Here is a 72,089-nt window from a genome sequence, read left to right as displayed (position 1 = left end):
TCCCTTCCTCCCTCCCTCCCGTCCAGTGCCAGCCCCCCTCCTTCCAAATTTTAGAAGTCTCACCCAGTCGGGCTTCCCTCCCTCCCTCCCATCCAGTGCCAGCCTCCCTCCTTCCCAATTTTAGAAGTTTCACTTACCCAGTCGGGGTTACGGCGTGCAGGCTCAGCCCGTCTCTGTCTGTCAGCTGTGATCCCACCCTTGTGGAAACAGGAAATGAGGGCGGGACCAGAGCTGACAGACAGAGGTGGGCCGAGCCTGCAAGCCGTTTACCGCCACCGCTGCTGCTGCTGCCGCCATTGTCCGCCGTAACCCCGACTGGGTAAGTGAGACTTCTAAAATTCGGAAGGAGGGGAGCTGGCACTGGAAGGGAGGGAGGGAGGAAGGAAGGGAGGGAGGAAGGAAGGGAGGGAACCCCGACTGGGTAAGTGAGACTTCTAAAATTTGGAAGGGGGGGCTGGCACTGGACGGGAGGGAGGGAGGAAGGGAGAGACGACGACCCTGGAACTGGGAGTGAGGGGGGATCCTGGAACTGGGAGGGAGGGGGATCTTGGAACTGGCAGGGAGACCCTGAAACCCAGGGAACTGGGAGGGAGGGAGGGAGACCCTGAAACTCGGAGATAGGGAGGGAGACCCTGAAACTTGGAGGGAGGGGGACCCGCTCAGTCTATGGACTACCCAGTCTTGTCTGTCTCATTGGACGCTGAAAAAGCTTTTGACCTGGTGGAGTGGAAATATCTGTTTGGTGTGCTTGAACATATTGGGTTTCCTGAACCTTTCCTACACATGATACACCCGACCGACTGCACGACTAGCAGCCAATGGTGAGCTCTCTGCCCCCTTTGAGATGCATAGAGGTACTAGGCAAGGTTGCCCCATTTCTCCTCTACTATTTAATTTAGCACTCAAGCCCCTTCTGGCAGCCATGCGGAACTCTGACGAAATTACTGGTGTGCTGATGGGAAGAGAAGAGTTCAAGCTCTCAGCGTATGCTGATGACATAATGTTATATCTTACCAACTCTAATGTGTCTTTAAATGTACTTATTCAGCTAATTTTCAATTTTTCCAAATTATCAGGTTATAAAACCAACTGGGACAAAACTGAACTAAAGCCCTTAAACGATGCCTGTACCCCTTTCACAATCCCTGGTTATCCCCTTAAATGGGTAGTCTCCTCTCTAACGTACTTGGGTGTTCTTTTTGATAGAGACATCCACACTACTATAAAAATTAACTCAGACCGAATTGCTGTCATGGTTGAGAATTCCCTCTCGTCCTGGTCCCCACTCAATTTAACCTGGTGGAGTAGACTTGATTCTATTAAAATGATGATAGTGCCAAAAATCACATATGTTTTAAGTATGATCCCTATCTTATTTCCTGTAGCTTTCTACAGGAAGATAGAAAAGCTACTCTCTAGATTTGTATGGAATTCAAAATCACCCAGAATCTCCCTAGGGAAACTAAAACTTCCTAAGTTACAGGGTGGAGTAAGATTCCCTGATCTCCTCTCCTATCATAAAGTGTTTATTATTCGTCAGGGTCTGGAATGGATTAACCCCTTTAATCCAGATCTTCTACCCAGATGGATGCTATTAGAGCAATCCGTCATTGATCCTTTACAACACTATTATTTAATAGGTATGCAACTCCCCAAGCGTATTGCCTCTAATCCTGTCATCAACACTACTCATAGATTGTTGTCCTCATTTGATAAGGTATTAAATATACCCTGGTCATCTACTTTATGTATATCCATTTGGAACAACCCCAATTTTACAACTGGTAGTAAGCAAGTCTCCTGGTCCCACTGGCAACACATAGGCATATGGAATCTTGGTCACTTTGTTGACTTACAAACTCACACCTGGAAAACATTCTGAACCATGCAAGTTGAATTCTCCTTATTAAATTCTCAATTCTACCAATGGTTGCAAATTAATTCCATGCTGAAAAAAGCAAATTGCAAATTGATAAACTACATCACTCCGCTGATCTTATTGATTTAGCTAAAAACCTCCAATCTACAATACATGTTGCATCGCATGTCTATACTTTCCTTTTAAACAAATCTTCCAATGCATGTCTGGGTCTGTAGATGTTGGGAAGAAGATATCCAACAGTCTATCTCAGATAAAAGTTGGAAGCAGATATGGATATCACTGTTTAAATGCTCCAAATCTGCTGCCATAGCACAGTCCCTCTACTTTTTAACGTATAGATCACTATGAACACCCCTCAGGTCGCACACAATCAATCAATCCTTGCATTCCCGGTTTATGTTGGTCCTGTCAAGCCCAGCAAGGTACTATTAAACATCTTATTTTTGAGTGTGTATATATTAAGACATTCTGGAATGACATATGGCTCACTTTAACAGATGTGTTTCATTTTACTGGTCCCATATTGTACAAATATGTTGCTTAGAGACCAATGTTTCAAATCCATGTTAAATCCTGCATACCTTGTTCACCTTAGCCTTGAAGGTTGTTTTTATGCACTGGAAATCTTTGAACCAAGCCACACACCAAGAATGGTGGAATCTGATGTTTCAAACTTATAGATATGAAACTTCTCTTGCTAAAAAATCACCCCGCTTTATCCTATACAAGGAGAAGTGGACTCCGCTCCTGGCTTATTTCAAAGATGCATGTTGAGAAGCATTAGATTCTTTACCCCCCCCCCCCCTTTTTTTCTTTCCTTTCTCTTTGCATTTTTTCCATATGCATAATATTATTCAAACTCTGATTTGTTCTGTGTTATTCTTCTGTAAACTAACTCAATAAAAATAATGAACTATAAAAAAAAGTACACGAAAGAGCTTTATAATCTCTTCATTCAAACTTCAAACGATCTTGCAAATGGGGGAGACAAAACTCTCAGCCTTTTATCCACGGAATCTTAGCGAAGATTGTATGGCAACACAGGTAATTGGGAAGCAAATCTAGTGCTGAGCAGACTTCTACAGTCTGTGCCTGATCATGAATGAATAGATATGGATGGGCTGGAGTGTAAATTTTAAGGGGCTTTGACATTAACTTCAGAAATTTTAGCACAAGAACAGTATAATGAGTTTATCTTGTTGGGCAGACTGGATGGACCGTACAGTTATTTATCTCCCACCATTTACTGTGTTACTATGTAAATAAGATAAACTCCACTCATGATAAAGAGACCCCAAAGGTTCAAATATTGTAGATCACCCTCCCCCCCCCCTTCCACGAAACATAATTATTTGCAAGGCAAAAGAGGAAAAAGCAAAAGGGGCACCCAATAAAGCTAAAAGTGTTTCAAAGTCAAAGAAATTAATTTGCTCAGAGTTTTTAGATCTGAACCCTATTCCCTTTTTCTCTGCTTGGGTGTTCCCAGACTGAGCTCCATTTTTTTCTCTCTCTCTCTCTCTTTTCCTGGTATCTGCAAAAATATTTGCAAACACTTGCCCAAATGTCCTCGAAGCACAATCTAAGCAAGTTCTTTGGTATCAGCATCATCTGTTACCTCTAGTAAAAATCTTACTCCCTCCAGAAGGAACATATATCTCAGGATGGGAATAAAACAATTTTAGGAGAATATTTTGTTTTCTCCCTCTCCCCCCCCCCCCCAAAAAAAAAAATAATATATATATATACAGTGCACTCCATTTAAGTGCACTTCGGATAAGTGCATGCTCTGTTTAACTGCATGCCATACTTCGGTCCCGTTTTTGGCGCCATCAATTTCTATGGGGACAAACTTCAGTTTAGCGTACCACTGATAAGTGCAAGATTCGCTTATATGCATGGTTTAAGCCACTCCTCTGCAGGAAAAACTCCGCATAAGCGCACGCATGGAATATGGAAGCCGATTGGTGCATGACAAAGGGGCGGTAAATTTGAAATCTCATTGGTTAACTGCCAGAGGCATAATTAAACTCTGGAATTCATTGCCAGAGAACGTGGTGAAGGCGGTTAGCTTGGCAGAGTTTAAAAAGGAGTTAGACGGTTTCCTAAAGGATAAGTCCATAAACCACTACTAAATGGACTTGGGAAAAATCCACAATTCCAGAAATAACATGAATAGAATGTTTGTATGTTTGGGAAACTTGCCAGGTGCCCCTTGGCCTGGATTGGCCGCTGTCGTGGACAGGATGCTGGGCTCGATGGACCTTTGGTCTTTTCCCAGTGTGGCAATACTTATGTACTAACTAGTAAAAAAAAAGGCCCGTTTCGGTGAGAAATGAAACGGGCGCTAGCAAGGTTTTCCTTTGAGTATTTATGTTTGACAGAGTGAGTTTGACAGTGACTGTGTGTGAGAGAGAGAGTGAATGAATGTGAGAGTGTATGTGTATGTGAGTGAGAGAGAGATAGACTGTGACAGTGTGTGTGTGTGTGTGTGGGAGAGAGAAAGACAGAATGTCGATTGATTGTGTGTGTGTGTGTCACAGAGAGACATAGCGTGGCTGTGTGTGAGAGAGTTTTGCTGTGTGTGTGAGATACCGACAGAGTGTGTGTGTGTCAGAGAATGTTGAAGTTTGTGTGCGTGTGTGACTGACATTGTGTGTGTGTGTGTGCAACAGAGGGGTAGGCGCGGGCTTGACATGCACGGAGGGGGATCTGCAGATTTGGAGGGGGGAGTGTGAGAGATGGAGTGTGTGTGTGTTTAACACCGTAGGGTGGGTGTGTGTGTAAAATATGCCTTAACAATGTTCAGCCAAATACATTTTCAAGCACCCTGTATCTGGTCTGCAGCACTTTAAAAACAATTATTATTATTATTTGTTTTTCTGGAGGTGAAAGTGCTCTTTAATCCTAAGCCCTGGTAGCATATCATGCCATAATAATTAGATACAACAGATGTTTTGACCTTGTTTGGGCTGTAATCTCATACGACAACATAATGAAATTTCACTGATCAAGGCACAAAATGCCAAATGTTCTCCCCATACCCCATCCTGCAGATATTTTGTTGAATGAAATCATAGAAGAAAAAAAGTTATTGCACATCCATTACTTTGAAGAAACTACATTTGCTGAGTAGAGTTTCCATTGCAAGTGTTGTTTTCTTCATCATCATCCTGAGTCCTCAATGTATAAATTGTGCCTTTTTGTTTTGAACTCATTGCCACCTTTCTGACTGACACTGGAAACTGGTTAGTAAAAGATTGAATTCTGGCTATTGCACTTCTTTCCTTCAGAGCAGCTTCTTTCCTAGCTTCTATTTTAATCTGTTGCTCACAGAGGGGGAGCGGCGGGGCCAGTCAGGGGTGGGGAGGGGCACTCGACATATCGGGCCAAAGCAAAGATTAAGGCAACCTAAAGCTGCGTTGTCCTCCGTCCCTGCTCCCCTTCATTCTTTTTAAGTTAACAGCCAGCACTAATGAAGGGGAGGGGCTGCACCACATGTCCCCCTTCAGATAGGAGCAGGAAAGAGTGAATCTTCCCGTTTGCAGTCCGGAGCAGTAAGAGGTGGAGGATTTTCTTTCGTGGTTGCAGGGGGAGAGATTAACCTGTTGTCTCAGAGAAAGTGCTGATACTTTACCGGCACTGCTCTTCTCCTTTGGCGCCCTTGGCAGTTTCTTTTTTTTTTTTTTTAAGTAGTAAAAAAAGGCCCATTTCTGGAGCCAATGAAACGGGCGCTAGCAAGGCTTTCCTGTGGCCCCCCCTCCCCGTCGTCGATGTTGGTGAATTGCTCCGCCTCCGCCCTCAACGTCATAACGTTTGACGCGAGGGCGGGGCCCAGAGACTGTGTTTTTCGAGGCTTCAGAGCTTCGAACATACGAACCTTGGCTTCAGTGACGTCAGAAGCCAATAGAACGTTGAGGGTGAGTTTTATAGGGAGCAGATGGGCGTGGCTGAGTACTGAGGGTGAGTAGTCCCAATAGTAGCCTAGCCTACCAGGAGGACAGGAGTTCAGGGCTTCACTGCCACAGATGGAGTGAGCTTCAGAACTCTGAGGGGGGATTTTATTTATATAGATAAGCGAAAGAATGTTGTTAGAGTGTAAACTGGAGTCATCGTTGTCATGCAACTATTAAGACTTTAACACTGGCTGAATGAATAGAAGTTATTAAAAAATTAGAAAACAAACAAAGTCAAGCATCTATTGCTAAATAATATGGCGTCAATCCCACTCAAATTTCACGTACCTTGAAGCAGAAAGACCAGCTTCTGGAAGACTGGCAAAACAGTACAAATCCACACCGTAAACGTAAACGGGCAGGAAAAGCTGAGGATGTAGAAGATGCTCTTCTTCGGTGGTTTTCTCAAGTCAGGAGCAGACAGTTTCCTGTCAGTGGTCAACTGCTTATGGAGAAAGCTAATCAGCTAGATGAAAGTCTTGGACTAACTGAATCCAAAACCACTGTTGGATGGTTGGAAAGATGGAAGGAGAGGAACAACATAAAATTCAAGAAACAGCATGGTGAAAAACAAGATGCTGATGACTTTGGTGCTGAAAATTGGGTTGTTTCAGTCCTTCCTACCATCTTGAACGAGTTTGCACCTTGTGACATTTTCAATGCTGACGAAAACGGTCTCTACTGGCAAACGATTCCTGATGGAACATTTGCATTCAAACAAGCCAAAACTACAGGAAGTAAAACGTCGAAGGACCGACTGATGATCCTCCTTTGCTGCAATATGGATGGGAGTGAGAAGTTGGAACCAGAGGCGTAGCTAGGTTTTGATATTTAGGGGAGCAGACTTTTGTAAATAGGAGCCAGACATGGGCGTAGTTTGATTTTTTCATTGGGGGGGGGGGGGGGGGGGGCGAATGGTGTGTCTTGGCACACTTGCATATTCATTTGCATATGCACATCTCATACATATTCATTATGACTATTTAAAAAAACAACAACAACAAACACCCACACACACCAGACTAAAATGCTGAATATGATACCAACATATCAAAAACAATTGGGCCAGACACTTTATGAAATAACACAAAACCCTACAAAAAGACACTCAAAACCTATACATAAAGCTTAACACACAACAGCCCTAACCCACCTATGAAAAGACAGTGCTATAAATATTACACTGGACCCTAGAGCAGCAATATACCTGCTACTGGAAAACTGGAACAAGCTGGACTGTTACACATTCCTACACAAACACTACATGCTAGCAGAATCCTTCACGTCAGTCACATATGCAGAACATGGACAGACCCTCATGTGATACAAAATAGAGAACCACAAAACACATGCCCACAAAAACTGAAATATAGATCTCATCAAGAAAGCCAGACTCTGAAAGCAGTGCAAATACTGGTAAAAAAGAAACAGAAATGTATTTTCTCCTGTACTCTGCAAAATACAATAGAAAAAAATATACATTTCACAAAGCAGGCACAACTTAGTCCTTAAAAAGCATTAAATAAAAAGAATGTTTTCTTTTCTACCTTTGTGGTCTGAGCATTCTATTTTTCTAGTTGGGCTGGTCCCACTCCCTTTTCCACTTTCCATGTGTCAGTCTTCTCCTAAATTCTTTTCCAGGTTGGCTTTTCCATTTCTTTGCTCTTCTCTTGTCTTCTTCCTCTCCTTCTCTGCATCTGTCTGGCACTGATCTTTCATTTTACACTTTCCCCCCCACTTTTCTCTCACTATTTAGTCTTTAGTATCCATCTACCTACTGGCTTTGACCATCTCCCTCTCATTTCCTCTCCAGCATTCCCTTTCCCCCTCTATCTCTCCCTTACCCAGTCCCCTAAACTCCTTCACCATCTTTCACCCAATTCATTAGTCCCCCATTCCCATTCTCTGTACTCACCCTCTTTGCCCTCATCTACCCTCCACTGCATCTCATCACCCTATCGTCCCAGCTCCATTCATGTCTCTCCTTCCTTCATTTGCCTCCAAGGCCACTCTTCTGTCTGTTACTCTATACCTCATTCCCAATAGCTTTTCTTTTACCATCTGTTTAACCCCTTTCTACCCTAACTCAACCCCCTTCAGAGACTCATCCCCTAGTTCTCCTATAACCCTCACTAGTACCCCAATCCATTTTCAGTGCCTCTTATCCTCTCTCCAGTCTTCCAGAACATTCACATTATGTCTCAACCTTTCCCCACATCATCCCCTTTTCTTGCCCTTCTTCTCATATCCCCATTTTCACATCCTGCTTCTTCCCCTCTCCCACCCCCCAGTTCAAGCCATTTTCTGCTTCTTCCCTCTGCTCACCACCCTTGCCAGTCCCATCCATCTCCTACTCCTTCCCACTGCCCCAACCTCTCCCAGTCCCATCCATCTTCTGCTCCTTCCCTAAGCCCGGATCTGGCATCTCCTCATTCCTCCCCTTGCCCTCCCAAGGTCTGGTATCTCCTCCTTGTTTCCCTTGCCTCCTCCTATCCCATCAAGTCCAACCTCAAGAAGTTTGAAGAAAACAGGAGATGGGATGATGACATCAAAAAGTTGATTCCAATTAATTTAGTTTATGTTTCCCCCTTCCCCGCGCAGCCATCTAATACATTCAAAACAAAGCAAGCAAACCTATGAGCTTGCTACATCCTTGTTGTCGTTCTTTATTGTTGGTAGCATTTTTATTTAATCTTACTTAATTTTCAAACATGCTGACTTGTGCAGCATATGGATGTACAAAGAGGAAGTATTGGTTTACTCGATTAGAGTATTAATTTGTTCTACATTTTAAATCAGTGTCATCTGTAGGGGCTAGCTCGGGACTCCCCTTGTATTCATGCAGAGATGTTTTCACCTAGTAATGGGCCAGCAACCAGCTTATTTTTGAAAGAGAAGGACGCCCATCTTTCGACACAAATCGGGAGATGGGCGTCCTTCTCCCATTGGCTCCCAAATCGGTATAATCGAAAGCCGATTTTGGGCGTCCCCAACTGCAGTCCGTCTCAGGGACAACCAAAGTTCACGGGGGCATGTTGGAGGCATAGCAAAGGCAGGACTGGGGCGTGTTTATCGGCCAAGAAGAGATGGACGTTCTCGACCAATAATGGAAAAAAGAAGGGTGTCCCTGGCGAGAATTTGGTCTGCTTTATTTGGTCCCTTTTTTTAGGTCCGTCACAAAAAAGTGCCCGAACTGCCCAGATGACCACCGGAGGGAATCAGGGATGACTTCCCCTGATTCCCCCAATAGTCACTAACCCCCTCCCACCCTAAAAAAAGCAACTTTAAAAACTTTTTTTGCCAGCCTCTATGCCACCCTCAAATGTCATACTCCGGTCCATCGCAGTAGAATGCAGGTCCCTGGAGCAATTTTAGTGGGTGCATTACACCTCAGGCAGGCGGACCCAGGCCCATCCCCCCTACCTGTTACACTTGTGGTGGAAAATGGGAGCCATTCAAAACCCATCCAAAACCCACTGTACCCACATGTGGGTGCCCCCCTTCACCCCTTAGGGCTATGGTAGTGGTGTATAGTTGTGAGGAGTGGGTTTTGGGGGCTCAGCACTGAAGGTAAGGGAGCTATGTACCTGGGAGCAATTTGTGAAGTCTACTTCAGTGCCCCCTAGGGTGCTTGGTTGGTGTCCTGGCATGTGAGGGGGACCAGTGCACTATGAATCCTGGCCCCTCCCATGACCAAATGCCTTGGAGTTGTTCATTTTTGAGATGGGTGCCCTCGGTTTCCATTATTGGCGAAAACCGAAGGCGTCCATCTCTACAGCTGGCGATCTTAGCATTTAGGTCGACCATCTCTAAGGTCGACCCAAATGTTGAGATTTGGGCACCCCCAACCGTATTATCGAAACGAAAGATGGACACCCATCTCGTTTTGAAAATACGGTCAGGCCCGCCCCTTTGCGGTGCCGTCCTCAGAGATGGGCACCCCCGATCGAAAATGCCCCTCTATGTGACCAAAACAGACATCAGATGCAAATGTGATTCCATGTGCCCCATTGAAAGGAGAGTTTAATTCTACTTCCATTTAATTTCAATATATTCCATCTTTATAACAAGCTTCCCAAAGGCAGATTACAGAAACAGATGAACAGTTAAGATGAAGAAGCAGGATATTCTCATTGAAATTTCTCCAACTGTATTGTATAGAACAGCGTAGAAAAATGAGCACAAAATACAGAGATTATAACTACTGTTTCTACCAGCTATAATAATTTTAAGCTGTTTTAATGATGTTCAATTTTTATTTCATATTTAAATCTAGATATAAATCCCTCCTCTCAGTACCCTTCTCCACCACCACCAACTCCAGGCTCCGCTCATTCTGCCTCGCCTCACCCTATGCTTGGAATAAACTTCCTGAGCCCTTACGCCAAGCCCCCTACCTACCCATCTTCAAATCTTTGCTCAAAGCCCACCTCTTCAATGTTGCTTTCGGCACCTAACCTTTATACCTTTCAGGAAATCTAGACTGCCCCAATTTGACTGCCCCTATTTGACTGACTGTACATTTGTCCTTTAGATTGTAAGCTCCTTTGAGCAGGGACTGTCCTTCTATGTTAAACTGTACAGCGCTGCGTAACCCTAGTAGCGCTTTAGAAATGTCAAGTAGTAGTAGAGTATATGGGAAGCTTTCAAATAAATTAAAAAGCTGTCAAATAAGTAAAAAAGAAAGCAAAATCTTTTGTCCTCCACCTTTTAAGGCACTGCCTAATGCTTATCCAATTGGAACAGCTTTAGACTTTTTACAGCTGGACCACGCATTGACCACGTATTTATTTTTAATAATCTCACACAGCATGCACCATAGAGTCCCTGGACCCTTCTTACCTTACCCCTACAACCAAGCCAGCAGTCAAAGAACAGCTCACTTCCATCACAGCGTCACACAGCCAAGGCAAAGCACTGCCACCGAACAGCTGGCTGCCCTGCACCGACCACACCGGGCGACGCAGACAATGCACAGAGGAGGACCCTGGCCTGGGCCCCGCGTGCCCTCACAGTGCTGCCTGTCTGCACTGCTTGAAGCCAGGAGGAGGAGAAGAACGTCGTCGAGAGAGCTCACCTCAGCCACAGCACAGTGGCCATGTAGTAAGTAACAATGATTAAGTTACTACCACAATGGCCGCTGTGGCTCCAGCTGAGCGGCTCTCTGGCCAACGTTCTCCTTCTCCTGGCTTCAAGCAATTCTGCAGGCAGCACAGTGTGGGGACAGGAGACAGGGAGTGTGCGGGCAGTCTGTTCTTCGCTTTTGGGGCTCTGTCAGGCAGGTGACTACGATCATCTGCAACATTTCCGTTCAGGCACTGGCGGCACCGCGTGCAAGTGGGAAGGTGGAAGTGCAGTGCGCATAGGCGGTACCGCCAAGGCACGGTGCCACAGTGTGAAAGTGGGAAGGTGGGGCACATGCATGAGCCTAGGCGCCGTATTTTTTAGAAATCTATTTGGGGGAGCGACTGCTCTCCCTGCGCCCCCCCTAGCTATGCCACTGGTTGGAACCACTCATCATTGGAAAGAACAAACAACCCCGTTGCTTCAAGAATGTTAAGCGACTTTCTGTGTCATACAAGGCTAACATAAATTCATGGATGACTGGGGAAATTTGGAAGCAGTGGCTAAAGAAGTTAGACACTAGAATGCGGGCACAAAAGCGTCAGATTTTGTTGCTTTGTGAAATTGTGCTGCACACAGTGATGAAGTCCGGCTGTCTAACGTCATGGTGGTCTTCCTGCCACCAAACACTGCCTCTCTGATCCAACCAATGGATCAGGGCATAATAGCCAATTTCAAACAACATTATCGGGCTCTTGTGCTACGTCGTCTGATGAGCGCTATGGATGACCAGACTGGCAAGGATAAACGTGCTGTTGAACTGGCTCATAATCTATCACTGTTGGATTCCCTACATATTGTGAGAGTGCAGGTGAAAGGGGATCCGGGAAGGCACGAAGAAAGGGGGTACAGGGAGCCGTGGAATCCCAACGGGGCAGATTTCATGTGCACAACACCCATATTCAGAAAGCTGGGCTACCGGAGGCAGAGAGGTTGGCTGGGTTAAGGAAGAAGGGGAGGAACTACCAGTCCCAGAATCCTTCTCTTCCCCACCCGGCTGTGCAAGAGTTAGGGGAGGAGATAGAAGATTGGGAAATGGGCTCTGAGGAAGGTGATGAGGGCCAGCTGGAGAGATTGGGGGCAGGGGAAGTTGAAGAGGAGGATAAAATGGAGATTACTGAAGGACTAGGGGAGGAACAGATGGAGATTGGAGCCCTGGCTCAAACCCAAAAAGCTGCTGTAAGAGGGTGGCTAGCTGTACCTTGGAGAGACTTGTGGAAGACCTGAGGAGAGAGGCTGAGGCACTGGGGGAAATCTCTACTAAAGAGGAAACAGATGCAGCCTGTGGGAGAGAAAGAGAGCTGGGCACAATTGAAACCCCAGCCTGAACCAGGTGGGAATAAAGCTGTGTAACTGTGCTGTAAGAGGGTGCAAGAAAGACTGTGTAAACTGTTTCATACCAAAAAGGTCTGGGCTGCAACCTACCAAGCTATTTGGTTTTTCCCTCTGATGATGTACTGTTCCCTAAGTGAAGTAATCTGAGCTAAAGTGACGTGAAGTTATATGGACTGTTTTTGAACCTGCGTTTGAAGTTATATGGACTGGTTTTGAACCTGAATTTGACTGTGTTGAACCTGAATTGTGCTCTGGGCTGCTAGCCTAAACAACCTGGATTGAAGGGTGTTTTGTTGATTTGAAGCAAGAAAATAAAAGCTCTTACTTATAAACATTGGGCTTTGAATGTGCCTCTGTGAAAGGAACGGAGGGAGGAGGAAGTTCTGGGAGTTCACAGGGCCTGGAGCCAAGGCTCAGCGGAGCCAGATTGCTGTAGAGTGAAGGCAACAGTCGTGTGGAGGAAGAGGCAGCTAAGCAGGGTTGAGCCTGGCTGGGTCCTGGATGGGCAACCCAGCTACAATATGCAGAAAGAAGCCTGGAATCATGTTACACAAGCAGCCATTGTGAACAAGTGGGCAAGTTTTGTTAGGGATGTGGAGAGGGACGAAACAGATGCAGCGGTTGCAAACCCGTCAGATGAACAGGTTATTGCCATCCCAGCCAGTGTTACTGAAGAGGAGTTTCATCACTATGTAGCTGTTGATTACAATCTACAAACAGCTGACGACAGCACTGATGTCCAGATATGCGCCTACACGCAGGCAACGGTTGATGATGAAATGAGCAGTGAGGCACGTGCTAATGAAATTCAACAACCTCCTCCTGTCACTTTTTCAAGAGCGCTGAAGGGTCTCCACACTGTGCGGGCCTATCTGGAGGCCACTGGATGTCAGTGCTATGACAGTTTTTACCGTCTGGCAGACATAGTCTATGGAACTCACAGACAAGAGTGTACAGTAAGTCTAATGTCAGTTAACAGAAACTGTCGAGCAGGGACTGTCTCTTCATGTTCAAGTGTATAGCGCTGCGTACATCTAGTAGCGCTATAGAAATGATAAGTAGTAGTAGTAGTATATACTGTACATATAATAAACAGTACTGTACATATGTTTATCAGATGTCAAGCTTCTTTGTGTCACAACGGTTAAGTGCATGCTCCAGTTAACTGCATGAATTTCTTTGGTCTCAGACCCTTGCACTTAAGTGGATTGCACTGTATATTAAACAATTTCAATAAATTATAAAATCAAACTTCCTGGTTCAGTACATAGAATGGACTTGGGAGACAGGTTCCAACACCACAACACTCTCAGGATTGTAGATGAGATGGGCACCTGTTGGTCTCACTCATTCACTGAGGGAACTCTCTGTCCAGGCATCCAGTACCAGAGCACTGGACTTCTCTTTCCTGGCTTCTTCAGCATAAACTTCAACTTTTCCTTTCTTCTCTTTAACCTAAGCAGGAATCTTTTGGCTAAGCCTAGCTGTCTTAGCAATGCTGTGCTCCTGCATTGGTAGCTTAGTCAGTCAACAAGAATGATTACCCAGGCTGTGTCCCACCCCCTTATGGGCTCCAACAGTTTCTACTGTCTTTTCTCAGACTCCCTCAGGGGCAGGAAATTATGAAGGACGGCGGGCCTGTAAGAGGGACGTTCTTCAGCAGTTCTGTGAGAAACACGTCCTTGTTACTGTACTTTACACTTATGAATGTTCCTTATATTTCCCATACCTGGATGTCCGCAACTACATGCACTGTACTTGCGGAACATGCAGCTATGGGAAATATAAGGAACATACATATTTTATTGTGTATATATGAAGAGGTTCACACACTTGATAATGATCTCTATAAGGAATGTTCCGCACGTATGAACACGTACTCATCCAAATAAGGCCCCGCACGCGTGATGATGGTCCATGCATGTCATGGACGTCCATGCGTTATGGTCATCCACTTGCAGACCCATCTTATTTGGGGCAGGACGTCCACTTGCTGACTTGTCCATATATGGGATGGTTGTCCATATATGGAACTGTGCACGTAAGGACGTCCATCATGCATGGGCGTCCATATAAGGTGATGCACGCGTTCCAACTTTTATTCCCTGACAAACATGTCTTTACGGCGAGAGCCAAATTTCAGCGATGCTGAAAGCTTGTACCTGGTGTACAATTGCCTAAAACACCGGCACATTCTTTTTATGCACCACCTGCCCCCCAGGACCGTCTCCATCTAAGCCTGGTGTCAAATAAGAGACAGGTTGGAAAGGTAAGTGTTTGCTTTCTCCCCCCCCCCCCCCCCCCCCAGGCTATCAGGTCCCCCTCCTGTTGCTACACATATAAGAGCTCCCTCAGCAATGTAAGCACTAATTGTAGTCTGCATTCAAGGGTAATCAATGATATGTGCACATGCACATTCATTAATAGAATCTATGTACTAGAAAGGAAAACCATTCCCACATGCCTATAATACTGCACACAAACAGTACTCACTGTCCTCATGTCCACCTCAATGACATCACCTGTACCAATGTAATGCCCCCCCCCCCCCCCCAATCAGTGTTGTGCATCTCTCCTAGTTGATTTCCAAATGAATTTGTGCGCTGAAGGCAAGAAGGGCCATCCCCTGACTCCTGGTGTACAAACTTATATCTTGCAGAAGATTTGGCATTCGGAGGGACCTCGAGTCCCTCCGGCGGAGGTTCCGCCGAATAAAGCGGGAGAGCCCTGACATAAGGGCAGTGAGATGGCGCCTCAGGGCTCGACATAACTATTATAAACAGGGCACCTGTACTCATTTGTAAATGTATTTATTTAATAATGCAAATGTTGTGTACAATATCAATTTCCATGTGGCTAATAGGCAACTAGTAAGTCATAACACCTCTGTCCCAGATCAAGGCCTGAGGTTGCAGCTACCCTCCCATGAGTGTGGCTGCAACTTCCAAGTGGCCTAGTGGTTAGGGTGGTGGACTTTGGTCCTGGGGAACTGAGGAACTGAGTTCAATTCCTGGCACAGGCAGCTCCTTGTGACTCTGGGCAAGTCACTTAACCCTCCATTGCCCCACGTAAGCCACATTGAGCCTGCCATGAGTGGGAAAGCATGGGGTACAAATGTAACAAAAAAAAAAAAAAGTAACTAACCTCCTCTGAGATGAATGATATGACATGCCTCACTTCTGTATACCCCTTTCTGGGGTGGATACTGTTTCATGGTATTCCTGCCTGAGGTTCTACTCTTAGTGGATGTCATTGCCTCATATTAAAGTTATGTGCTTCCCCCCCCCCCCCCCCCCTCCAAAGCCAACCATAGTCACAAATCATAATGCAAACATGCTGCTGACCAATGAGTGTGGTCTGCCAACATATCCTGTGTACTCTGTGTCAGACCAGCTTCCAGGGTTCACTGTCATGTCATCTCATGTCATCTCATGCATCTCACACTCCATGGGTATAGCCCAGGGCTCACCACACCTTTTCCCATCCCCCACCTCAGGCCAGCCAACTCCTGCACTATGCAAGCCATGTTGGATGTGCTGATCTCAAAGGCAATCCTTTTACATACACAGGGCGGCAGCAGCAGCAGGAGGAGGAGAAGGAGGCGAAGGAGGAGGAGACCACAGCACTAATGACACAGGAGGAGGAGGCCAAGGAGGAGGAGGAAGCAGAGGCGGACCAATGGGCAAATATGCCTCCTCTGGAGGGGGAGGAGGAGGAGCACCCACCAACCCCACCACTCCACCAACACCACCAGCTCCACCAACACCAGCAGCTATAGACAACAGTGCCACAGTACTGCAACTCCTGCAGCAACTGGCGTGGCTACCAGATGGCTGGCTTTCGCCGAAAATGGAAAAAAAAGTGGCGTTAAACAGTATTTCGCCAGGTTTACTTGGTCCTTTTATTTTCATGACCAAGCCTCAAAAAGGTGCTCCAACTGACCAGATGACCACCAGAGGGAATGGAGGATGACCTCCCTGTAGTCCCCCAGAGGTCACCAACCCCCTCCCACACTAAAAAAGTAAAAATCAAAACCTTTTTTTACCAGCCTCTATGCCAGCCTCAAATATCATACCCAGCTTCCTAACAGCAGTATGCAAGTCCCTGGAGCAGTTTTTAATGGGTGCAGTGCACTTCAGGCAGGCAGACCCACGTCCACCCCCCCCCCCCCCTACCTGTTACACTTGTGGTGGTAAATGTTAAGCCCTCCAAACCCCCCTAAAACCCACTGTACCCACATGTAGGTGCCCCCCTTCACCCATAAGGGCTATGGTAGTGGTGTAGAGTTGTGGGGAGTGGGTTTTGCGGGGATTTGGGGGGCTCAGCACCCAAGGTAAGGGAGCTATGCACCTGGGAGCTTTTTTTGTATTTTTGAAAAATATTTAGAAGTGCCCCCTAGGGTGCCCGGTTGGTGTCCTGGCATGTCAGGGGGACCAGTGCACTACAAATGCTGGCTCCTCCCATGACCAAATGCCTTGGATTTTGCCGGGTTTGAGATGGCTGCCATTTTTTCCATTATCGCTGAAAAACAAAATCGGCGATCTCAAACCCGGCGAACTCTGGCACTTGGCCGGGCTAAACCGTATTATCGGAAAAAAAGATGGCCGGCCATCTTTCTCGATAATACAGTTCCGGCCAGCTGTTGCACCACCGCCAAAATAGATCGACGGCAAACTATTTCGCCGGTGACGTTCGATTATGCCCCTCTAAGTAAACTAATGGAATGTGTCGTGCACTGTAATACCTAAAAATGTTGAATGTGTGTTATTCGCATGGAACATTCCAAAATAGAGGGATAAACTACTACTATTACTACTATAAATCACTTCTATAGCGCTACCAGTCATACGCAGCGCTTTACAACGTATGCGTCATTAATTGATTCAGACGGTTTGTAACACCATCCTGTTCTTTTTAAATAGTAGCGCTTTTCGACATAGTCGTTTTTTACAGACTGAAAAGTCCACACTTTACTTGGATAGCACCAAGCGATCGTCTCATTTTGTGAGAACGTTTGGAGGAACATCCATATATGCCAATTTGTAGACCCCTGAAGAAGGCCTTTTTGGCCGAAACACGGACCATGTAGGGTCCTAATAAATCATTTTGGTTTCTCCACATCTGTGATTTGTGTCACTTTCCTCTCATGGTGACTTGGATTGCTACTGCCCCTTGATCCTCTTTCGATGATGTGGGGCTTCGTGCCACTCTTCATTTCAAACCCCAGCTATTTTGGAGTAAAATTGTTTCTTCCATTGTCTCTAAAGAATCAAAAGAACAAATGAAGATTTGGGGGATCCAAAAATGAATGCAGGAGGGGGGTGGGGGGGGTGATTGATCTGAATGCAAAACACAAAGTTTCCCTGTGACTTCCCTACTATTTACCTACATAAAATCTCATTTTTAGCATTGCCTCCCCACTTTAGTTGAGTTAAACTATCTAACTTGTTCATTGTGTTCATACATTTTTCTTTTTGCTACTAGGAGTCTCCCTTGAAAATTAGTTTGCACCTCTTATGTACAAAGTATCTTCAGCACGTCAAGTACCATGGGAAGGTATAAAAAATGATAATTGCCTTTATGAATGTCTTAAATTAAAGACAAATATATTAATGAGTAAACCCCTCTTTGTCTGACTGTTTACACTGAAGTAAGGAGATCTCCAGGGATCTATTGTCGGAAATCCCACTGTTTACATTATAAAGCCTATTATAATCAGGGTGTGTATACACAGAGCAGCCACAATCATTGCTGTACAGGTAGGTGATGTACGTCTCAGTTTAGACTTTGCAAAAAAGAAATGCTCTATGATATAACTAGTTATCAAAGTACCCAGACAGTGCTGGTGGTGCTACTTACGAGATTCATGCAAAACTGGATAAGGTTTTGATTGAATTAGCTATTTTCTTAGATTTGACTGCTACATTTATTCTTATTAATCATGGGCTGACTTTAGTTAGGTTGGCAGAGATAGGTTTATCTGGGACAGTATTTTTATTCAAATAAAGGAGGAGTAGCCTAGTGGTTAGTGCAGTGGACGTTGATCCTGGGGAGCTGAGTTCAATTCCCACTGCAGCTCCTTGTGACTCTGGGCAAGTTACTTAACCCTCCATTGCCCCTGTTACAAAATAAGTATCAGAATATATGTAAACCGCTTTGAATGTAGTTGCAAAAACCTCAGAAAGGCAGTATATCAAGTCCCATTTCCTTTCCCTTGCAGACTGTTCATTTAGTTATTACAGCAGATGAGTAAAGTGGTGTGTTAGTCCACTTTTAAAGGTCATAAATAGAAATAAATCTAAACAGAGAAAAGAAAATAAGATGGTACCCTTTTTATTGGACTAACAATACATTTTTTATTAGCTTTCGAAGATAACACTTCTCCTTCAGATCATAAATAAGCAAATGTTGAGAAATATCAGAATATATAAGTGAAACAGAAAAGCATTCCAATGACTCCCACAAGAAGAGGGAAGGATAGGTTAGGTGAGATACAGGAGAAGCTGGGTGGATAAGAGACAGGGAGAGATGGATAATAGATAAGAGGGTGACAAAGCAGTAGAATTTTATGGTTTATAATGGGCTAGAAAACCATAGAGGAAAATGACACTCAAAATGATAATTGTGAAACATTTACACTACGTTTTGTTAAGGGCGGGGAAGTGGTGGGACGTATAATTAAAAAGACCTAAGACATTGTAAGAACACATCCTCTGTTTCAAACAAGAGCACTACGAGTAAAGTTTTCCAGAGGACAAAATCTAAAAGAACTGCTCAGTCCATAGTCTGTTATTGACATGGACATGGGGGAAGCCACTGCTTGCTCTTGGATTGGTATAAATGCCGAAACTTGGCCAAGTTGAGTCATTTACCAATAAACTTTGCTTGTAAACTTGAGATTTCTCCTTCTCTGGTGTATCAAAAGGTTACAACCAGGATCTCCTTAAACAGCACATTGCAGTTTGACAAAAGATAAATTCAGTCATTTTGGATATTTTGTGATTGATCAAGTCAAACCAAATGTAAGGGATGGATAATTAAGAATGATAAGTTCATATGCTATAAGAATAAACAGACAGATAACTATCACAATATTTAAGTGTTATATGCCATAAGAATATCTACATAAAAGAAAGCTACGCATTAAAAACAGAGGTTTTTTGAGCTGATGAAGAGCTGATGTCCAATTAGTCATAGAAATATATTAAATGACAAAGGACACGCAGAGGCTTTTTTCCTCCACTTCAAAGTTAAAAAATAAAAAAATGAAAATAATGTAGACAATAAAAGACCATAGGAGAGTAATCAGAGGATATCATAATGTATCACCACTAACACGTTGTGAAGTATCTTTTTTTTTTTTTAAATACTGTTTTGAACAAGGTTTTGTGATTTGGAAGTTTTATTATTTGGTCCATTTTTGAAAAAAAAAAAAAAATGAATAGGTGCAAAACATAGAGATTCATGTCATTGGGATGTAGGAGGAGCCAGCATTTTTAGTAGACTGGTTCCCCAGACATCCCAGGAGAGCAATGGGGCACCCTAGAGGGCACTTCTGTGCACTTCATAAAAATGTTCCCAGGTACACATCTCACCATTGCTCCCTCATCTTGTCCCAGAGCCCTCCAAAACCCACTGTCCCCCACTGTACACTATATCAATAGACCTTATTGGTGAATGGAGCACCTATATGTGGGTATAGTAGGGTTTTGGTGACTTTGGAAGGGATCACAGTTTCCACCACAAATGTGACAGGTAGAGGAAGATAGGGACCTGGGTCCGCGACTGTGTACTGCACTGATCATTACACTACTCCAGGGAACTGCATGCGGCCCTAATAGACCTGACTTTAACATCTGCAGCTGTCATAGAGGCTGGTAAGTCATATTCTTATTCATATTTTGGGGGGATGGGAGGGGGTCAGTGACCACTGTGGGGTATTGGGGGGGTCACCCCTAATTCTCTGCAGTGGTCATCTGGTCATTTTAGGACACCTTTTTGTGCCTTGTTCGTTCTGAAAACAGGTCTGGACCAAAACATCTTGGTTTTAGTCTTGGATGTTTTTGTTTTGTTCCATTATGACTGTAAAACATCCACGTGTTAGGCACACTCTAATCCCACCTTTGAAACACCCCCAGCATACCCCCTTGTGATTTGAACACACTTCTGACAGACTTCATAGAAAAACGTCTAAAAATAAGTTTCAAAAATACTGATTTGGATGTTTTTATGAGAAAAATGTCAAAATGCTGTTTTATACCACTTTTTAGACATTTTTCTCTTTCAAAAATGAGCCCCATGGTGTACCTATATTTTCAGAAAGCTTTTGACAAAGTTCCTCATGAGAGACTTCTAAGAAAATTAAAAAAGTTCTGGGATAGGAGGCAATGTCCTGTGCATTAAGAATTGGCTATTGGATAGAAAACAGAGGGTAGAGTTGAAAGGCCATTTTCTCAATGGAGGAGGGTGAATAGTTGAATGCCACAAGGATCTCTACTGGGACTGATGCTATTTAACATATTTAAAAATGATCTAGAGATCAGAAAGATAAGTGAGGTTATTAAATTTGCAGGTGACACAAAGCTATTCGAAGTTCAAAACACATGCAGAATGTGTAAAACTACAGAAAGATATTAGGGAACTGGAAGACTGGGCATCCAAATGGCAGATGAAATTTAATGTGGAAAAATGCAAAGTGACACATATTGGGAAGAATAATCCAAATCATACTTACCTGATACTAGGGTCCACCTTAGGAGTCAGCACCCAAGAAAAAATCTAGTTGTCATTGTAGACAAAATGCTGAATTTTTTTGCCCAGTGTGTGGCAGCGGCCAAAAAAGCAAACAATGCTAGGAATGATTAGAAAAGGGTTGAAAAATAAGGCAAATAATATTAGAATGCCTCTGTATTGCTCCATGGTGCAACCTCACCTTAAGTAATGTGTTCAACTGTGGTCACCATAACACTAAAAAGATATAGCACAATTAGAAAAGGTTCAAAGAAGAGTGAGCAAAATGATAAAATGGATGGAACTCCTCTCATTTGAGGAAAGCTAAAGAGGTTAGGGCTCTTCAGCTTTGAAAAGAGATGGCTGAGAGGGGATATGATTGAGTGGTGTAGAATGGGTAAAAGTAAATCGATTTTTCACTCTTTTAGAAAGTACAAAGACCAAGGAACAGTCAATTGAATTATGTGGAAGTATTTTTAAAACAAAAAGGAGGAAATATTTTTTCACTCAAACAATAGTTAAGCTCTGGTACTCATTGCCACTCTATCCGCCTTTTCTCTCCTCTGCCTCTTCGAATAGCGGTCATTTATCATCCCCCTGATAAGTCCCTTTCATCCTTTCTCAGTGACTTTGACACCTGGCTTGCCTTCTTCCATGATCCTTCCTCCCCCTCTCTCATCCTTGATGACTTTAATATTCCTGCTAATGATCCTTCCAACTCTTATATTTCCAAGTTACTCGCTTTAACGTCCTCCTTTAATCTCCAACTATGCTCCACCTCCCCCATTCATCAAAATGGTCACTGTTTTGATCTCATCTTCTCCTCCAACTGTTCACCCTCTAGTTTCCTTGCCTCTGATCTTCCCTCCTCTGATCACCATCTTATAACTTTCACTCTTAAATCTCCTCCCTCCCAGTCCCGTCCTATCTTATCTAATTTATCTAGGAATCTTCACGATATTGACCCTTCATCTCTATCCTCCCATGTTTCAAACTTCTTCTCTACTGTGGCACCATCCACGTCTGTCAACGAGGCTGTTTCTTCTTACAACAATACTCTATCCTCTGCCTTAGACACTCTTGCACCTTTGATGACCCGCCCTGTAAGGCGTACAAAACCCCAACCTTGGCTGACTTCTAATATCCGCTACCTACGTTCCTGTACCCGCTCTGCCGAAAGCCTCTGGCGGAAATCTCGGGCCCTTGCTGATTTCTTACACTTTAAGTTCATGCTGACCTCCTTCCAATCTGCTCTTTTACGTGCCAAACAGGATTATTATATCCAAATGACCAACTCTCTTGGCTCTAATCCTCGACTTCTCTTCACCACATTGAACTCTCTCCTCAAGGTGCCCCCTCCCCCAACTCCCCCTTCATTATCTCCTCAGACCCTTGCTGAATTCTTTCACAACAAGGTTCAAAAGATAAACCTTGCTTTCTCTACCTCACCACCTCTCCCTCCACTAGTCTGTTCCCCTCTCTCTCCTTCCCCTCATTCCCTTTCCTCCTTTCCTGAAGTTACTATTGAGGAAACTACACTTCTCCTTTCTTCCTCAAAATGTACCACCTGTTCCTCTGATCCCATTCCCACCCACCTTCTTAATGCCATCTCTCCTGCTCTTATTCCTTTTATCTGTCACATTCTCAACCTCTCACTTTCCACTGCGACTGTCCCTGCTGCCTTTAAACATGCTGTGGTCACACCTCTCCTTAAGAAGCCTTCACTCGACCCTACTTGTCCCTCTAATTACCGACCCATCTCCCTCCTTCCTTTTCTCTTCAAATTACTTGAGCCTACTGTTCACCACTGCTGCCTTGATTTTCTCTCCTCACATGCTATTCTTGACCCACTACAATCTGGTTTTCGCCCTCTCCACTCAACCGAAATCGCGCTTACTAAAGTCTCCAATGACCTATTACTGGCTAAATCCAGAGGTCAATATTCCATCCTCATTCTTCTTGATCTTTCCGCTGCTTTTGATACTGTCGATCACAGCATACTTCTCGATACCCTGTCCTCACTTGGATTCCAGGGCTCTGTCCTTTCCTGGTTCCCTTCCTACCTCTCCCTCCGCACCTTTAGTGTTCACTCTGGTGGATCCTCTTCTACTTCTATCCCTCTGCCTGTCGGCGTACCTCAGGGTTCTGTTCTTGGTCCCCTCCTCTTTTCTATCTACACTTCTTCCCTTGGTTCATTAATCTCATCCCATGGCTTTTCCTACCATCTCTATGCTGATGACTCCCAAATCTACATTTCTACCCCTGATATCTCACCTTGCATCCAAACCAAAGTTTCAGCGTGCTTGTCTGACATTGCTGTGTGGATGTCTCAACGCCACCTGAAATTAAATATGACCAAAACCGAGCTTCTCATTTCCCCCCCCCCCAAAACCCACCTCCCCGCTCCCCCCGTTTTCTATTTCTGTTGATGGCTCTCTCATTCTCCCTGTCTCCTCAGCTCGAAACCTTGGGGTCATCTTTGACTCTTCTCTCTCCTTCTCTGCTCATATCCAGCAGATTGCCAAGACCTGTCGCTTCTTTCTTTACAACATCCGTAAAATCCGCCCCTTTCTTTCCAAGCACTCTACCAAAACCCTCATCCACACCCTTGTCACCTCTCGTTTAGACTACTGCAATCTGCTTCTTGCTGGCCTCCCACTTAGTCATCTCTCCCCTCTCCAGTCGGTTCAAAACTCTGCTGCCCGTCTCATCTTCCGCCAGGGTCGCTTTACTCATACTACCCCTCTCCTCAAGACCCTTCACTGGCTCCCTATCCGTTTTCGCATCCTGTTCAAACTTCTTCTACTAACCTATAAATGTACTCACTCTGCTGCTCCCCAGTATCTCTCCACACTCGTCCTTCCCTACACCCCTTCCCGTGCACTCCGCTCCATGGATAAATCCTTCTTATCTGTTCCCTTCTCCACTACTGCCAACTCCAGACTTCGCGCCTTCTGTCTCGCTGCACCCTACACCTGGAATAAACTTCCTGAGCCCCTACGTCTTGCCCCATCCTTGGCCACCTTTAAATCTAGACTGAAAGCCCACCTCTTTAACATTGCTTTTGACTCGTAACCACTCGCCTCCACCTACCCTCCTCTCTTCCTTCCTGTTCACATTAATTGATTTGATTTGCTTACTTTATTTATTTTTTGTCTATTAGATTGTAAGCTCTTTGAGCAGGGACTGTCTTTCTTCTATGTTTGTGCAGCGCTGCGTACGCCTTGTAGCACTATAGAAATGCTAAATAGTAGTAGTAGTAGTAATGTGGTATTGGCAGTTACATAGTAACATAGTAAATGACGGCAGATAAAGACCTGTACGGTCCATCCAGTCTGCCCAAGATAAACTCATTTTACATGGTATGTGATACTTTATACCCAAGTTTGATTTGTCCTTGCCATTCTCATGGCACAGACTGTAGAAGTCTGCCCAGCACTGTTCTTGTACTAAGTTCTGAAGCTAACATTGAAACCCCTTAAAATTTACACTCCAGCCCATCCATATCTATTCAGTCACGATCAGGGCATAGACCGTAGAAGTCTACCCAGTACCGATTTTGCTTCCCAATTACCGGCGTTGCCACCTAGTCTCCGCTAAAATTCCGTGGATCCATTCCTTCTAAACAGGATTCTTGTGTGTTTTCATCTCCATCACCTCCCGCGGGAGGGCATTCCACATATCCACCACCCTCTTATTATTCAATCTATTAGTTGTGCCCTTTGGGATTTAATTAAATGGAATTCACCAGTAACTTTCTTCAGGATGCCTAACACATAAGTATCAATCTTATATTGAAATAATAATAAATAGGCCTCTTGAGTCTACAGAGAAAAAACAGACATTAAATATGCTCCTAATCCTCCCAAAAACACAAGCTATTCAATTGCATCCCAACAGTAACAGAGAAAAAAAATAATATAGAAAAAAACAAGATCAAGAGATAAAATTATGCAGGGAACAGTTATCAGAGTAACTCGAACTGGCTAACAATTACAAGATTAGTATCCCCGATGCCATACAAAGAAATTAACAAAAAGCATGCATTCTCAGGTAATATCTTCATAAAATTGCATTTCAAAACACGATTTCAATAAAAGGAGGAAAAGCAATACAATGAGGTTTATTTTCAAAGCACTTAGACTTACAAAGTTACATGGAGGGGCATAATTGAATAGCGCCGGCCAAATAGATGACCGGACATCTATATGGTTGGTGCTGTAAAGCGGTGGCCGAACCGTATTATTGAAAAAGATAGCCGGCTATCTTTTGTTTCGATAATACGGTTGGAGCCGGCCAAACGTCAGCATTTGGGCCGGCTTTAGAGATGGCTGGCATCGGTTTCTGGCGATCTCAAACCCAGCCAAATGCAAGGCATTTGGTCGTGGGAGGAGCTAGCATTTGTAGTGCACTGGCCCCCCTGACATGCCAAGTCACCAACCGGGAACCCTAGGGGGCACTGCAGTGGACTTCAAAAATAGCTCCCAGGTGCATACCTCTCTAACCTTGTGTTCTGAACCCCCCAAATCCCCCCCAAAACCCACTCCCCACAACTCTACACCACTACCATAGCCCTAAGGGGTGAAGGGGGGCACCTACATGTGGGCACAGTGGGTTTGGGGGGGTTGGAGGGCTCCCACTTACCACCACAAGTGTAACAGGTAGGGGGGGGTGGGCCTGGGTCCACCTGCCTGAAGTGCACTGCATCCACTAAATACTGCTCCAGGGACCTGCATACTGCTGTCAGGGAGCTGGGTATGACATTTGAGGCTGGCATAGAGGCTGGCAAAAAAACATTTTTTTTTTTGGGTGGGAGGGGGTTGGTGACCACTGGGGGAGTAAGGGGAGGTGATCCCCGATTCCCTCCGGTCGTCATCTGGTCAATTGGGGCACTTTTTTGACACTAGGTCCTAAAAATAAATGGACCAAGTGAAGCTGGCGAAATGCTCGTCAGAGCCGGCCATCTTTTTTCCATTATCGGGTGAAGCCAGCCATCTCGTAACCAAGCCCCATCCCGTCCCGCCTTCGCTACCCTGCTGAAACGCCCCCTTGAAGTTTGGCCGGCTCCGCGATGGAAAGCAGTTGGCGCTGGCCAAAATCGGCTTTCGATTATACCGATTTGGCCTGGTTCAGGAGATGGCTGGCCATCTCCCGTTTTGTGTCGGAAGATGGCCGGTGATCTCTTTCGAAAATAAGTTGGATAGTAGCCTAAGTGCTTTGAAAATGAACCCCATAGTTTATTTCAGATAACTAAGATACCACAGGCATCTACAGCTTTAAAGACACTTCTTCAGGCTGCATTTTGATTAACATTTTTAAAATGTGATTACTCAAACAATTAAAGATATTTTTCCCACTGCTGCTCCTTGTGACCCTGGGCAAGTCACTAAACCCTCCATTGTCCCAGGCACAAGATAAGTATCTGTTAGTGTATTTGGGTTTAAAAAAGGTTTGACAGACAATGCATATTTTTTAAAATTAAACATTTTTAAGAGCCTTCCAAAAGACCTGATAATTGATAAACAACAAATATCTTGAATTTCTTTATCGAAAGACCATTCTATGTTTTGTCTGTGACTGCATTTGGATTTATAATAATGAAAGGTAGTTAATGAAGAGGTGCTTTCAAAACTGCAGTGTAATTATCTTTTCTGTATGTGTGAAAATCTGCATGCTAAACCTTTTCTTGCATAATAGTTTATGTTGAAGTCAAAATGAATGAGCTGGGTTGCATGATCCTGCATTACAGAGCAGCTTGCTAGTTTTCCATCTAAATAATATTTCATGCATAACAGCCTACACATAAAATCTGAGCATGGCAAAAGCCAAAAACCCATGAAAATTTCTTCAAACAGGGGATTTGCACACAAAAATATGTGAGATCCTATTTGTAAATGTAGGTTATCAAAGCCATGGTCACTAAGGATAGCATTCCATGTCATTGTATATTGTTAATGAACAAGCAGAAAAAAACACAATTTATGTTGGGGGGTTTTTGTCATTTGGAATAACAGTGTACATTATTTCGAAAGCATGTGCACCATTTATAAAGACAGAGCACTCTTTCAAGTTTCATTATATTTGATGTACCACCAATGGTCTTGTCTTCATAGCAGTTTTACAATTATTATTAAAATAGAATGATGGAAAAGTTACAAATCAAGTAAAAAGAGAAAATAATGAAAGAGTGACTTTCCACTCCAGACTGAAACCGTTTTCTCTTGTTTCTGTGGGCTGCTTAATTTCCAAATGCATCCTTGAATGACAATGTTTAGAGTCCACATTACAACTTCCCCCCACAAATAACTTTTACTAGATTAATCAGACTTTTATTCCCAGTATGGGAGGGTCTCGGTTTTCAAGGACAATTTCTTTGGAGAATTCAGGGACCATGATAAATAGTAACATAGTAAATGACTGCAGTCTGCCCAATAGTCACACTCATTATCAAGTCATGATTAAACAAAAAATGAATGTGATATGAAATACTTGATCATTGTCTCTCTTTGGCATTTCTGGGACATAGACTGTAGAAGTCTGCTTGACCCTGTCCTTAGATTCCAACTACTGAAATTGCTGTTGAAGCCCACTCCAGCCTATCCAAATCCATCTTGTCATTTGCGGGACACAGTCCCTAAAAGTCTGCCCGGCACTGTCCTCATGTAATTATTGGAGTCTCCATCAAAGCCTTCTTCAGTCCATCCTAAACCAGATTGCCATATACAGGACCCAGATCATGCAAGCCTGTCCAACACCGGCCTTAATTCTTCACAGCCAGAGTCACCATCTAAGTGCCTCTCAATATGCAAGCACACATAGTACATAGGTACATAAGTAATGCCATACTGGGAAAAGACGAAGGATCCATCGAGCCCAGCATCCTGTCCACGACAGCGGCCAATCCAGGCCAAGGGCACCTGGCAAGCTTCACAAACGTACAAACATTCTATACATGTTATTCCTGGAATTGTGGATTTTTCCCAATTCCATTTAGTAGCGGTTTATGGACTTGTCCTTTAGGAAACCGTCCAACCCCTTTTTAAACTCTGCTAAGCTAACCGCCTTCACCACTTTCTCTGGCAACGAATTCCAGAGTTTAATTACACGTTGGGTGAAGAAAAATTTTCTCCGATTTGTTTTAAATTTACTACACTGTAGTTTCATCGCATGCCCCCTAGTCCTAGTATTTTTGGAAAGCGTGAACAGATGCTTCACATCCACCTGTTCCACTCCACTCATTATTTTATGTACCTCTATCATGTCTCCCCTCAGCCGTCTCTTCTCCAAGCTGAATAGCCCTAGCCTCCTTAATCTTTCTTCATAGGGAAGTCGTCCCATCCCCGCTATCATTTTAGTCGCCCATCTCTGCACCTTTTCCAATTCTACTATATCTTTCTTGAGATGCGGCAACCAGAAATGAACACAATACTCAAGGTGCGGTCGCACCATGGAGCGATACAACGGCATTATAACATCCTCACCCCTGTTTTCCATACCTTTCCTAATAATACCCAACATTCTATTTGCTTTCCTAGCCGTAGCAGCACACTGAGCAGAAGGTTTCAGTGTATTATCGATGACGACACCCAGATCCCTTTCTTGGTCCGTAACTCCTAACGTGGAACCTTGCATGACGTAGCTATAATTCGGGTTCTTTTTTCCCACATGCATCACCTTGCACTTGCTCACATTAAACGTCATCTGCCATTTAGCTGCCCAGTCTCACAGTCTCGTAAGGTCCTCTTGTAATTTTTCACAATCCTGTCGCGATTTAACAACTTTGAATAACTTTGTGTCATCAGCAAATTTAATTACCTCGCTAGTTACTCCCATCTCTAAATCATTTATAAATATATTAAAAAGCAGCGGTCCCAGCACAGACCCCTGAGGAACCCCACTAACTACCCTTCTCCATTGTGAATACTGTCCATTTAACCCCACTCTCTGTTTCCTATCCTTCAACCAGTTTTTAATCCACAATAGGACATTTCCTCCTATCCCATGACCCTCCAATTTCCTCTGTAGCCTTTCATGAGGTACCTTGTCAAACGCCTTTTGGAAATCCAGATACACAATATCAACCGGTTCCCCTTTGGCCACATGTTTGTTTACTCCTTCAAAGAATTGAAGTAAATTAGTCAGGCAAGATTTCCCCACACAAAAGCCGTGCTGACTCAGTCTCAGTAATCCATGTCCTCGGATGTGCTCTGTAATTTTGTTTTTAATAATAGCCTCTACCATTTTCCCCGGCACTGACGTCAGACTCACCGTTCTATAATTTCCCGGATCTCCCCTGGAGCCTTTTTAAAAAATCGGTGTTACATTGGCCACCCTCCAATCTTCCAGTACCACGCTCGATTTTAAGGATAAGTTGCATATCACTAGCAGTAGCTCCGCAAGCTCATTTTTCAGTTCTATCAGTACTCTAGGATGAATACCATCCAGTCCAGGAGATTTGCTACTCTTCAGTTTGCTGAACTGCCCCATTCGTCCTCCAGGTTTACCGTGAAGTCAGTAAGTTTCTCCGACTCGTCCGCTTGAAATACCATTTCTGACACCGGTATCTCACCCAAATTTTCCTCGGTGAAGACCGAAGCAAAGAATTCATTCACTCTCTCTGCTACATCTTTGTCTTCCTTGATCGCCCCTTTTACCCCTCGGTCATCCAGCGGCCCAACCGATTCTTTTGCCGGCTTCCTGCTTTTAATATACCGAAAAATTTTTTTACTATGTTTTTTTGCCTCTAATGCTATCTTTTTTTCGTAATCCCTCTTGGCCTTCTTTATCTGCGCCTTGCATTTGCATTGACACTCCTTATGCTGCTTCTTGTTATTTTCAGATGGTTCCTTCTTCCATTTTCTGAAGGCATTTCTTTTAGCCCTAATAGCTTCCTTCACCTCACTTTTCAACCAGGCCGGCTGTTTTTTGGACTTCCATCTTTCTTTTCTAATTCGCGGAATATGTATGGCCTGGGCCTCCAGGATGGTATTTTTGAACAGCGTCCATTTAAGTTTTGTTTTTTATACCATTCATTTTTAATTAGAGATGGTCTGTGTTCATCTCATATGTTTTTGAATTCCATTATCATTTTTTTCTCCCTCTCCATTGAAACAAATTTCCTGACATTACTTCTAAGTCTACCACCCTGAAACCTCAATTCAATGTTTTCCCTTCTCTGGAAAATCATTGTTTCTATATTAATACCTTTCAAGTATTTAAACGTCTGTATCATATCTCCCCTGTCCCTTCTCTCCTCTAGGGTATACATATTCAGGTCTTCCAGTCTCTTCTCATATGTCTTCTAGTGCAAGACCTATACCAGTTTTGTCACCTTCCTCTGGATTGCTTCAAGTCTTTTTAGTTCTTTAGCCAGATACTACTTCGAAAACTAAACACAATATTCCAAATGGGGCCTCACCAATGACTTGTACATGGGCATCAACACCTCCTTTCTTCTGCTGGTTATGCCTCTCTATATACAGCCTAGCATCTTCTGGCTGCGGCCACTGCCTTGTCACACTGTCTCATCCCCTTCAGATCCTCAGATCTATCACCCCAAGGTTCCTCTCCCTGTCTATGCAAATCATCCTCTCATTTCCTAGGACATACAGCTTCCTTTGATTTCTACTCCCTAAGTGCATCACTCTGCATTTCTTTGCATTGAATTTTAATTGCCAAACATTGGACCATTCTTCTAACTTTTGCAGATCCCTTTTTCATTTTTTCCACTCCCTCCTGGGTGTCTGCTCTTGGTATCATCTGCTAAAAGGCAAACCTGACCTTCTAGTCCTTTGGTGATGACCACGGCCACAGAAATTATAGTCACTTGTTTATGTCAATTGTATAAATTTACTTCTGAAGCTGTACAAAAATGAGTTTCATATGGCACAATCTTGGGGAATCATAACAGGTGAATTGTAATAGGACCCCATATATGTGCAAATGTTAAAACCACAGGCTTTCTCGACTAACATGATTATCTATGTGACTATGGTAAAATGGAAAATAGAGTCATTGGAAGAACTAGGAAGATATCTGGAAGCCGGTAGACGGTGAAGATCCTTTCACATATGTGATTTGTAGAGGGAGTTACAGTAATAAAGCTGACTGATGACAAGAGAGTGAACCACTTTACAAGACAGCGTAGCTGTTGCAGAAAGCCAGTGCAGATGGTGCTGCACAGTTAGTATGATGTCTGCACATATGTTTCTGGGCATATGATGAAGAAAAGGTTTATGTGTAGAAGTTAATCCTGCACAAAACCCCACGTAGACACCAACACACAGCATATTAACATCCATGGCACTGATACTATTAGCTATTGTGCCCCAATGCAGAGAGTTATTCAAAATACTTTAAGGCATGAATACCAGGTGCAGGGCTGGTCCTAAGGTCTCTGGTGCCCCCCTGCAGACTATCAGTTGGTGCCCCCCCCCCCCCCATCTAGCATCTTCTCTTTTCTCCCTCCCTCTTCTCCTACCCTGTCCCATTTTTCAGCTCAGTGCCTTAAAAGGCAGCAGCAGAAATAAATAAATAATAGATCCATGCCACGGGGCCATTGCAAGGCTTAAAGAACTTGAATATTCTTCTTCTCTTCTGCTCTGCCGAGTCCCGACTGGTGGCATGGTCCGTGGACGGCAGGGGTGGAGGAGGAGTGCACTAGCCAGTGCAGGAAAGGCCAGGACAGGGGCGGAAGCTTAGGGCAGTGAGTCAGGCAGTCAGCTGGGAGCCTCAGCGCCTGGGACAGAGGAGCGAGTCGGCCAGAGGACTCAGAGACGCGAGACGCTTCAAGGCCCGGCCACAACCGCAACCGCAAGGCGCACTGGCATGCACGCAGGGTGCCGCAGGGGGAGGAGGCATCATCGTGACGTCAAGAGCAGAGCTGCTGGCCAGGTTGGAAGGAGACAAGAGTAGCGCCGCAGAGGTGTAAAGCATGCGCGCCGCCGCGTGCAGCATTACGGGAAGCAGGAACGCACTGGGCATGGGCAGGGCAGAGCAGAGAACACCCCACATGGCCCCACTGGTTTGCACCCGCTGTCAAACAGCTGAGCAGGCCGTGGGAGGGAGGCGCATGCGGCACCCTTGAAGGCAGGCGCCCCCCTGCGGTGCTTACCCCGCTTACTGGGTTGGACCGGCCCTGACCAGGTGTGAGGAGGCATAGAACAGTTAACTCATTCTTCTGCAGTAACATCTGTAGGATTTAATGCTTTTTTTTCTTCTTTTTGTTGCTAATATAACAGTACCTGTGACATTTTAAGAAAGAAGAAGAGGTGACACAATTTGTTTCTGCTCAGACTTGTGCACAAATATATTTGTGAAAGTGCTGGACATAAATATTGACACAGCAGAAATGCTACGCACAAGAAATTTCTGTGATGCCAATATTTATCAGCAGAAAAACATTCCAGTACATATGCAGATATGTTCCAACAATGTTATTTTGCTTGGACCTATGTACAGTACTTGCTACTCTTAACACAGTAAGTGTCTGGTGAGCTCACAAGTTCTGTGCACTTCCTATTTGCTTATGTTTACCCTACTGAATCAGTGAGCAAAACTTTGGAATTACCTTTATGTTAGAAGCCTTGTGCTCAGATATCAGCTCATGACTCTAACTCAAGCTTTTCTGTGTTAAACCCAAATTCCAATGTATCTTTTTTTTTTTAATTAATTGACTTTGCCAAATAATGACTTAGATCAGTGTTTCCCAAGTGTGTCCTGGAGTACCCCCTTGCCAGTCAGGTTTTCAGGATATCCACAATAAGTATGCATGAACTTGATTTGCAAATCCCTTTCATACATATTCATTGTGGATATCCTGAAAACCTGAATAGCAAGGGGATACTCCAAGACCGACTTGGGAAACACTGACTTAGATCACACTTGGGTTAATGCAAATTCTGTCCTACAGTTCATAAAAAAATAAATTATCCTCTTGGTTCACATTGAAAGGATATCCCAACATTCATTTAAATGTAACAAAATGAAGCACTTTTCTTTTATGCCTAAGGAATTTCCAATTTGCTTTTATCTTGACAGATTATGAGAAAAATGGAACAAAGGAATCAGTCTTACATAACAGAGTTTATTCTTCAAGGACTGACTGACAATCCCAAACTTCAGATTGTCCTCTTTGTCTTGTTCCTTCTGTTTTATGTGATCACAGTTTTGGGCAATGTTGGTATCATTGTTGTGACTCAGCTCGATCCTCACCTGCACACTCCTATGTACTTTTTCCTTCGTCACTTATCTTTCCTAGACCTCTGTTATGCCACTGTCATCAGCCCGCAAACAATGGTTACCTTCCTCTCAAAGACCAAGGCAATTTCTCACCTCAACTGTGCAGTGCAAATGTTTTTTTTTTGCAGGCTCTGTGACAACAGAGTGTTTTTTCCTTGGTGTGATGGCCTACGATCGCTATGTAGCTATATGTTACCCGTTGCTTTATACGGTCATTATGAACAGGAGAGTCTGTATTCAGCTGGTGTCTGGAGCTTATGCTGGGGACTACTTGAATTCTCTAATACATACAATTTCCACCTTTCGTTTACCTTTCTGTAAGACCAATAAGATTAACCATTTTTTTTTGTGATGTCCCTCCTCTGTTGAAGCTCTCCTGCACTGACACACACATTAATGAAGTGATGATGTTTATCTTGGGTGGGTTTGCAGAAATGAGTTCTTTGACAATCATACTCGTCTCTTACACATATATCATTTCTACAATACTGAAAATGAATTCTTCCAGCGGAAGGCACAAAGCATTCTCCACTTGTGCCTCACACTTCATCTGCGTTGCTATATTTTATGGGACAATTCTATTCATGTACTTACGGCCTACCTCCATCTATGTCATAGAACAGGATCGAGTGGCTTCAGTGTTCTACGCGGTAATTATTCCCATGCTAAATCCCCTGATCTACAGCTTAAGGAACAAGGAAGTCTCAAGTGCCCTGAAGAAGGCAGTGCATAAAAACATGTCTCATTGAGTGCACTGTAATTCGTCAGATGTCAATAAATGAAATCAATACAACAGACATCAAAGAGACCTGGCATGTGAGTGCTAGACAGTTCTAGAATTCCAGAATCACAAAGATATTTTCATCTTAATAGATGGCTCCCGGAATTTTGACTTGATAATGGTAGTTTCATCTGAGCATTTTCAAGATAGAAAGCAAAATATTGATTTTGTGATACGCAAGCAGCTATTACTAAGAACATTTGTATTAGGGAGGCTCAGTGTTTGGTATCTTATTATCTTTTCTGCATGGATTCTGTTTTTTTTTTTTCTTGGATTATGTCTCAGAGCTTTTACAGAAGATGACAACTGCAAGACATCACCTGCATAAGTGTTGTAATTAACAAGATTTCACAAATAAAATGTATAGAATTTACTAATTTCCATTTTAGTGATGATTATTATTGCTAGTACATTATTAACAAAAATGCCATACAGTTGCTGAAGTTGAGCTGTCATTTTAGGACTTTATGATATGGTTTTTGTATACCAAAGGGTATAAAAGGATTCCTTGCCTTTTATGTTGGTTAAAATAGTTAATCCTCTAAACCAATAGTCTTGTGCAGAATTGGCACCAAAATCAATGAACTGAATGGGCCATCTACAAGTTCAACACATCTTATGAATGATGAGATCCCACACACTTTTCAATATCCTTTATCTATATTATTTATTTATTTACGGTTCATTTCTACTCCACATTTTCCCACAAATGCAGACACAATGTGGCTTCCATGAATTACAAAAGTTAAAAGATACAACACATGAATTTAGCAGTAGAATAAGGATAAAACGTTAGCAGCAATTAGGATGGCTAAACAGCAGAATTACTAATGGAATACACTTGTTCAAAAAGGTACGTTTTCAGCAGCTTCTTGAAAAGGTGGTCAGCTTGCGATTTTAGGTACAGGGGAAGAGCATTCCAAGTCTTTGGGCTGGAGTAGTGGAAAGTAGAGGCAAAAAGAAGCTTGTATTTAACACCCCTGCAAGATGGATAATGTAGTTGTAAAAAGGTGCATGCTGTTGTGATGGCATTTCTAGGTGGGAGATCTATTAGAGGAATCATATATTCCGGAGCTAAGCTGTAGATTATTTTATGTGTCAAAGTACAGATCTTGAATGCGATTCGTTCTCTCACAGGTAGCCAGTGTAGATTGAAACGTAGGGGCTGCGCATAAACCAAGCGCGGTTTGCCCAAGATGAGTCTTGCAGCAGTATTCTGGGCAGTCTGGAATTTCCTCAGTAGATGCTCCTGGCAGCCTGCATAAATCCCATTGCAGTAGTCCAGGTGAGACAGAACTAGCCAGTGAACGAGAGTGCGGAAGAGCTCTCTGGTGAGACAAAACCTAACACGCCGCAGCCTCCACATTGCATAGAACATCCGCTTGGTGACCACTTGCACTTGCGGATCCAGGTGCAGGTGAGGGTCCAGCTCAACACCCAGAAGTCTAAGGCTCTGTGAAATAGGGAGGGTCTGGTCTTCAATGACAAGGGAGTTGGTGGAAAATCTGGCATGGACGGACGAAAGCACAAGACACTGAGTTTTGTCTTTGTTGATCTTAAACAGGAATACCTCGGCCCAACGTTCTAAGACGGAAAAACTCGCTTCGATCAAATCTGTGATTTCATCTAGAGGTATGGAAGGGGATGGAGATGGTTATTCAGCTTATTTTCGAAAGAGACAGACGCCCATCTTCCGACACAAATCGGGAGATGGACATCCGTCTCGAAAGCTGAATTTGGACGGCCCCAACTGCTTTCCATCACGGGGAGGGGCGAAATTCTCGGGGGCGTGGCCGAACGGTAGTGAAGGCGGGACAGGGGCGTTCCTGGGCATGGTTAACAGATGGACCTCCGCGCCTGATAATGGAAAGAAGCAAGACGTCCCCGACGAGCATTTAGTCCACACAAAGTTGGTCCTGTTTTTTTCACGACCAAGCTTCCAAAAAGTGCCCAAACTGACCAGATGACCACCGGAGGGAATCGGGGATGATCTCCCCTGTCTCCCCCAGTGGTCACTAACCCCCTCCCACCCTAAAAAACAAACTTTAAATATTTTCCAGCCTCTATGTCAGCCTCAAATACCATACCTAGCTCCATGACAGCAGTATGCAGGTCCCCCAAGCAATTTTAGTTTAGTTGGTGTTGTGCGGGACCCATGCAGAGAGCAAAAATCGGAAGAAAAAAAAACATGCAAGTGCAGTCAGGGCCAATATGGACAAATCTTGGAAATGTTGTTAAGTTGGCAAGAGCAGGTAGCTAGATGAAGGTATCCTAATTGAGGGAAGCTGAGATTAAGTTGCATGTCCAGACCAGAAGAGCCCAGCAGATGGCAGCAAAGGAGAGGCTTCGTGGAGCAGGGTTGAAGCTAAACCAGCAGGAAGCAGTCGGGCAGGACGTGCAGCAGGATCTGGGTACCCTCAGGCACCAAGAAGAACCGTTTTCCCGCCACCGCCAAACAGCTAACCCGGGGGAGAAGGTGAACCACGGATTAACGGCCCAGATGAAGAGAGGCGCCCTTCCGAGCTCCCCGACTCCCGCTACTCAGCACCCTCACGCTGATACTGCCCGTAAAACGGTGAAGAAAAGAGCGCCGACCGCCCGCAGAGGGACAAAGAAAACAAACACCGCACCGACCGAGCAACATGGACCAGGCAGGCCTTGGAACCAATGGTCAAGCCACTAGCTTAGCGATAATTAGGGGACCCAACAAGGCGGCGAGCAAAGGTAAAAGTAGCCCCGCCACTGTGATTAACGATGTCAGCCGTAGCGAGATGTGTAGTCTTTGCCCGATTGAGGTTCAATTCCAGCTAGCTTGTCGGTCAGGGAGGTAGGAAGCAACTTGTGCGGCTGTCAGCGCGATGTTCAAAGGTGGCCAATTCCAGCGTGAAGGCAGTCCGATTTCAGGCCGTTTACAGCCCAGCTGTAGCTAATGATAATAATTTGTACCTCAGGGTTCTCTGGCTGGCTGGCTGGCTGGGTTCTTAACATGTTCCTGACGTCAGTTCGCCTCCAGCGTTCCCTTCCCTCTCACTGTCCCACCCTGGTGTAGAGAAGAAATGACATCAGAGGAGGGTGGGACACTGAGAGGGAAGGCAAGGGAAAGCTGGAGGTGACGCGAGCCCAGCCTGCCTGCCACCGCTCCGACCTGAGGTAAGATGGACTGCTTACAGGCAGGGCAGCAGGAAGGACAGTCACTGGCCATGGAGGGGAGGGGAGAATCACTGCACATGGATGGGATGGGAGTGCAAGGCAGAAGTGAATCACTGGATTTTGATGGGATGGGAGGCGAGGGGACAATTGCGGGACATGGATGGGAGGGGAGGGCAGAGGAGAATCGCTGGACACGGAGGGGAGAATCGCAGGGCATGGATGGGAGGGCAGGGAACAGGACAATCACTGGACATTGAGGGGAGGATAGAATCATGGGACATCGAGGGGAGGGGAGGGGAGGGCAGGGCAGAGGAGAACCGATGGACGTGGATGGGATGGGAGGAGAAGCGAGAATTGCGGGACATGGATGAGAGGGCAGGGCAGAGGAGAATCGTTGGACATGGAGGGGATGGGAGGTGAGGGGAGAATTGCAGGACATGGATGGAAGGGCAGGGTAGAGGATAATCGCTGGACATGGAGGGGAGGCCAGAATCATGGGACACGGAGGGGAGGGCAGGGCAGAAGAAAATCACTGGACATGGAGGGGAGGCCAGAATCCTTGGATATGGAGGGGACAGCAGGGCAGAGGAGAATCACTGCACATGGAGGGGAGGTCAGAATCATAGGATACGGAGGGGAGGAGAGGGGAGGGGAGGGGAGGGAAGAATCACTGGACATGGAGGAGAGGGCAGGGGAGAGAGGAGAAATCGCTTAGATGAGAGCCTTTCTAGGGCCCATTTCATTTTTGACGAAACAGGCTTTGTTGCACTAGTTTCTATATAACTTAGGTAATCAATAGAAATAAAACAAAATAAAATATGGAAAAGAAAATAAGTTGATACCTTTTTTTTATTGGACATAACTTAATACATTTCTTGATTAGGGTTTGAAGGTTGCCCTTCTTCGTCAGATCGCAAATAAGCAAATGATGGTAGGTGACAGTATATATAAGTGAAACATCAAAGCATTTCAGTGACAGTCTAACATGATGAGGGTGGATAGGTGAGAGGAAGAGTTGGGTGGATGAGGGACAGGGAGATATGCATGGAGATAGGAAGGTGACAAAGCAATACAATTTTATGGTTTAGAATGGGCTAGAAAACCCAGATCTTTGTTAAGTCCTGTCTGGTGGGTATCAAAATATTTAATCATTCTGACTTCAAAGGTCTTATGTTCCTGTATTGTTTTAAAGTTCCCTTTCAGGATTCTTACCATGAAATCACTGGTACAGTGTTCTGGTTTTGTGAAGTGCTGCCCCACAGAGGAAACATCCTGATTTCAAAAATTATATTGTATTGTGTTGTTTTTATTGTAATTGTTATGTATGGATTTTGTTGATCTCTGTATAGAACTATGGTAAGTGTGGGTTTATACATGTTTAAAAATTATTAAAGTTGAACGTTAATGAACTATCTTAGAGTGCCTTGCAAAGGTACAGTAAAACTGATATATGACAGTTAAATGCCATAGAGGTTTTCCTCCAGGTTTTAGTTCAAAATAATATTTTTCTGGAATATTCTCAGACTGCTCCTATCACCTGAAACATAATATATTCTATTTCAAAATGTGTAACTTATCTTGCAGGAAATATGTACATGTTTGTTTTACTTCTGAAGGTTCTAAAAATCTGGTGAGGAAACAGATTCACAGCAACTCATTGAGGGAACAGGAAACTAATAAAAAGTAAAATATACTTTCTAAAATAATGAGATTCATATTTTTTAGATAAACCTATACTTACTTTCTTTATCCCAACAGATATAAACTATGGAACACACAATGGCAGGAATCAGACCTCAGTGAGTGAATTCATTCTCCTGGAACTCACATATGATCCAGAGCTGCAGATTCTGCTCTTTATGGTCTTCTTGGTGGTCTATTTCATTACTCTGTTGGGCAATATTGGCATGATTGTATTAATCAGGCTGGATCCTCATCTTCACAAACCCATCTAACTTTTACTAAGTAGTTTGTCTTTCACAGATCTCTGTTATTCCACTGTCATTGTGAAAAATTACAAGAGGACCTTACAAGACTGGGAGACTGGGCGTCTAAATGGCAGATGACGTTTAATGTGAGCAAGTGCAAAGTGATGCATGTGGGAAAGAGGAACCCGAACTATAGCTACGTAATGCAAGGTTCCACATTAGGAGTCACTGACCAAGAAAGGGATCTCGGCTTCATTGTTGATGATATGTTGAAACCCTCTGCTCAGTGTGCTGCGGCAGCTAAGAAAGCAAATAGAATGTTAGGTATTATTAGGAAAGGAAAAGAAAACAAAAGTGAGGATGTTATAATGCCTTTGTATTGGTGCAGGGTTCGACCGCACTTCGAATATCATGTTTAATTCTGGTCACTACATCTCAAAAAAGATATAGTGGAATTAGAAATGGTACAGAGAAGGGCAATGAAAATGATAAAGGGGATGGGATGACTTCCCTATGAGGAAAGGTTGAAGTGTCTGGGGTTCTTCAGTTTGGAGAAAAAATGACTGAGGGGAGATATGATAGAGGTCTATAAAATAATGAGTGGAGTTGAACGGGCAGTCATGAATTATTTGTTTACTCTTTCCAAAAATACTAGGACTAGGGGGCATGCGATGAAGCTACAAAGTAGTAAATGTAATATGAATTGGAGAAAAGTTTTCTTCGCTCAACATGTAATTAAACTCTGGAATTCGTTGCCAGAGAATGTGGTAAAGGCGGTTAACTTCCTAAAGAAAAAGTCCATAGACCATTATTAAATTGACTTGGGGAAAATACACTGCTGTTTCTGGGATATGCAGCATAAAATGTATTGAATTTTTTGGGATCTTACCAGGTATTTATGACCTGAATTGGCCACTGTTGGAAACAGGATGCTGGGCTTGATGGACCTTTGGTCTGTCCCAGTGTGGCAATACTTATCTACTTATGTACTTATCACTTCAAACATGCTGGTCAATCATCTGTTGGCAGGGAAAGTCATCTCCTTCCATGGGTGTGCCACACAGATATACATTTCTGGTGCATCTGTAACTACTGAGTGTTTCCTTCTCGAAATGATGGTATATGATTGCTATGTGGCAATCTGTAGTCCATTGCTTTAGTCAGTCATCATGTCCAGAAGGGTCTACCTTCAGTGGGTCACAGGTGCTTATACTAGATAATAAATGCTGCCATACATACAAGTAGCACATCCCAATTACCTTTCTGAAGATTCAGTGTGATTAATCACTTCTATTACTACTACTACTTATCATTTCTATAGTACTACTAGATGTATGCAGTGCTGTACACATGAACATGAAGAGACAGTCCCTGCTAAAAAAAGAGCTTACAATCTAATCAAGACAGACAAACAGGAGAAATAAGGGATAAGGGAATTACTAAGGTGGGAATGAAAAAAACATATATGGGTACTGTACAAGTGAATAGGGGTTAGGAGTTAAAAGCAGCATCAAAAAGGTGGGCTTTTAGCCTAGATTTGAAGACGGCCAGATATGGAGCTTGACGTATTGGCTCAGGAAGTCTATTCCAGCCATATGGTGCAGCAAGATAAAAGGAACAGAGTCTGGAGTAGGTAGTGGAGGAGAAGGGTACAGATAAGAGAGATTTACCCAATGAATGGAGTTCCTGGGGAAGAAAAAGATTGGTGAAGACACAAAGGAAATCTACTGTAGCAGCATTTAATTCTCGAAAGGGTGGTGGTGAATGGAGTTCGCTCGGAGGAGGGAAAGGTGAGTAGTGGAGTGCCTCAGGGATCGGTATTGGGGCCGATTCTGTTCAATATATTTGTGAGTGATATTGCCAAAGGGTTAGAAGGTAAAATTTGCCTATTTGCGGAAGATACTAAGATTTGTAACACAGTGGACACTCCGGAGGGAGTAGAAAACATGAAAACGGATCTGAAAAAGCTAGAAGAATGGTCTAAGGTTTGGCAATTAAAATTCAATGTGAAGAAATGCAAAGTGATGCACTTAGGGAGTAGAAATCCAAGAGAGGTATATGTGTTATGCGGTGAGAGTCTGCTAGGTACGGATGGGGAGAGGGATCTTGGGGTGATAGTATCTGAGGATCTGAAGGCGATGAAACAGTGTGACAAGGCGGTGGCCATAGCTAGAAGGTTACTAGGCTGTATAGAGAGAGGTGTGACCAGCAGAAGAAAAGAGGTGTTGATGCCTTGTACAAGTCATTGGTGAGGCCCCACCTGGAGTATTGTGTTCAGTTTTGGAGGCCGTATCTTGCTAAGGATGTAAAAAGAATTGAAGCGGTGCAAAGAAAAGCTATGAGGATGGTATGGGATTTGCGTTACAAGACGTATGAGGAGAGACTTGCTGACCTGAACATGTATACCCTGGAGGAAAGGAGAAACAGGGGTGATATGATACAGACTTTCAAATATTTGAAAGGTATTAATTCGCAAACAAACCTTTTCCGGAGATGGGAAGGCAGTAGAATGAGAGGGCATAAAATGAGATTGAAGGGGGGCAGACTCAAGAAAAATGTCAGGAAGTATTTTTTCACGGAGAGGGTGGTGGATTCTTGGAATGCCCTCCCGCGAGAGGTGGTGGAGATGAAAACGGTAACGGAATTCAAACATGCGTGGGATAAACATAAAGGAATCCTGTTCAGAAGGAAGGGATCCTCAGGAGCTTAGCCTAGAATGGGTGGCAGAGCTGGTAGTTGGGAGACGGGGATAGTGCTAGGCAGATTTATACGGGCTGTGCCAGAGCTGGTGGTGGGAGGCGGGACTAGTAGTTGGGAGGCGAGGATAGTGCTGGGCAGACTTATACGGTCTGTGCTAGAGCTGGTGGTGGGAGGTGGGACTGGTAGTTGGGAGGCGAGGATAGTGCTGGCCAGACTTATACGGTCTGTGCCAGAGCTGGTGGTGGGAGACGGGGTTGGTGGTTGGGAGGCGGGGATAGTGTTGGCCAGAGTTATACGGTCTGTGCCCTGAAGAGGACAGTACAAATAAAAAAAGTAGCACATATGAATTTATCTTCTTGGGCAGACTGGATGGACCATGCAGGTCTTTTTCTGCCGTCATCTACTATGTTACTATGTTACTATATCTAAGCAATGCTAAGAGTTCCTAGACCAGGAAACGAAGCAATAACACACTGGTCCTTACATCATCCAGGGTCTTATCATCAGCTGGGGGTCCCTGTTCACAGCGAAAGCCAGGAGTTTCTTTGACTAGGAAACATGGTTCTCTGCGCAGTTCATACGTTACTCACAGATGAGCTCCCAACTTCACTGAAAGAAACTTCCCTTTTTATTAGGCCATAGAACTCATGTTCAGAGCTAAGGAAAATTACAGGATGCTTCTCTGTTTAGGTAAACAAGCCATACTGTGGGAATGTGGTCACATGTTTTCTAGTCCAGGTGGCCAGTCTGAACTTGAAAACAGGCCCCATCTTTCCCTTCACGTAACAAATTAATTAGAACTGTATCTTATCTTCTACATTCCAACTTATTTTCACACAAAGTTAAACAATCATTTTCAAACAGAACCACTTCTAATCAAAAATATAGACTCTGAGTGCACTGGTCAGTCAAGGCAGAGTTGAAAAACAATCTTTAACATTCACTTTTATTACACTAGGGTGGCAATACACTTGAACCAACACTTTAAAAATGGTTCCCTTACGTAAACATGTCCATCTGTGTTGAAATCAAATGTATCCAGATAAGAAAAGACTTGGTGTTTCATAGACTAATAGCATCATATAGGTAAAATGCCTTTACAGATCACTGTCTTCCTGACACATGACAAGTGAATATGCTAGTGGTTGAACTGATAAGCATTGTTTATTTTCATGTAGAAAATCTATGGAAAGAAGTTCAAATGGAGTTTGCTGTGGATTTTATGCAATACAAAAGATCGCATTGGCTGAAAATCTGGTATTTACACATGTATATCTATATTATGTATAGATTGCAATGCGGTATCATTTGGGTGTATTCCCCATTTCAGAAACAAATTATACATGTCCCAATATATGAACATCAGGATTTACAGTTTCTCCCTTGTATATCTAGACTTGTAAGAAGAACTCTTTTGAGCAGACCTTTACAGGAGGCATTAAGAAAGTCCCCCATCCCCTAATTCCACATTGCTTATTTCCCTCTTCAAAGAACCTTGAGGCAGTCAAAAGAAAAACAAGCAAAATGGTATGGAATTTATACTGAAAGAATGATAAGATATATAAGATGCAAATTTTAAAACTAAATTGGCATAGCCAGAAAAAGGAGGGATTGAGGAGATAATTTTACAAACATTTAAATACTTAAACACACAAGAAACAAACTCTTTCCAAAAGGAAAGGAAGCTGTAGAACAAGAGGTATGAAATTTAGCTGCTTACGCTTTGTAGCTCTATATAAATGCTAAATAGTAGTAGTAGTAGCTGCAAGGAGGGAGATTTCAAGCAGCATCAAGACATGTTTATTTATGGAAAGAATGGTGAATATCTGGATTGCCCTCAGTACTGGGATTCCAAAATGTGAGGGATAAGCACAAGAAGATAGAAACCAAGCACAGCACATCAATTAAGAACAGCAGTGAAATAATTTTCACTTCCAAAAAGAGATGGAGGAGGGGAGGAGGTATCTTGCATAGAGTAGCAATTACAACACAGATCACCTTACTGGGCAGACTTAATGGCCCAATTCAGTCTTTATCTGTCATCAATACTATGTTACTATAGACGTCTTGGGGTTTTTAAGTCCTATATCAAAGTTTTCCCAAAGAGGAAACTCCTGGACTGGTTTTGAAAAGACAGCCAAAGAGAATTAATGCATCTCTTGGTCATGCTAAAATGTCTGCTGGTTTCAGCTATAAATAGGTACCAAAAATGGCTTATTACAATGGAAGATGTACTAGTTTAATAGATATGTATGCACTGTATATATATATATATATATATATATATATATATATATATTGTAATAGGTTGCTGGGCGTTGCTCAGCCTCTAGGGCTATCCGCCCTTCTCAGCAGCCTTTAGCATACAAGTCTTGTTCAACAAAGAAAACAAACAAAAAAAACACATCAGGATCAAATACAAACTTTTCCCTTTTATTGTTCTCTCATTCAGCTTGGGAGAACTCAGCCCAGGCTTCAGCCGCTGGTTCCCCTTTTCGGTTTCCTGGGGCGGAGCGGCTCCAAAAGAAAGAAACTCTAATTCAGTCCCACCCGGGCTTGTTATAACCCAGGCACCATACAGCCTGGGTTCCAAAAAAAAAACACCCAAAAACAAAACAGCTCAGGACACCTTGGTTTTTATAAACCCACAGTTCAGGTAACCAAGCTCTCAAAAACAGCATTATACTTGGCTCTTTAAATCCACAGTTCAGGTAACCAAGCTCTCAAAACAGCACTATACCTTGGCTTTTCAAGTCCACAGTTCATCTGGCTTTGCGCGGGCTCAAAGCCTGGGGTCCCACCCGCTTGGTCAGACTTTTACTTACTCTTCTGACCTCCTCCCGCTTATTCGGTCCCATAACCGCCGGGAGATCATGGACTGGTCTGCCCCGGAGTCCAACATGGCCACTACCGGTAAACCTTCCACCTCTAAAGGGGCCGTATACCTGGGTTTAAATCTCTCGTTAACCTGGGAGATCCATCCCTCCCGACCCGGGCAATCCTTCCTGAAATGCCCCGTTCTCCCACACTTATAACACTGCTGTACCCCATAAGAGGCCACCTTCTTTTCCTCCCATGGGAGCCCTCCTTTCTTTTTCCCCAGCCAAGTGGAGTCCGGCATCCCTTCCTTTTGCCCCATCTTGGAGGAGCAACTTTTGGTACCCCCACCCCCCTGGGGTCGGGGCTTTCCCCCCTCCCTCTCGGGTCCTCCCCAATGTTGGGCTTCCAGATACCACTCCAACCCGGCAGTCACTCCCTCAACTGTCTTACAGCCTCTTTTTACCAATTCTGCTCTTATTTCTCCAGGTAGGCCTTGGAGGAATTGCTCCACCACCAATTCTTGGAGAATTTCCTGGATAGTGTGGTGGTCGGGCTCTAACCATCTTTTTAATAAGTCCATCAACCTATTGGCCACAGCTTTCGGGGTTTCTCCCTTTTCCCACTTAGTGGCGCGAAACTTCCGCCTATAGGCCTGGGTACTAAGGCCATAACGGTCCTTAATGGCCTCTTTCAGCCTCCCATAGTGGGCAGCATCGCCTGGAGACAGGTCTCTAAAGGCGGCCAGGGCCTCCCCTGCCAGGGAAGGGACTAAACGCATGGCCCACTGTTCTTGTGGCCAACTAGCAGCCACGGCCACCCTTTCAAAGGCTGTTAGGAAATCATCCACATTGTCCTGCTCTGTTAACTTTCCCCAGGTCAGTGTGTTCATGGATAGTGTTCCTACCGCACCGCTGTCTCCAGTCCATGGTCCTAAGGCTGCTGGGTCCATGTCCCTTGGAGCGGGGATCCCCCTCTGAAAGAACTCCTGGAGCATCTTTAGCACCGGCTGCTGTTGGTCTCTCGCCGCCGTCAAGGAGTCCTCCACCATCTTAGCTGTTAGTTCCTGCTGTTTTTGGAACTGCATGGTCATCCACGCGAAGATTTCCTTCGGATCCATCCCCTGGCTCCAGAACCGCCTCCTGGAAGAAAAAAAAACAGAGGACCACTCCAAGTGCGATTTCCCCCACTTCCTTGGGTCTTTCTAAGATCCCTCCGGCCCCCACCTGTCTAGGCCCCGCTTACCGGAACCCAAGATGGGTCTGCGCCTTTATCAGCGTTGGCCCCTCCGTCGGGCTTTTCTGCTGGGCTGGTCTCGACCTCCTCGAGCGACAGGTTCCAAAAAAAAAATTAGATCCCACTCCTGACACCAATTGTAATAGGTTGCTGGGCGTTGCTCAGCCTCTAGGGCTATCCGCCCTTCTCAGCAGCCTTTAGCATACAAGTCTTGTTCAACAAAGAAACAAACAAAAAAAACACATCAGGATCAAATACAAACTTTTCCCTTTTATTGTTCTCTCATTCAGCTTGGGAGAACTCAGCCCAGGCTTCAGCCGCTGGTTCCCCTTTTCGGTTTCCTGGGGCGGAGCGGCTCCAAAAGAAAGAAACTCTAATTCAGTCCCACCCGGGCTTGTTATAACCCAGGCACCATACAGCCTGGGTTCCAAAAAAAAAACACCCAAAAACAAAACAGCTCAGGACACCTTGGTTTTTATAAACCCACAGTTCAGGTAACCAAGCTCTCAAAAACAGCATTATACTTGGCTCTTTAAATCCACAGTTCAGGTAACCAAGCTCTCAAAACAGCACTATACCTTGGCTTTTCAAGTCCACAGTTCATCTGGCTTTGCGCGGGCTCAAAGCCTGGGGTCCCACCCGCTTGGTCAGACTTTTACTTACTCTTCTGACCTCCTCCCGCTTGACCCCTTTCCTTCTCTGGCCTGCTTAGCCAGGGACTGTCTTACTTCTGTGGCTTTCTCTGGGCCAGAGCTGATACATCCATGGGCTCCTCCAGGGTTTGCTCGGGTACTGTCAGCTCCATGGCCCAAGGCCCAAACTCCTCTTTCTCCTTCTCAGGAGCCCAGTCCATACTCTCCTCGCCCCACCCTCTTCCCAGCTGCTCCTCATTTTCCTCATTAACCCTTTCGGGCTTTTTCTCTTCTTTTTCCCACCTGTTCCACCTCTCTTTCCCCCAGGTTGGAGAATTAGTATTACTCCTTCTCCTGCAGCCCCCTTCTGGTGACTCTTGTGAATGCACCCTGGTTTGTCTCTCTTTTTCCCAAGGTGGCTGCTGGGATTTGTAGTTCTTGCCCCTAAGTTGTCTCTTGGGGAAAAGCGGCCGGTAAGGGAGAATCTCCTCTGTGGCTTTTTGGGGGTTGTAGGATCTGGTTCCCTGTGTTTCTCCCCGGTCCCTATGGTTTTCCACATTCCCTTTACAATATATATATATATATATATATATATATTTATATTATATTGTGTCCTACTAGGAAGCCTTACAAGAGAAGAATAAAATTCCAAAGTTTTCATAGAAGAAAACATTCAATCACCCCATGGATATCAGGAATCATTCTTCAGTGACTGAGTTCATTCTCTTAGGACTCACCGATGATCCAGAACTACAGATTCTGCTTTTCATTATCTTTTCATTTGTTTATATCATAACAATATTGGGCAATATTGGCATGCTTGTGGTCATTACTACAGATCCTCAGCTTCAGACTGCCATGTACTTCTTCCTCAGACATTTGTCCTTTGTAGATCTCTGTTACTCAACAGTTATTGTCCCTCAAACACTAATCAATTTCCTGTCAGAAAGAAAAGCCATTTCATTTCTTGGCTGTGCAGCTCAAATGTTTTTCTTTGTTGGAATGGGAGCCTCAGAAGGACTGATACTTGCTCTTATGTCTTATGATCGTTATATTGCCATATGCAACCCATTGCTTTATACTACTGTAATGACAAATAATATCTGTATTCTGTTGGTAAGCGGTGCCTATTTTGGTGGATTCCTCAATTCCCTCATACAAACAGCCAGTATCTTCAGTCTATCCTTCTGCAGATCCAATAAGATTACTCATTTCTTCTGTGACATTCCACCCCTCTTAAAGCTCTCCTGCTCTGACACATCACTGAATGAAATCTTACTGTTCTTTTTTTCAGGCAGTATTCAGATTGGAACTCTGCTGGTCATCCTGATTTCCTATGCTTTCATCCTCTGCTCCATCCTGAGGATGCCCTCTGCTGCAGGCAGGCACAAGGCTTTTAATACCTGTGCCTCCCACTTTCTCTGTGTGACTTTGTTCTATGACACCGTGATTTATATGTACATGCGACCCAGTTCAAAGTACGCAATGGACCAGGACAGAGTGGCATCTGTATTTTACACAGTTATCATCCCCATGCTAAACCCCCTGATCTACAGTCTGAGAAATAAGGATGTGAAAGCAGCTCTGAGAAAAGCCATAAGGAGAACATTTGATACCTCATATTAGTTTTGTCACAATAACTTTTGTAATCACAGATCATGTCAGGATCATATTATTTCTTAATATTATAGGGGTCCTTTTACCATTCTGCTCTAGCAGCAGGCGTCATTTTTGCCGTGCACTGCGGCCCTTTTTACCGCAGCGGAGAAAAAACTGAAAATAGCCATGACCATTCAGTAAGATTGCTCTTACAATGTGGCCATGTGAGGGGGAGCACTTACCACCACCCATCGAGATGGCAGTAAGCGCTCCCACACTAACTTAGCAGTATCCAGGTAGCGCGTGGTGCTGCCTGAGTACTGCTGGATTAGCGTCATGCAAAAATATCAAGCCCTATTTTCCCCAGCACAGAAAATGGCAAAGCACTAGGGCTGGAACTACTGCTGACACCCATGTTTGGCTGGTGGTAGTTCCAGATTAGCATATTTTAAGCATGCGTTGGGCTTACCGCCGCTTTGTAAAGGGGCCCCATAATTTAAACTGTATCCCAGACTGTAAATGGATTAGATATTTTATCTTTCATATAAAATTAAACATGGACAAAGCTGGAATTTTGGAGTAATTCTATATATTATGCCATAAGTTAGGTGCCAACTTGATTCCTATCTTTTGGCATGAAAACAGTAGCGAAGAGTAGTTAAGCACCAAAATGGGAGTGAAATGGCATTTAGATATGAAAATGCACATAGACACAATTATGTTAATGAGGGTCTGATTCATTAACTGGCACTGGAAAAAATTGTCACTCAGTGCTATTCTCTAAAGAACACTCCTGGCTGAGAGTCCTTTATAGAACGGTGCACAGCACTGATTCCTGCACCCAACTTTGGGGGTCATGACGTACACCTGCTGAAATCTGGTGTAAACCCTCAGGCATCCCCAGTGTTATGCTATGCTATATGATTCCTATATTCCGTGGTTCAAAATAGATTCTAAGTGGATTACAAACTGAATTGATTTGCACTTTTCTGACAACTGACAAGTCAGATATGACCCATGAACTGCATAGCTAAACCAGGCTCAAACTTAAAATGCCTGAGCTGCATATTTCTTTACTTTTTGCTGAAGCTGTGAATACAAGGTCATGCTGATCTAGCAAGGAGTGCTCTTCCCCATGGTGCCACTGACTCTAGCTCAGCAAGGACACAAAGAATATGTAAACAGTTTGAAAGAGAAGATGTTTTTGAGGTGTCTAGACAAAATAGAGATAAGACCTGGGTCTTGGAAAAATTCCTGTAGCAAAGTGGAGACTGCAATCTTCTGTGAAAGAAACCTTGGACTTCTGTTTTTCATAAACATTTAGATATTATGATAGTGTTTTTCCATTTTATGTAAACAATAAAGTAAGACAGAAATTAACTGAGTAACACAGAAAATAGCTGAAATTGCAAGGTTGTATGATTTGGGAGGGAATTTCCATTGTGCAAAAGAGAATATAAATGGCTGCTGTATTATGTTTAGTCAGAGGCGGAGATGATTAACTGAGTGACTCTTTACCTCAGTGGTCTCTCTTCCTCTCATAAGAAATACTTATTTGTTACTGACTGCTTTGTTGTTATCTAATTTGGTCAGTAATAAAGACTTTCCCCTTGGAAGGAACATAGTCTCTGTCTTCTCTGTTTCCTCTGTCCACTGTATCTTGGGGTGGCTGTAAGGAGGCAGAAACCCTATTTGCCCCATAGGTCCAAATGGTATATTTCCTATGGTAAGTAGAAATATATCAGAGAAGGAATTCCTATATATTATAGCCCTTCCCTGAGACTAAGTAGTTATCAGAGGGGACTATGGACTCCACTATAAACAAAACAATAAGTCCTTCTTCTGGAGAATTTACAATTGCATATCTAATACATTGAAACTAAAAACAAAAACCATCTTTCTCATCATGTGCGTATCTAAAACATTCATTACAGTTCCATATCTAATACATTGAATCTAAAAATCATCTTTCCTATCAAATTCATTGAACCTAAAAAACATCTTTCTCATCAAACAAAAAAGACTTCTGAGTCTATCCCCTTTCACCTTCATCCTATGCCCCCTCATTTGAGAGCTTCATTTCGATAGAAAGAGACTCGCCTCCTGTGCACTTACGCCATGTAGGTATTTAAACATTTCTATCATATCTCCCCTCTCCCCTTTCTTTAAGTGTTTCCCCATACACTTTACATCAAGCACCATTGAACATTTTAGTAGTCACCTTCTGGACTGACTCCATCCTGTTATATCTTTTTGAAGTTGCGGTTTCCAGAATTGTACACAATATTCTAAATTAGGTCTCACCAGATTCTTATACAGGGGTATCATCACCTCATTTTTCGTAATGGCTATCACTCTCCCTATGTACAGAAGAATCCTTCTAGCTTTCGCTGTCATCTTTTCTATCTGTTTGGCCACATTATGTTCATCACATATGATCACACCCATGTCCTGTTCTTCTTTCATTCACAGAAGTTCTTCACCTCCTAAACTGTACTGTTCCCTTGGGGTTTTTTTTTATTTAGGTGATTTTAATATTTTACACAAGCTTTAATCTTGTTACAAGCAATGCAAGACAATAAAGAAAAAAAAAGAAACCCCATATTATTACATAAAAAATGTCTTCCTTAGACCACATAATGCAGGGGGGAGACAAAGAAATTTCAGAGAAAATAATAGGAAAACTTAAAGAATAGGCTAAACACCTTTAAACCACCTGTTTCTTCTATAAGCCTTAGTTCTATTATCACTTGACTATCTTTTTCAGGTCTATGAAGACTCAGTTGTTTCGGTACAAAGAAAACATACTTAATACCTAAGTATTTTATAATACATTTACATGGGTAGGCAAGTAAAAAGGTTGCACCCAAGGACCTTGTCTCTTCTCTCAATTCCAGAAATTTCTTCCTTCTTTCTTGTGTTACTTTTGTAACATCAGGAAAAATCCATAGTTTTTGACCACAAAATTTCTGGTGAATATTTTTAAAGAATAACTTTAGAACTGCATTATAGTCTTGTTCAAAAACAAAAGAGATCAAAAGAGTAGCTCTATTTGTTACCTCAGACAATGAGTCTTCCAAAATTAAGGATAAATCCTTAAATTCATCAGATGTTTCTTGTTCCAATCCTTCCAGATTGTTCCCTTGGTTTCTTTTTGAAGGAAGAAAAAAAATCTTATTTATAGGACGTATATGTTGAGAGGAATATTTAAAATTTTCAACCAAAATTTTTCAAATAAATCCATGGGTGACATTCCTGTCGGCTTTGGAAAGTTCAAAATTCTCATATTTAGACGTCTGTTATAGTTCTCAATTTGTTCAATTTTTTGATGCATATTGGTGTTATCTTTCATCACAGCTAGCACATTTTCCTTATTTTTTTCTGTCTCTTCATGGTTATTCTTTACTTGATCCTTAAAATCCTGTTCTAATTTACCAAAAGACGTAGAGAGTTGGCCCACTGTAGAAACCAAGTTTTTTGTTTCTTGCATTGATTCAGCAATCATAGCATGCATTTTTTCCATAGCCTTCCAAAGCGTTTCAAGTGTTACCACCTTGGGAGGGTCTAAAAAAGCTGACCCTCTCAAGCTCTCGTCCACTGCTGCCTCATGCTCCGAGAAAGAGCCCTCTCCGCTGACCACAGTACTCCCGACTTCCGGGTCTTGCTGGTCAGCTCGCTTCTCGCGCATTACAGCAGGGCAAGGTGGAATTACAGCGTCCGGAGGAGAGAGAGAAACTTCATGTCCCAAGGACTCTGAGTTCCCTGCCTCAGGATCCAGCAAGACCTCAACTCCGGTAACTTAAGGTGGGCGCCGGACCGCAAATTCGTCAAGTGTTCGCTGCCTCGGGGAAGAGGTAAGAGCTGGGGAGGGTAAGGCTGTTACAGTCCCCTTTCTCTTGGTATGCAGCATAACAGCAATAAAGGAAAAATTAAATAATACAAGCGATCTGCACAGTACGAGTTTGCTAAGTTCAGCGTACTGGCGCCATCTTGGATCCACCCCCCAGAATTCCAACCACCGTTCCCTTGGGTTTTAGCAGCCCAAATGCATGACCCTGTATTTTTTAGCATTACATTTTAGCTGCTAAATTTCAGACCATTCCTCTAGCTTTGCTTCCTCATTTTATCCACACCATTTTTATTTTATTTTTATTTATTTGTAGCATTTGTATCCCACATTTTCCCACCTATTTACAGGCTCAATGTGGCTTACATTTGCTGTAATGGCGATTGCCATTTCCAGGTAACTGAGTTACATATGGTATTACGTTAAGGTGCATACATACAAGGTGACATACATGGAGCATAACATATAAGAAGCAGATCATGGTATATATATACATCATGTACATACATATAAGGTAAAGAAGAATAGATAATGGTATTGTATGAGGTTCCTGAACAATAGGTTGGATTGTAACATACATTAGGTCATTGTAAATAGATCTTATTCAGTTTAAGGTTTAGGGTGGTATTGCAATGCTGAGCAGTATCTGGGTACTGATGCTGAATATCTGGTTTATTTTCAATGAACACTGACTGCCAGGGTTAAATATTGGGTCCATTGTTTTCATTATGTACTTTGCTTTGAGATCCTGTGGAATAGAAAGTGAATAATCAAATTGAAGAATAACAACCTAAACTAAAGTAACTGCTCTCTGCTTCCCCAGCCTTAAATGATGTATCTATACATATCTCTGAGGGACTAATTCAAATGATTCAATCTTTCTTCTGGGAGCCCGGTGTTTGTGATGTCCACAATATCATTTGTTCCCTCTAGAATGAAATCATGAACAGTCATGATGATGTTCCTCATCAACCTTGCACTGATTAGTTCTTCATGTCTATTGCCCTAATTGTAGATAATTGGAGTGGAGGAGTGGCCCAATGTTTAGTGCAGCAGGTTGTGACCCTGGGAAACCTGGTTCAATTCCTGCTGCCTGATGGTCAGCAGTGGGTTGAGATCCTGGGGAACCATCTCCAAGTAACCCTGTGCAGGTCACCTAGCCCTCCATTGCCCCAGGTAAAATATATAATTTAGATTGTGAGCCCATTAGGGACAGTGTAAAGTACTTGTAATAGAAATTGTAAACCATGTGGAGGGGCAATTTGCGATTTGGACGTCCTTGCAAAACATCCAAATCCAGGGGCGATGAAACCCGTATTTTCGAAACAAGATAGATGTCCATCTTTCATTTTGAAAATACTGTCAGGGACGTCCAAATCCTTAAATTTCGCTGTCCCTAGATTTAGACGTCCCTAGACATGGACATTTCTGATTCTTGTCGATTTTCGAAACCAAAGACGTCCATGTCAAAACAGACCAAATCCAAGCCATGTGGTCATGGGAGGAGCCAACATTTGTAGTGCACTGGTCCCCCTGAGGTCCCCCTGACATGCCAGGACACCAACTGGGCACCCTAGGGGGCACTGCAGTGGACTTCAGAAATTGCTCCCAGGAACATAGCTCCCTTACCTTATGTGCTGAGCCCCCCCAAACCCCACTACCCCCAACTGTACACTACTACCATAGCCCTTATGGGTGAAGGGGGCACCTACATGTGGGTACAATGGGTTTCTGGTGGGTTTTGGAGGGCTCACTGTTTCCTCCACAAACATAACAGGTAGGGGGGATGGGGCTGGGTCCCCCTGTCTGAAGTGCACTGCATCCACTTAAACTGATCCTGGGACCTGCATACTGCTGTCATGGACCTGAGTATGACATCTGAGGCTGGCATAGAGGCTGGTACAAAATATTTTTAAAGATGTTTTTTGAGGGTGGGAGGGGGTTGGTGACCACTGGGGGAGTAAGGGGAGGTCATCCCCAATTCCCTCCGGTGGTCATTTGGTCATTTCGGGCACCTTTTTGTGCCTTAGTCATAAGAAAACAGGTCCGGATGAAAACGTACAAGTGCTCGTCAGAGACGTACTTGTTATTTTTGATTATATTTTCGAGACTGCAGACAAAGCAGTCTCCGCTTACAATGCCGCTCTCTCCTCTGCTTTGGACACCCTCGCTCCATCCACCTCCCTTTCCCACAAAGCGTACTAGTCCCCAGCCTTTGCTGACCCCTTGCATCCGCTACCTTCGCTCCTGCACCCGATACGCTGAACGCCTCTGGAGGAAATCTCGTACCCATTCAGACTTCCTTCACTACAAATTCATGCTATCCTCCTTCCATTCCTCCCTATTCCTTGCAAAACAGGACTATTACACCCAATTGACCAATTCTCTCAGCTCCAACCCTCGTCGTCTCTTCACCACCCTTAACTCCCTCTTCAAAGTGCCCCCCACTCCAACTCCCCCTTCACTCTCTCCTCAATCACTGGCTGACTACTTCCGCAACAAGGTACAAAAGCTCAACCTTGAGTTCACTACCAAGCCACCTCCTCTTCAGCCTGTAGCCCTATCCAACAACCAACCAACCATGGCCTCTTTCACCTCCTTTCCTGTGATCACCGAGGATGAAACCTCCCGCCTTCTTTCCTCCTCGAAGTGCACCACCTGCTCCTCCGATCCCATCCCCACCAACCTACTTAACACCATCTCCCATACTGTTACCCCCTCCATCTGTCACATCCTTAACCTTTCTCTCTCCACTGCAACTGTCCCTGACACTTTCAAGCACACCATAGTCACACCTCTCCTCAAAAAACCATCACTTGACCCTACCTGCCCCTCCAACTACCGCCCCATCTCTCTCCTCCCCTTCCTCTCCAAAATACTTGAATGCGCCGTTCACAGTCACTGCCTTGATTTTCTCTCCTCTCATGCCATCCTAGATCCACTTCAATCTGGCTTTCGCCCTCTACACTCGACAGAGACAGCACTCTCTAAAGTCTGCAATGACCTGCTCCTCGCCAAATCCAGAGGCCACTATTCCATCCTCATCCTCCTCGATCTATCCGCTGCGTTTGACACTGTCAATCATGATCTACTTCTTGCTACATTGTCCTCTTTTGGGTTCCAGGGCTCTGTACTCTCCTGGTTCTCCTCTTATCTCTCCTACCGCACCTTCAGAGTACACTCTCATGGATCTTCCTCCACTCCCATCCTACTATCTGTTGGAGTTCCCCAGGGATCTGTCCTTGGACCCCTTCTCTTCTCAATCTACACCTCCTCCCTTTGGTCTCAATGATCTCATCTCATGGTTTTCAGTATCATCTTTATGGTGATGACACCCAACTATATCTCTCCACACCAGACATCACCGCGGAGACCCAGGCCAAGGTATCGGCCTGCTTATCCGACATTGCTTCCTGGATGTCCAACCGCCACCTGAAGCTGAACATGTCCAAAACCGAGCTCCTCGTCTTTCCACCTAAACCCACCTCTCCTCTTCCTCCACTCTCCATCTCAGTTGATAACACCCTCATCCTCCCCGTCCTATCTGCCCGCAACCTCGGAGTCATCTTCGACTCCTCTCTCTCCTTCTCTGCGCATATCCAACAGACTGCCAAGACCTGTCGCTTCTTCCTCTTCAACATCAGCAAAATTCACCCTTTCCTATCTGAGCACACCACACGAACTCTCGTCCACGCTCTCATCACCTCTCGCCTTGACTACTGCAACTTACTCCTCACCGGCCTCCCACTTAGCCATCTATCCCCCTTCAATCCGTTCAGAACGCTGCCGCATGTCTTATATTCCGCCAGAACCGATATACTCACATCACCCCTCTCCTCAAGTCACTTCACTGGCTTCCGATCAGATACCGCATACAATTCAAGCTTCTCCTCCTTACCTACAAATGCACCCGGTCTGCGGCTCCTCACTACCTCTCTTCCCTCATCTCCCCCTATGTTCCCGCCCGTAACCTCTGCTCACAGGACAAATCCCTCCTTTCAGTTCCCTTCTCCACCTCTGCCAACTCCAGGCTCCGCTCATTCTGCCTTGCCTCACCCTTTGCCTGGAACAATTTTCTAGCTCCTTTTTTTTCATGATATGCTACTTAAAATGGGTCTAAGGTAGAAGAACTTTATTCATCCCTCTGGGTTTTGGTTTCCAGTAGAAACATATCCAGTGCTTTAGTCTTTGACACTTTTAGCTGAGAGAAGCTCTCGAGATTGTGTCCCACGAGTCTTGCAACATCATTATAAAACTTAGCATGATCCAAGCAACATAACAGAGGCATGAAGAGAGATATGCTCTTTTTCCTTATGCTTTATACCATACATTTTCTTTTTTAATAAGTATAACAAGATAAACATTAACAATTTAGTATTAGATGTTTAAAAAACTTTATAGCACTCTGACATTACATCTCCATGACCACTGCTTCCCAGGTTGGTGAGTAAATCTCTGTATTATTCTCACATATGCTTGCACAGAGCAATCTAATGGTTAGAGCAGCAGAGTGAGAGCCAAGGAAGCCAGGGTTCAGATCCCTCCTGCCTATCCTTGTGATCTTGGGCAACTCACATCACTATCCATTGCTTCAGCTTCAAACTTAGATGAGCTCAGTGAGGCTGAAAAGGAGCTATTTTTCTTGAAAGGCAACTTGTGGTCATCTCATGCTTGAGAAAGCAAGCGATCAAATCCAAAGTCCTATCATAGCATGCATTCTTTACTCTTAACACTTCTTAGATTAACTGCACTTCATAACATTGGAGCTATCAGCTGAGTCACAAAATTTACTCATATCTTCAGATGAGAATAGATAAATTTTCAGATACTTGCATTTTTATTTATGTTTTGGCAAAAAGTGTGGCTTTTATCCACTTAATATTAAGACGTATATAAAGATAGAGCTTCTTGGCTGAGTCTGACCTATAACTGAATTTATTCACTATATCTGTAACTTCTTGTGATATGATGTTTTGACTCTAACAATGGTCTTACTAATCTTGGATAGCTTGGGATAATTACTTCACATGTCTTACAAGAAATATTCTTTTGAATACCTAATAGATTTTTAATGAAGGTTAAAAATGCTAAAGCAGTATTTTAATCAGTACATCAACCACATTAATTTGTTCAGAATTCACTGACTGGATCTAAACTTATTAGTAGGTATATCATGGGTTTCATAGCTATCTTAATGGATATAATGTTGATCTGATATAGGTGAGATAATTTTCATTGGGGTCTAATGTTCTTATAGTGCTAGAATACTCATGTGTGACTGGGTTTCCCTTCACTGTGGCCAGCATTTGATTTAAATGCCAGTCGCCATGATTGTTTTTGTATAGTCAGGTATGTAGAGGAATATTTTCAATATGATTTCTAAATCTGACTTTAGACGATTTGCTGTAATGTCCATTATTCAAGTGGTGAACATAGTGGTTTTCAAACCAGAAAAGCATCTATCTTTTTGTTTTGAAAATGGCCATTTGCTAGATGTTGTTGTACTCAGTGCATCTACTTTTTGGACCATTTTTGATAACCCCCCTCCTCCAAAAAACATCCAAGTGAAAAATGCACAAAAACAAGCCATTGGGCATATGAGCAGCCACTGTTTTAATAGACTGGCCACATAAACATCCCAGCAGAGCAGTTGAGCAACCTATGGGACACTGCAGTGGATTTTCAGATAAAAGGTCCCAGGTACACATATCACCATTACCTCCTTATATTGTACAGTGAGCCCTTCAAAACCCACCAAAAACCTACTGTACCAACTGCACACTACTACAATACCCTTATGACTGCAGGTGTCACCTATATGTGGGTACAGTAGGTCTTTGTTGGGTTTTGGAGGGCTCACAGTTTCCATCACAAGTGCAACAGTTAGAGTGGGATATGGGTCTGGTTTCCTTTCTCTACAGTGCACTGACCACTAGGCTACTCCAGGGACCTGCTTGCTGTTCTAATAAGGTTGACCATAATATGTGAAGCTGTAATAGTGGCTGGTATGTACTGTTTCTGTCACATCTTTTTTTTTGGGGGGGGGGGGGAGGGGGCCATTAACCACTGGGTGAGTAAGGGGGGGGGTCATTCCTTAATCTCTCCAGTGGTCATTTAGGGCACCTTTTGTGACCTAGTCATGATTGAAACAGGTCTAGACCAAAACATCTAACTTTTAGACCTGGACGTTTTTGCTTTGTTCCATTATGGCAGAAAAACATTCAAGTGTTAGGAACACTGAAATCATGCCCTCAACATGCCCCCAATATGCCTCCTTGTGATTCGAATATACTATCAACAAACTGCATAGAAAAACACCTTTAAATGGGTTTTGAAAATAGCAGTTTGGAAATTTTGGCAAAAAAGATGTCCAGATACCACTTTGTGATGCTTTTTGGATGTTTTTCTGTTTTGAAAATGAGCCCCTTAGTGTCAATACCCGAATACTACCCAATGCTGAATGTCCAGTTCACATAACCAGTGGCAGTTATCTATGTATTGGTGATATTCAGACCACTACCTGGATAATTGGATAGAGTTAGGGCAGTTTTTTTCCTCTTCTAATTGTAGTTGGGTGGTTACCTGGTAAGCAGACTGAATATCACTACTAAAAAATTCTATGCAGATTGTAACCTAAAATTCTATGCAGATTATACCCTGTTCTATCCTAGCTCTACCTGAACAGCATGGGGAGATCAGAAAGGATTTTTAGGAGCATTATTTGGATGGGTTAAATTCAGAAATGATAGGTGATTTAATTTTATTTCCAAATAATAGGTCCGGCTTGAGAACCTCGAAGACATTATTGCTTGACTTTCCCTCACTTAAGGGAATGAATTTGAAAGTAATATGGGAAAGTAATTTTTCATTCCAGTGAGAAAGAATATGGAATAATTTACCAGTTGAAATTCGGTCGACTATTATCTTATTTTGAAAGGGTGTTAAAACATATTTATTTTCATTTTATATAATAGTATAGTATGTATTGAAGTTTGTTAGTTTACTTTTTTGTAATTCCTTCTAACTGGAAGTGGAATACATGGAAGAGAATAGAGTTATGCTGCTGAAAATTGGAGTAAGGCCTCAGTGAGTCAGACATCTAGGTAGAAAATGGCTCCTATCTTTTTGTATGTTATTTACTATAGTGAATAAGCCTTGAGATAAAGATTTCCTGTCTGATCTGCTGTTTTCTACCATCCTATCTGGTAAGTCCTGCTGAATGCCAGGCCTTTAGAAAATTGTAGCAAATAGGTCTGAGCAGCCCTTTCTCTTGCATTTGATCTCTTTCATTTCATTTCTTCAAAAATTTAGGTCTTTTTGTATAATCTCAGGCTTTCAAGAGTCCTTTCATGCAGAGGTTAGTTTTCTAACAGGTGACCTCATTTAGGAGGCCAAGTAAACACATATTGAGATGTCAATGTGTTTTTATCAAGGCTGCACTTGCACTTGTCACCAGGTAGAAACGTATACAGGTGGAGTGCTGTGAAGGTGTGCATTTTATAATCTGAATGCACATATTGTTCTTCCAGCCATACTTCAATCCAACTCTTTCCCTGAACATGCCAACACTCCTGTCACATACGTATGTGACTAGCTGCCACAGAGTGTACTTACAAGGGGATTAATATTATAAGAGGCCTGTAACGTGCAAAAGATCCTTCATCAAATCACCCATGGTGGCAATTATGATATTTCTCAATGTGTACAAGCCTTGAAGTATGCAGGCAGAAGTCATATAGTTATGCAATATTTCCCGGGGCAATGGACAGGTCGAGCAGGAAAAGGGTGAGCCATTCTTAAAGCATACTTTTCACAAAGCATTCCCTTCTGCTCCCCAGTGATTATAATAATTCCCTCCTCACGGCCCCCTATGGTAGGGTTGCCTTCCACACAAAATATCTATTGTCTGTCTTTCCACTTCCCCTCCCTACCTTATGTTATTTCCACCCTCTCTTTTTAATTGTAACTGACTCTTTCGTCTCTTGGGTTTTAACTAACTTCCCTATGTAATTCAAATTTTTACCTTTTCTTTCATATTTCTGGTCCTTCATTGAATTTACTTTTGTAAATCGCTTAAATTTTTCACTATTATTTGTGGTATATTAATAAAGCTGGCTTTTCTATAAGGTGTGGCAAGTAGCACGCGTTAAATTGTGCGTGTGGCCAATTTACGCATACTACTTAATTGAGTAACCGGCCAATTAGAGATGATAATTGGCTGATAACAACCCACTTCAGGCACAGCTCCTTGTGATGCTGGGCAAGTCATTTAACCCTCCATTGCCCCAGGTACAAATAAGTACCTGTATATGTAAGCCGCATTGATCCTGCCATGAGTGGGAAAGTGCAGGGTACAAATGTAACTAAAATAAAAAAATAAAAATTATCAGCACTAATTAGCAATAAATAGAATTTACATGCACTTATATTTAGGTTGTCTAAAAAAGTCACGCATAAATTTCAATGTGCATAGGTGAAAAGGGAGCATGGCCATAGGAGGAGTGTGGGTGTGTCAGGGGCATCAATCAAATTTACGTGTGTTGTAATAGAATTCTGGGGAACGCACGTACATATATCAGGTTTTTAGTGGCGTACATGGCCACGCCTAAATGTAGACGTTTCCCTGACCTATGCGCTATTCTATAAACTGTGTCTGACATGGTTTATAGAATAGCACCACACATGCTATTCTAACCCATCTACATATTAGATGTCATTTATCGAATCCAGCCTTACATGCATATGTACCAATTCTTATCAGCACATGCATGGACAAAGTTGCTCCTGCTTTGCAGAAGGTGTTAATATATGCACCTCCTACCTGGAGGGTTATATTAGAAACGTAGAAAGGTGTATTTCAAATCTGCACAGCATGTGCTATGTGTCTTCACAGCCCAGATGTCTTCTTGTAGAGTTACTCCTGGAGTGCATTTTCACATTCACATCTATGTGAAAATACCAGTAAACAAAAGGTGCTAATGTCCACCTGCAGAACATTTCCAAGTGAAAATATGTGCAGACTTTGACTTTGAAAATTGGGAGACTGTTTTACAAATCATAGGTGCCATGTGCATATAAGAAAATGGTTTTATACATGTAAATCTTCATCTCTCTCTATGAGACCCTTTTACTATGCCTATCACATAGTGAAAAGCACTTCTGAGGTGTACCGTGGTAGTGTGCCCATCAGTATTCGCTAATCCCAGGTTAAAAAAAAACATTTTTATTTTTTGACGCGGGAGGCATGTCTATGGGTGGAGAGTAGGCGTGCCCTGCGCTAATCAGGTAGCATGGGTACATTATCACGCACTGCCCGATTAGCACGGAATTAGCAAGTGGTCCGTAATGGAAGAGATAGAAAATTGGCCATTTTGCCGCCACGCTATAAGTGGCCTCAATGCATGAGAAACCTACAAGCTAAAAGTAGCATGGCCACTTTTTAGCACAGCTTAGTAAAACGGTCCCTATATGAGGACAATTTTTCACTTTGGACTTCTCCAGCTCCTACAACTTTAAAACCCCTAACACACTCCCTTGCCATTAATGGACTAGACTACTGCAAGTCTCTGCTGCAGATTCCTGTTTTTCATTTGTGATGTGACCACCTTTTGCAGAATATGTCTGTTAAAAACCTGTAGAACACAAACATTCATACCACGTTATCACTTTGCTGGCTGAACAACACTGGTTGCCAATCTCAAGTAGGATAGACTTTAAATGGTCAATATTCAGCCGGTAGCAGTCAGTGCTTTCTTCGCTGGCCTGGCTGAATTGGTCTGGAATTCAGAACTATCCCATAGCCAGGTACTAACACTGCAGCTGTTTGTTGGTGCTTTGAACTTATCTATATACAAATAATATTCAGTGATAACTAAACAGGGCATAGTTAAGACTGCATTATAGCCTATTTGGTTTGTGTCATTTTGAGTATAATGGAGCTGTAACAGCTTACAGAAATTATTTATAATAAAAACAAAAAAACCCACAAGTTATTTTTCTTCTATATTGGTGTAATATTTTCAATGATGCCATGGCTGGTAAAAGGGGTGTGACTACTGTAGGGGCAGAGCCATAGTGATCCTGCCCCTGGATGGGTAGGGGCGCTTACTAATAGGCTGCAGGAGGGCGCCAGAAACCCTAGGACCGGCCCTGATTATAGGCAGCATAACTGAACAAAACAAAAACCTCTAAGGCTAAACATTCAACATTTAGATCTAGACCTGATTTTAGAACAAATAAGGCAAAAAAATTTCCCTAAATGACCAGATAACCACTGGAGGGAATCAGAGATGACCCCCATCTTACTCCCTCAGTGGTCACTGACCCCTCCCACTCCCCAAAGATGTAAATAAAAATAGTACTTACCATCTTCTATGATGGCTTCAGATGTTATTGCCAGTTCTAATAGATCAGCAAGCATGACCCTAGAGTAGTGTAGTGGTCAGTGCAGTGCAATGTAGAGAGGAGGACTTAGGCCCATATCTCACTTTAGCTGTGACACATGTGGTGGAAACTGTGAACCCTCCAAAACTCACCAAGAACCTATTGTTCCCACATATAGGTGATCCCTTCACCCATGACGGTTATTATGTACAATTGGGGATGGTGGGTTTTAGAGGGCTCAGCAGACAAGATAAGGGAGCAATGGTAAGATGTGTAACTAGGAGCTTTTATATGAAGTCTACAGCAGTGCCCCCTAGGGTGTCCCACTGCTCTCCTGGGATGTTTGTGTGGCCATTCTCCCAAGAATGGTGACTCCTCCTACATCCCAATGGCTTGATTTTGTGTGTTTTGCACGTGGACTATTTTTCCCCCAAAATGGACCAAATGATAAATTCACAGAACACAAAAATATCTAGCATGTGGCCATTTTTGAAAAAAAAAAAAAAAAAGACATTTTGCTGTTTCAAACATTGCTATATTTTCTATTTGGAATTGGGATGTTTACTGCAAAACGTCCAAAGTCCAATGTAGACGTCATATCAAAAATGCCCCTCCATGTAATAAATTATATGTGGAGCCAATAAGGCACATCCTTAACCATATTAAGGAATACTCAGGGGTGGAGTTTGGGAGGGGCATGAGTAGAATCACAATTTATGCTAATTGCTTATCTAATACACGAGGGCACACATACTTTAGATATAACCCTTATACCTGCTTCCATGTAGGCAGAAATGTCAAGAGCTTCAATCTACACAGGATTTATGCCACTTTGTCTCTAGTATTTTATATCAAAGCATAGGCATCAAAGTGTCTTTATAAAATAGGTTTGGAATAGGTGTTCATTTGGCCTTTACACAAAGGCAGTGTTTTATAAAAATGACCCCCCACATGTGTGATGTTCCATTATGCATTTTTGCAAAAGTTTTTGTCATCTTAAAGCATGCTTGTCACATATCTAAGACAATCAATAGTGGAGTAAGATGCAGTGTGCAAAGGCTCAAGACTAACAGTGAGATGTGTGAGTGAACATGAGTTGACGACGTGTTCCATTGTCTGTTTGACTCCACAGAGGCAGTTTGAATCACTTTTGAAACACCAGTGTCACTTGTTGAAGTGCACCAGCTATATCCCAATTAAAATTGATTTAGCCATGACCAAAATTGATGTGGTAGGTAGAAACCAGTTTGTATCTTTCCAGATCTACTAACAAAGAGAGCATCAGGAAATGGCAGAAGAATGGATTACTGCAAGCATCAGCACTTTCTCCAGCTCTTTTCAATTTATACACCAACAATCTTCCAGTTACTCATTCCAGAAATGTCATTTATGCTGATGACATATTGGTTGCAAGCACAGAGTTCCAGGAACTTGGAGAATGGTCTAAATAGATGATCAGTGGTACTCTGTGATCTAGCTACACCCAGTGGCTTCAAGTGCAGAGAAATATTACTCCACTAGACCTTTACATCTGGAGTGCTGAAACAAGTGTACTTTCTCAGATCCAAGAAATACAAAAGATTACACTTTACTGTGACATTCACAACTGCCCCCCCCCCCCCCCCAGATACCTGCTGTTGAAGAATCCAAACTGGATTCACCTTCCAGAGGCACACTGATCATAGTCAGTCTTTAGCACAAGAGGTGTTTTCTCAAGATCACATGCAACACAGAATTTCACAGGAGTGCTCTGAAAGGGGTGAGTAATCAAAATTTCTGAGTATAATTATCAAAATTTCAAGTGGGATTCTAGGAGCCTGAAAGTTAATTGGGAGGGATGAACAAGGCTGAAAATTTGCTAGGTGTACTGCTATGTATTTACAGCCTGCTTCACTAACACAGACTACTCAGTAATTACTGTGGATTCGTTTGGATTCGTATTAGGTAAATGAAACCTTTATTAGAGGTGCTAAAATTTACAATGATTAAGATATATACACACAATGATTAAAAAGAAACAATACGTATCTATAAACAGTCCTTACATTACTGGTCTCTACATCTAAGCAAGGCTAAGAGTTCCTAGACCAGGAAAAGAAGCAATAATACACTATAAACAATCATCACTGGTCCTTACATCATCCAGGCTCTTATCATCAGCTGGGGGGGGGGGGGGGGGGCTGTTCACAGTGAAAGCCAGGAGTTTCTTTGACCAGGAAACATGGTTCTCTGCGCAGTTCGTACATTACTCACAGATGAGCTCCCAATTTCACTGAAAGAAACTCCCCTTTTTATTAGGCTTAGAACTCATGTTGAGAGCTAAAGAAAATTACAGAATGCTTGAGAATAGGTAAACAAGCCATACTGTGGGAATGTGGTCACATGTTTCCTTGTCCAGGTGGCCAGTCTGAACTCAAAAAAAAGGCCCCATCTTTCCCTTCACATAACAAATTCATTAAAATGTGTCTTATCTTCTACATTCCAACTTATTTTCACACAATCAAAGTTAAACAATCATTTCCAAACAGAACCACTTCTAATCAAAAATATAGACCCCGAGTGCACTGGTCGGTCAAAGCAGAATTGAAAAACAATCTTTAAAATTCACTTTTATTACACTAGGGTGACAATCCTCTTAAACCAACATAAAAATGGCAGTCCAAAGAAGAACAAGCAAAACGGTATGGGATCTATACTAAAATAATTATAAGATATATAAGATGCAAATTTTAAAACTAAATTGGCATACCCAGAAAAAGGAGCGATTGAGGGGATAATTTTACAAACGTTTAAATACTTGGAAGGTAGTTACACACAAGAAACAAACTCCTTCCAAAAGGAAAGGAAGCTGTAGAACAATAGGTATGAAATGTAGCTGCAAGGAGGGAGATTTCAAGCAGCATCAAGACATGTTTATTTATGGACAGAATGGTGAATATCTGGAATGCACACAGTACTGGGATTCCAAAATGTGAGGGATAAGCACAAGACGATAGAAACCAAGCACAGCACATCAATTAAGAACAGCAGTGAAATAATTTTTACTTCCAAAAAGAGATGGAGGAGGGGGGTATCCTGCATAGAGTAGCAATTACAACACAGATTATTATTATTATTATTATTATTATTATTATTATTATTATTATTATTATTATTATTATTATTATTATTTGTTGCATTTGTATCCCACATTACCCCACCTCTTTGCAGGCTCAATGTGGCTTACAATACATTATGGATAGTGGGAAAGATCATCTTACTGGGCAGACTGGATGGCCCAATTCAGTCTTTATCTGTCATCAATACTATGTTACTATAGACGTCCTGGTTTTTTAAAGTCCTATATCAAAGTTTTCCAAAAGAGGAAACTCCTGGACTGGTTTTGAAAAGACAATCAAAGAGAATTAATGCATCTCTTGGTCTTGCGAAAATGTCTGCTGGTTTCAGCTATGCATAGATATCAAAAATGGCTTATTACAATGGAAGATGTACTAGTTCAATAGATATGTATGTACTGTATATATTTATACATATTTTTTATATTGTATCCTACTAGGAAGCCTTACAGGAGAAGAATAAAATTCCAAAGTTTTCTTAGAAGAAAACATTCAATCACCCTATGGATATCAGCAATCATTCTTCAGTGACTGAGTTCATTCTCTTAGGCCTCACCGATGATCCAGACCTACAGATTCTGCTTTTCATTATCTTTTCATTTGTTTATATCATAACAATATTGGGCAATATTGGCATGCTTGTGGTCATTACTACAGATTCTCAGCTTCAGACTGCCATGTACTTCTTCCTCAGGCATTTGTCCTTTGTAGATCTCTGTTACTCAACAGTTATTGTCCCTCAAACACTAATCAATTTCCTATCAGAGAAGAAAGTCATTTCATTCCTTGGCTGTGCAGCTCAAATGTTTTTCTTTGTTGGATTGGGAGCCTCAGAAGGATTGATACTTGCTCTTATGTCTTATGATCGTTACATTGCCATATGCAACCCATTGCTTTATACTACTGTAATGACAAATAATATCTGTATTCTGTTGGTAAGCGGTGCCTATTTTGGTGGATTCCTCAATTCCCTCATACAAACAGCCAGTATCTTCAGTCTATCCTTCTGCAGATCCAATAAGATTACTCATTTCTTATGTGACATTCCACCCCTCTTAAAGCTCTCCTGCTCTGACACATCACTGAATGAAATCTTATTGTTCTCTTTTGCAGGCAGTATTCAGGTTGGAACTCTGCTGGTCATCCTGATTTCCTATGCTTTCATCCTCTGCTCCATCCTGAGGATGCCATCTGCCACAGGCAGGCACAAGGCTTTCAATACCTGTGCCTCCCATTTTCTCTGTGTCACCTTGTTCTATAGCACTGCGATTTTCATGTACATGAGGCCCAGTTCAAAGTACACAATGGACCAGGACAGAGTAGTATCTGTGTTTTATACAGTTATAATCCCCATGCTAAACCCCCTGATCTACAGCCTGAGAAATAAGGATGTGAAAGCAGCTCTGAGGAAAACCATAAGGAGGACAGTTGATTTTTTACATTAGGTTTGCACAATAACTTGTTAATCACAGACAATATGAGGATCATATTATTTTTCAATATTATAAAGGTATACAACATAATTATAATATCCAGACAGTAATCCCCCAAATCATATATAGGTTGCCCAAAGTTGGGTGTGTAAGTTTTGGTGCAGATGACAGATCTGGGTTTAAACAGATTAGGTAATAAAGTGATAACAATCAATTATTTGTGTTGATTGGTATTATTTATTTATTAGAATGTATTTACTTCTGTTTTGAAGGAATTCACTCAAGGAATATAATGGGTATCTTATCGATTAGTGTGCACTAAATCTATTAATGCACTATAGTAAAAGGACCCCTAAATCAACAAACTGTCATTGAATAACCTTTGAATTCAAGTCAACATTTTAAATTTATTTATATATTTGGCTTTATTAACTGCTTTTATGAAGAGATTCACCTAAAGTGGTGTATAGCAGGTACAGTCTAACATCAAACTTAAAATTTTGTTAACAGCATAACAATAGTAAAACGTACAAGTATAAATACAATAAATACAACAAATTGAAACCTAATAATAGGGCTACCATGAAACAGGATCAAAAACATGTGCATTTAACAGTACTGAAATTCAAATAACACAGATATAATATGATGTAAGCATAATAATGATGGAATATCTAATAAGCACACAATTAGAACATTCAAATAATATTGCTATGATACTAATGCTTTTCTACAACACATTACTAAACAGAAGCCAATGAAGGATCTGTAACTCAGGTTGAATAAGATAATGTGGAGGGGCATTTTCAAAAGGGACGCCCAAGTTTTGATGAGGACGTCCTTGTAAAACGTCCTGATCTAGGGGCGGGGAAACCCGTATTTTTGAAACAAGATGGATGTCCATCTTTTGTTTCGATAATACGGTCAGGGATGTCCAAATCCTTCAATTTGGTCGTCCCTAGATTTGGTTATCCCTAGATTTGGTCGTCCCTAGACTTGGTCATTTCTGATTTTCAGCAATAATCGAAACCAAGGACGTCCATGTCAGAAACGACCAAATGCAAGCCATTTAGTCATGGGAGGAGCCAGCATTTGTAGTGCACTGGTCCCCTCACATGCCAGGACACCAACCGGGCACTGCAGTGGACTTCATAAATTACTCCCAGGTACATAGCTCCCTTACCTTGTGTGCTGAGCCCCCCAAAACCCACTACCCACAACTGTACACCACTACCATAGCCCTTACGGGTGAAGGGGGGCACCTACATGTGGGTACAGTGGGTTTGTGGTGGGTTTTGGAGGGCTCGCTGTTTCCTCCACAAATGTAACAGGTAGGGGGTATGGGCCTGGGTCCGCCTGTCTGAAGTGCACTGCACCCAATAAAACTGCTCCAGGGACCTGCATACTGCTGTGATGGAGCTGAGTATGACATCTAAGGCTGGCATAGAGGCTGGCACAAAATATTTTGAAAGATATTTTTTGACAGTGGGAGGGGGTTAGTGACCACTGGGGGAGTAAGGGGAGGTCATTCCCGATTCTCTCCGGTGGTCATCTGGTCATTTCGGGTACCTTTTTGTGCCTTGGTCGTAAGAAAAACACGACCAGGTTAAGTCGTCCAAGTGTTCGTCAATTATGGGTCGAGGACGTCCAAGTGTTAGTCATGCAAAAGTCCTGCCTTTGCTACGCCTCCGATAAGCCCCCTTGAACTTTGGCTGTCCTTGTGACAGAGTGCAGTTGTGGACGTCCAAAATCAGCTTTCAATTATACCGATTTGGACGACCCTGGGAGAAGGATGTCCATCTTCCAATTTATGTTGAAAATGAGCCCAATAGGGGTCCTTTTATTAAACTATGGGAAAAAGTGGCCTACAGTATTGTGGATGCATGTTTTTGGCGTGCTCTGGTCCAATTTTTACCATGTCTGGGAAAAAGGGCTTTTTTTTTCAATGGGTTGGGAATGGGCCTATGGTAAAACTGAAACCAGCGCGCACCTATCGATGGCCTGAACCCTTAATGTCACTAATTTATCTAGCGGTAAGGGCTCATGCGCTACATGAGCAGTGACCAGTCAGCGTGTGCCAACTGATGATTAATGCCAGAAATGCCACATGCAGTAGGAAATAAAAGAATAATTTGTTCTGGTGGTATGGGCATGCACCAAATCTGAAATTACCGCCAGGGGGTGCGTTAGCCTGGCGGTAGTCTCATTTTGGCACAAATTGCATGTGCTTAGAGCCTACCGCACCTTTGCAAAAGGACCCCTCAATTTGGTGTTAGTCAATAAACATCCAGCTGTATTTTGTATATTCTGAAAACTGTGCAATTTATAGCAAGGGAGGCCAGATGTGGTGACCCTTTTACTAAACTGTAGTAATCACTAATGCATGCAAATCAGAGGTTAAAACCACTATCGCAGGACATGCTCAGTTGTCCTGTGATAGTTTTGTCATCTGCACATGCTTCCCACATGCTAATTTTTTAGTGCTGGGGGAGTGTTTGGGGTTGGAGAGTAGGCTTATTCTCCACTGCTGCATGCCAACCAATTATCACAGGAGCCCTCACAACCTACAACATACAGTAGATGTCAGTAAGGACTCCTGAACTAATGGCCACTTGCTAATGGAGAAATTAGCTTGTTGGGCATTAATTTAGCCACTAAAAGTGGCCTCAGTGGAAAGCTCCACGCTGTGATTACTGCAGGCCATGTTTTAGTGCAGCTTAGTAAAAGGACCCCAAAGTGCATAGCAATAATCAAACCATATTGTGATGAAAACATTCACTACTGTTTATTTATTTAAAATATTTGTAGCCCACTTTATCCTTTCATTTTAGGCAGCTTACAAAAAACATATATAAAATAATTCACGGAAATAAAACTACATCACAAATGACAGAACATGATAAAAAAAAATTAAGATAAAAATCCTTGAGCAAATAAATGAGCCTTAAACTGTTTCCTGAGCCATGTTTCCAAGCCAATGCATCATAATTCAAAGGGTAGAGTGTTTCCAAGCCAAGCACCTTCAACATTGAAGAACAATAAAAATCAAGTCTGATTTATCTGAATGAAAGAACAAGTAACATCTTATCAACAGAACATAGGCAGTGAGTTTGACAATAAATTCTGAGATATGTAGCAAGAATGAGAGGAGCTTCTTTACTTAAAGCTTTCTGTATTAAGCTCAGTACTTTAAATTCCGCATGCCATTGCACAGGTAACCAGTGAAGGTCTTTAAATACAGGGATAATATAAACATTCCAGGATAAACCCTTGACCAAAACGAGTAGCTGCATTCTGTGCAACTTGTAAAGCATGAAATGTAAATTGGGAAGAAACCAAATACACTGAATTGCAGTAATCCAATAGCGGAGATATTAAAGCTTGTAGAACCATTTGAAAGTTACAATCTGAAAGCAGGCTGTTGCTAACTCTGACACTGACTATATCCTCTGACTGTTTCAACATTATCCTACCCTTCCTTAAAAAACAAAACCTCTTTATTAAACACAGCCAAGAACATATAGAATATTGGAACATATTGCCACCAGAAAACAGTGGTTTCTTATCTGTGTGTAGCATTGTACAAAGAGAACAAAATAGAGTAATAACTTCTACAGTCTACCATTGAAAGCAAACCCATAGCTGGTTAGCAGAGATATTCATCGTTGCCCTGCAACCTAGAAAATCTAAGAGACTAACTAAGCAACCTCCCTCCTCCCCACTCCCCATAAAATGGTAATCAATAGACTCCATTCAATGATTACTACTGAAATTCACAATACAGAGTACTAAGTTCCACTTTCTGTGAGAGAGAAGCTCCCAGTGCAATTCTCAAATACCTTGAAAATCTGACCATATTTGTGACTCCCCATTTCCTGCATATTTTCTTTGCAACAGCAATAAGTCAAATATTTATAAGATTTATGTTTATTCATGATTTGATGAATTGCAAAATCCTGGGGAATTCCATTGTGTGTCGAGTCTTCTTTCAATAAATATTGTTTTATTAAGATCTGTAACCCCCCTGTTTACAAAGCTGCACTTTGAATGGGCTGTGTCAGCATTGCCGTGCGGCTTTGTAAACAGGGGGTTAAGTGTCCTAGATTCATCCCTGGAGTGCCTGGTCCACTTCGCACTATTTTTATCACAATAATTTTATATGACATCAAATATGTTTTTCATATCAATTGTGTCTTACCTTACTCATGGTTCAACACCAGACTTGTTTAATGACTTCAAAATTCCTGACAGGAATACATCAGGTGATCTTGTCAGACCTCTCCTTTCCACAAGATAGCTGGCAAACATGGCTGAAGTATATCCTCTGGAGTCCTACATAAATATTTTTTAAATATTTTTTTTAAATACAGGAAAGAGCTTTATAGTCTCTTCATTCAAACTTTAAACGATCTTGCAAATGGGGGAGATAAAACTCTCAGCCTTTTATCCACGGAATCTTAGCGGACATAGGCGGTCGGTGGCCCAACTGTTTGGGGAGGCTAAAGGGGGCGGGGTTAGGGGTGGGGCCAGGGGTGGAGCTAAAATCCATAATTGTCTGATCACACACAGAAAAAAAATAAAAATAAATGTCACAATTAATACCTTTTATTAAATTTAGATATTAGCTATGTATCATATGTCAAAGAATAAAGTGGTTGCTCAAAGCATATACTAACCACAATCGCTCAACTGTAAAACACTATGCACAACTTTGTGCAAAAACACACTCTGAACCTTACTGTACCATAAATATTACACTGGGCAGAACCTAATACACCAATATACCACCCATACGGAAAATGCAGACCGTCAACAATATTGAAACAAGGGATCATAATATCACAATTCTCATGTAGAGCCACAAAACATCCTAATTCATGTTTAATGTGGGATAAAATGTCATAAATAAGTAAATAAACTTTTAATGTTGAACACCTAATTCTCAAAGTGGACATATTCCAAACACTATAATGAAAATAAAATGATCTTTTCTACCTTTGTTGTCTGGTGACTTTGTTTTTCTGATTGTGCTGGCCCAGTATCCGATTCTGCTGCTATCTGTCCTCTTAACTCCGTTTCCAGGGCTTCCTTTCCATTTATTTGTTTACTTTTCGCCTTTCTTCTTCATTTCTTGTCCTACATCCGTAAGTAAAAGCTGGGTCCTCCGCAAGCTTGACTGTCCAGTGGATCCAGCTTTTGCCTA

General features: G+C 42.8%; 1 protein-coding gene and 1 pseudogene across 1 annotated transcript; both read left to right on the top strand.

Moving 5' to 3' along the window:
• Nucleotides 1-33,075: 33,075 nt before the first annotated feature.
• On the top strand, nt 33,076-34,013 carry LOC115460733 (annotated as a pseudogene).
• A 13,179-nt stretch (nt 34,014-47,192) lies between these two features.
• Nucleotides 47,193-66,898, top strand: LOC115481932 (olfactory receptor 1019-like). Its single transcript, XM_030221416.1, has 3 exons — nt 47,193-47,788; nt 49,225-49,230; nt 65,968-66,898. The coding sequence occupies exons 1-3, from the start codon at nt 47,193-47,195 to the stop codon at nt 66,896-66,898; spliced, it is 1,533 nt and encodes a 510-aa protein (XP_030077276.1).
• The last annotated feature ends 5,191 nt before the right edge of the window (nt 66,899-72,089 follow it).

The sequence above is a fragment of the Microcaecilia unicolor genome, chromosome 1 (assembly GCF_901765095.1).
Source record: "Microcaecilia unicolor chromosome 1, aMicUni1.1, whole genome shotgun sequence".
NCBI classification, from domain to species: domain Eukaryota; kingdom Metazoa; phylum Chordata; class Amphibia; order Gymnophiona; family Siphonopidae; genus Microcaecilia; species Microcaecilia unicolor.
This window is presented reverse-complemented; position numbering and strand designations above follow the sequence as displayed.

Coding starts and splice junctions, on each gene's coding strand:
- LOC115481932 (XM_030221416.1), top strand. CDS start 47,193: ATGGATATCAGGAATCATTCTTCAGTGACTGAGTTCATTCTCTTAGGA.